Source organism: Rhineura floridana, chromosome 11 (assembly GCF_030035675.1).
Source record: "Rhineura floridana isolate rRhiFlo1 chromosome 11, rRhiFlo1.hap2, whole genome shotgun sequence".
NCBI classification, from domain to species: Eukaryota; Metazoa; Chordata; class Lepidosauria; order Squamata; family Rhineuridae; genus Rhineura; species Rhineura floridana.
Window position 1 is genome coordinate 24729582 of NC_084490.1, and position 72089 is coordinate 24801670.

The following is a 72089-nucleotide window of genomic DNA, read 5'->3' on the forward strand; positions in this document are numbered from 1 at the left end:
CAAAGATGCAGCCCAGCAGCCCAGCACTGGAGGATAAGATAGAAAAGATCTCTACAGCAACCATATATTTTCCCTTGGTGCTCAGGTAGGTTGGAACAAAAGATACTCAAACACTGCAAAAGACTAACATACTGAAAGTGATGAACTTGGCTTCGTTGAAACTGTCAGGTAGCTTCCTGGCAAGGAAAGCCACAGTGAAACTGACAAAAGCCAGAAAGCCCATGTAGCCCAGGACACCATAGAACATAGACACAGATCCCTCATTACATTCCAGTACAACTTCTTTGTTCATTGACTGCACATCAACATCTGGGAAAGGGGGTGAGGATCCCAGCCACACAGCACAGATGCCTGCTTGAATAAAGGAGCAGGAAACAACAATGGAATTAGTCATTTTCTTCCCCACCCACTTCCTCATACTGGATCCAGGTTTTGTGGCCACGAAAGCCAAAACCACAGTGATGGTTTTTGCCAGCACACAAGAAACAGCCACTGAGAAGATTATGCCAAACGCCGTTTGTCGGAGGAGACACACCATCTTTTCAGGCTGTCCAATGAATAGCAATGCAGAAAGGAAGCAGAGCAGAAGGGAGATGAGGAGAGTGTAGGTGAGATCCCTGTTGTTGGCTTTCACAATGGGAATGCTGTGGTGCTTCATAAATGTTCCCAGGACCAGAGCTGTGATGAAAGAGAAGGAAAGAGCAAAAAAAGCTAAAATGATGCCCAAAGGTTCTTCATAAGTCAAGAAACTTCTATCCTTGGGAATACAAATATCCTGATTATTGTTTGGATAATCTTCTTCTGAGCATTTATTACACTCATTCATGTCTGAAAAAGAAAATATACAGTCTTAATCTGAGAAGCATACTGTGAAGAAATCCTGTCTATTTAAATTAAATTTTAATTGGTATTGTTTAATTTGTTTAATATGTATATTGTAATGTACATTGTAATGTATTTCCAGAGCTTGGAAGATTACTTTTAAAAAGTAATAAATTACAGTTACAATTACATGGCCCAAAAAAGTAGTAATTACCATTACAATTGCTCTGAAAATAACTGATTACTTTACTTTTCCTCCAAAGTAATCACTACAATTACATTTGTTACTTTAAAAAAAGCCTACAAGGTGCTGGCCTTGGCTGCTGCACATCTAAGTAGCCTAAAACAACATTAAAAATAAACAAACACATAAGGAGGTAGTAGAATAATTATTTTTATTCACAAGATAGCAATGGTGGTCTCTCCACTGGTAAGGGTGGTGGGGAGGGAGGCTGAGGCCACTACTCAGATCTTTGCACGTCAAACCAAGTGCAACCCCACCCTCCACTCAGCCAGCAAGCATAATCTTTCTCACTTAACCACCTCCCAGTCCCTGCCCCACCACCAACTAAGGGTCACTCACTCAAGCAAACATTTTCCCCTGAGATGCAAAACAGTTAAAATACTGCAAATGCCAGAGAGGGTGATGGAGGCCACTTTGTGTGCCAAGTGCAAACACAGTATTCATACACACACACACACGAGTCATCTTTCACTTCCACAATTCTTTATCTCCATTCTGCTGCTGCCTCCTTCTCCTGCTTTATCCATGTTCTTGACCTCCGGATCCTTTCCCCCTCCACTCCATTCTTCACTAGCACTATCTGTATTTTTAAATAATTGTTTTCTCCACTCCACCCCATCTCACTCTCTGCCTTCTCCCTCGTCGCCTCCTACCCATCCACAGAGCATGAGGGAAGAGCGACGCTGCACAGAAGCCCAGTTTGAGGCACATGATTTTCATCTACATATCAGAGGAGCAGAAAACTTCCCCTGCTCCCCCCCATGTAATGCCCCAAAGTAATGCTGGAAACGTTACAATTACTCCACAAAAGTAGTAAAATTACTCCTAGTTCAATTACAATCAAAATGTAAAGGAATTACCCACTCATTACTCAAAAAAGTAATGAATTACATTACTTGTAGATACTTACTTCCAAGCTCTGTGTATTTGAAGTGGGAAATTTTCTGTCTGGCCCGGTGAAAGTTAGTTTAAATGTCTCTTGAGAGCAAGTGTTTGGGTTAGAATTGTCAGTATGCAAAATAAGGATAGAAAGTATACATTTTTTCTGTTGTGGAGGGTGCAGATTTAGTCAGTGTGACTGACTGGGGCTGAAGTTGGGGAGCCAGAAGAAGTTCATATATGACCAGGTGCTGGTCAGCAGGAGAGTAGAGTTGAAGGTGTTGGAAGAGGTTGAGGAAGCCCTGAGAGGCAGGTGGAGTGGCCTGGCAGCAGAAGATTTGCTGGAGGGTAGCTGAATAACTTGGTTAGCCTACAGCAGCCTTTCCCAACCAGTGTGCCTCCAGATGTTGTTGGACCACAACTCCCATCAGCCTCAGCCAGCATTGCCAATGGTCAGGAAAGTTGGGAGTTGTGGTCCAACAACATCTGGAGGCACACTGGTTGGGAAAGGCTGGGCTAGAAAGACATGGGGATGATATTTCTGCCTAGTTGAGGGAAGGAGTGAGAAGCAGCTTGGAATGTTGGTCTCTGGTGTCTGGTAAGAGTACCAGAGAGGGAAGAATTTGAGGGCAGTACAGTAAGGCAAAGCTGAGATTCAATAGGTCAGTAAACGACTGGAAAAAGAGTCCTCAGTTATATTGTTAGTGAGGTTTAACTGGGGTGGAGAAAACAAAAGGGCCATTTGGCTAAAGGGTTTTAATAGAGTAACAGCTTTTTTAAGCTGTTGTAGGTGAATATAGCTGTGCATTTAAAGTGACAGTAAAGGGTTAGCAAAGCATCTACACATTTAAAGATACAGTATTATTTTAAAGTAACCAGATAAGCTTGCACACTTAATAAGCTTGTAATAAAAAAATACCTTTGTTAACTGTAATATCTGTATCAGACTGGCTTTATAACATATCTCTACACTACAGTTAATGGGTTATGGCAACTCTGTTTTATAAATCTGTATATGCATAATCCTTACCCTCCTGAGCTGAAATCTCCCCTTCGGGACATGAGATGCAATCGTAGCAGCAAAATGGCTCTCCTTCCTTCACTTTCTTCCTAAAACCGCGATGGCACCTCTCAGTACATAAAGAAAGAGGCCGAGACTAATCCATAAATGAGATATCAGAATAATAATGTTGAGAATAATTAGATTAAAATCCTTATATTTTGGGGGACATTTCTTAATTTCCTAAGTAAGACCTCTTTTCAGTAACATATGATCACTACTACAAGCGAGTGCTACCTTTTATATATATAAAAACTGACATAGTAATTAGTACTACATCATGCCTATATATTTATAATTTTTACATTATCAAAATTTACCAGTTCTCTGTATATTCATTCCCTACTCTGTTTCCTGTACGGGCCTTTACACAATAGGTTATTCAAGAGGTATAATACATGTGTTTTCAGACACATATCTTTTATTTAGATATTTGTTGTGCCCTTAATGTAATAATGAATACAGTGACATCAAGTCACACTTCTGTCTCAACTGGACATGTTTTGAAGATACCTTGTACTTGAATGGATGAATTGGATGAATGTTAAACAACATAGATTATGATCTAATGCATATTTAAATTGGATCAGATATAATAAAACTCTGTTTTAAATTTCCTCTAAACCAATTAAGAGCAAAGCAGGCACAACAAGTTGTGGAAACCCATTTGTTTAATCTATTTCCTTTTGTGCTTCTTTCAGTGAAGCCACTCCTAGAATATATAGGGTTTCATCACTGGATAGCTTCTCAAATTGCTGACAATTAGTCCTACCTGGTTAAACCAGCTGTGCCATGTTATGGCATCCCCATTGATGGTGAGCACATGGTTGGGATCCACCTGGCCAACTTTCACTCTATGAAATGATTGGTTTGGGGAAACAATCAAGTTGATCACATCAAATCCAGCCACTAACTCCCCGGCCTGGTCAAAGAAAACCCTGTCACCACCGCTTATGTTAAATGAGACACTTCTCAGAAAGTGATGGAGCTAGATTGAATAGGAAAAGGCAAGAGTTCAGAAAAAGGCTGCAGTTGGGTCTTTCATATTAAAGTCTAATGTTGTATAGGCTTTTGAGTGAGAAAATATTCATGATAAATACATTCACACTTTATGATTCTGAGACAGGAGGATGGGACTCTAGATTAATCAGAAAGATCATAAGTATGATATTTTGATTTATCAGTTGCTTTGCACAGACGTCTTACATTGATTTACAAAATGAATTACAACATACAAGTGATGGAGCTATATTGAATAGAAAAAGGCAAGAGTTTAGAAAAGGCTGCAGTTGGATCTTTCATATTAAAGTCTAATGTTGTATAGGCTTCTGAGCGAGAAAATATTCGTGATAAATTTGTTCGCTCTTTATGAATCAGAGATACGAGGAAAGGGACACTAGATTATTCAGTAAAATTATAACTGGCATTATTCTTCCCAAATAAAGCACAAAATAGAAAACAAACATTTTAAAATCAATTCAAGAGTAATCAAACTTTTTGATTCACTTTCATAAAGAAAGTTCTCAAGCCAGAGAGAGGAAAACAAGGAAGTCAGTTTAAAATACCTATGGTTGTCTGGTTAGCAGAAGCACTTGGCCCCTCTCCCTCCACATAAGAAAGGGGTATGGCACACCTGCTAGGAAGACAGCATTGTGCCTCCATCCCAGCAGGCCAGGTGCTTTGGCTGGTTGCAGAGACAAAGAAAGATGAAGGGCTATGAAATTTTGTATGTGTGCTTTTGTGTGTGTGTGTGTGTGTGTGTGTGTGTGTGCGTGCGTGTGTGCGTGTGTGCGTGCATGTGAAACATATCTGAAGCATCTGTTCCCACCTTTTTCAGAGTTTTGTTCTTTTGGAGGCTGAACTGTTCCATTTATTATGTAGTCAATTCAGTTTAGTTCTTACTCAATGAGAAAACAAACCTATTTGTGACAACAATATACATGATTGTTTGTGAGTTCAGGAGACAAACGTATTCATGTCCTTTCACTCACAGACAGTCTACCCTGAGAGTCAGGAATTAGGCAGAAGTCTTAATAGAATGGCAGCCATAATGCTACTTACAACATTAGAAAAGTTGAAATCTGTTATAAAAAATGGAATATCAAGAAGATTTCCTTCCATCCAGCCCTTCAATGCCCATCATGGTATACATTAAATAGCTATGTACCTTACGTTATTCTCTTCATATCCATTGATGTATATTTGCTGCTGTCACAACAAGGACCTCATTGTTTTTCTTTTTTTCTGAAGTGTTGCTTGTTGACTTTGTGTGCATTTAAGTTGTTTGTTGCTAGAGGCTGCAATCCTAACCCTATCTACTCAGAAGTAAGTCCCACTGAATTCAGTGCCCCTTACTCCCAGTTAAGTGGTGTTATCTGGATTCAGACATGAGGTTTATTGCATTAATTTTACTGATTATGATGCTATTGCTTCTGTCCCAAGTTCTAATGTTTCTTTCACACTGCAGTACCTGTTGCATTGTGGAACCATTCTATTTTCCACGGCATGTCATGCTACATTTCATTTACACCAGCGGTCATGGTGTGACATAACAAGGAACATCATTGGACATGTCACTACTCTCCCACCCTTTCTGCACATGTGCACTTCTGTTTCCCCATGAATACAGCAGGAAATAACTGTATGCTGGTATACCATCCCAAATTTTGTCACTTTATTCCCACAATTTTCTAGGTTATTGGGGTTGCAAATGGATTCTTTTTTGGAAGCAATGAACATGGAAATGAATGCTAACCTTCCATGATATTCTGCTAGATTTTCAGAAGTGGCTTTTACGTCATGTGAAAGATCATATAAAATGCAGAAATTATCAAGTAAGGAAATGTCTTATCAGGTCCCAGCCAGGGGAGTCATTATCAGAGGCCTTGAACCCAGTCTTGGCTCAGGTTCCATCTGAGGGTGAGAAGCTAGGGTCCTACGACAAGGCCCAGGGTGGGCCATCTGCACACGGGGCACATTTGGCCTCTGACATGGGTCCCAAGCCCAAGGGAGAGGCAACTCCTCAAACACCAGCTGGAGATGCAGCCCATCTGGAGGAGTGTCCAACTACAGGCCAGACTCCTCGGGAGTAAAGGCCTGGCTACACATGGTCAATGGGAGTCAGCTGAAGTATAGGGTATGATTCCAGGAGCTCCAGCATAAAACCTCCAGTGCTAGCAGCTCTGTACCTGACTCGTCTGCTGATCACCTGTTGATTCCAGACCTGACTTCAGACTACTCTGGACTTGCCTCTTGCCCTGCATTGCCCATGGATTGCCTGGCTCCTAATCTTGGACTGCTCTGACCTTGCATCTTGTCTGACCCTGACTTTAGACTGGTCCTGGATATACACTTGCCTGCAACTGTATAAGTGCCGGGAAGTTTCCTGCCTCCTGAGGAACCTGGTGAGAACAGGATAACATTTGGGAAAATGGAATAAAGTGAATGCAACCTTCCTCAGATTCTTATTGCATAATTCATTATTATTTTCAAATGAAAGAAGTGATCTCCTTTGTGACCTGTTCACTTTAAGAGCACCCCTCACTTTAAATCAAAGGATTTCAACATGTGAGACATGTTGCATTACATGTTGCGTTACAAAAAGAGCTTATGTAAGTGGCATAAAATTATGTGTACTACAAACATTTAGAGCATAAATTATACTGAGCCTTATATTTCAGCAGATGCACATAAATGGTCATTTTCTGTATAAAATATGCATTTATAAAATAGAATGTTGCATTACAGAAAGGACTTATGTAAGAGGCATAACATTGGCATTAGTGTGCTTGTGAAATGCTTAATATGCCCACAAGAATTCATGCAATCCAGGACACAAAGAGCAAAGAGGGTGCTAAACTGTCCTTTCCTAGTGCATGAAAGAAACAAGACATAATTAAATTTATACTGAACTGTAAAATCAAAGATAACAAGGCTGCAAGCCTAACCCTACTTTAGGAATAAGCCCAATTGAATTCAGTGAAACTTATTTCTGAGTAGACATGTTTAGGATTTCAGCCATAGATGGATTTGTGATGGGCCATTAGCCACTTCATTAACTTTGCATAGTAAGGTGTCACAAGAATCTTTGCTGGTTTTGCAACAAAAAACTATCAGGGAAATTCTATAAATTCATAGAGTTATCCAATGTGATGCACCTCTCAAGAGGTTATTTGACTATTCCCATCACCCCAGCCAGCATGTTCACTGGTCATGAATGATGGGAGTTGTAGGCCAGTATTTGGAGGGCACTATATTTCCTACCCCAGAGCATGAGCATGGCTGTTTACAAGGAGATCACCAAGCAATATTAAAGAGGGAAAGGAAGTTGGCTTCTTAATGCTACTCCTACCAATATCATGTTAATACACCAGAGATCACAGAAGAATATCCAACATGGATCAGGTAAATGTTAACAGTTTAGACTGTACATATAGTAAGTTCACTAACAACAAAGAGAAAAGTGATGGGCTGTTATTTCAGTACAAATTGATGAGAGAGGAAGAAAGATGACCACTAGAAGAGTTTGGTGTTGTATTATATGGACTGAGGTCTACTGTAGCACAGTTGTGGTACTCTTGCTACTTGAAGATTTTTAGCACATTACCTGCCACAACTGTTGCTTTTGATGCTTCAGTCCCTTTCTACCTTCCATTGCTTTGGGTTTGAGTCTGGAAGAGAACAAGTCATGCAAAGCAAGAGCAGCAGCATAGACAGCAAGGTAGATACTGTAGCTGTGGCCTGACATGCTCATTTCAAAAAATGGTGCTGGAAGACTCTCTAACTTCTCCACCCCGGTGCAAATATCCCCCTCCACATCTCCCACCTCTGAATTGGGAAATACACAGCCAAACGCCTCTTGCCAGAAGCCCCTGATAAAACCATCTCCTTTTGTGTTGAAAGGATTTCGTCCCTCAACAAATGTTTTGAATTCTGGTAGGTCATTGGAGTGGATTGTGAACGACAGGACACCATGGAATATTTCTGTGTCCGAATTCCTTTGAAAGGCCAATGAAGTGAGCTCCATTTGGGCTGCCATTATCCACAGTATACCTCTTGGTAGACTTGGGGGATAGTCTGTAAAATATGGAAACCATCTCAAAATATACATGGAAACAGATTCTCCATAAAATACAGCTACATTGGCTTTGTTATTCATTATTTCAGTATATATTTTTGCCACATCTTCTAGTGCTTCAGTAAATTTAGAGGCGTAACTTAACATGGGGATTCTTTTTATGAAGGCAAAGCAGACACCATTCTGGTAAAACTGGCAACACATTTTGCAAAAATCTTTCACCATTTTCATCATCCATTATAAGGATTCCAATCCATGTCCACCTGAAATGCAGAAGCAAAGAGAGAATCCCTGTATAATGAATAGCTTCATGAGGGACCATCTGGTAGAAGAATGACCTAGGGTTTTATCATTCATCAGCAAATTGGAGCCATATATGATCTGAAGAGAGATAGGGGGAGGGTGAGAAAGACAATAACATCAAAATGTGTATTGCATTTTGAAGGGTTCGAAATAGTGCATATAGGTTGGAGTCCAGTCTTGTTCCCTCTGCTGATGGAAGCCATCTCACAGCAAAACAGGGAGGGAGTCAATTTTTGGCAATTGTCCTGCCCTGTGCACCTTTGGATTCCACCCATTCATTCTATTAGCAACCTTTACAACAACAGTGTTAAGCAACTGAATATGATATGATATGATATGATATTTATTATATTATATTATATTATATTATATTATATTATATTATATTATATTATATTATATTATATTATATTATTATATTATATTATATTATTTCAGCTGTTACTGAAAGTATAGAGGCCGGCCTATTGTGTATGAACTCAAACTTATTAGGAACATAGGATGTTGTCTTATACTGAGCCAGACCAATAGTCCATCTGCTTCAGCATTATCTACAATGACTGGCAGTGTCTCTGCTGAGTTTCAGACAGGGATCTGTTTCTGTTCTATCTGACAATGCTGGAGACCAAACCTATAACCTTCTGTATGCAAAGCAAATGCTCTACTGAGCTACAGGCCTTCTCATACAATATCTTTTCCTTTATGCCAAAGTTTGTAAAAATATGTCATTTCCCCCAAACTTTCCCTGTTGCCTGGATACCAGTTAGTGAAGTTCTTTTATTTAGTGTCAGATTAAAATCAGAGTTCACTTGGAAAAGTGGGGTTCTTTCTTACATAGATATTTTTGGAAGAAATTTCTGAATTCCGCTTACATTTTTTCTCGTTTACGAATGAACCATAAACACATTGTCATATGTTATTTCTCTCATCATTTAAACACCATCTTTCTGTCCTAAAATGGAACTTTAATCCTTTTACAAATAAAATACAAAACATCCTAAATTAAAAAGAATCCTTACAATCAAACAAAACAACACTACCAAGAGTATCATAAAAGCATATCAGCATCAGCCAACTACAATTTTTTTTAAAAAAAATCTGTCTCATCATTTTGAAGGAACAGGTTAATGTCTTTGAATCACCCGACAGCAAATGCAAAACAGGTGAGTGTGTGTTTAATTCCCATAGTCAGTGAAAGCAGGTCCATTAGGGCCAAAGGTGCACTGCCCTCAGCCAGCCCCCACCTGCCTATCTTCTCCCTTACAATCGGTCCAGAGGATGGCACTGCTTGTCAGTTCCCACTTCCTTATTCTCAGTGTTGCTGTTATAAAAATCATTAGGGCAGAGGATGGGGCCAAAAGCAGAATTATTGGCTCTGCCTGTCACTGGCTCTGGCTCCACCTACTGCTTGGGCTCCCTGCCTTCCACCCCACCAGTCCCAACTGCCAGCAGCCATCACTGCTCATAGGGTACACACACACATACAGAGATACAGTTCCCCACCTGTGGAACCTTATAGTTATTCAACAGAGTTGCCACATTATTTGAAATTTGGGCATCCAATCCCGCAATGACTGCCATTAGATTTTTCTGTTTGCCACAAAGGTAGTTGGGAATAAATCTCTCCAGCGCTGATAGAAGTAGCATTGTGGCATGATAGGTCCTTCTTACATTGTTATAGCTGTCATAGATGTGGAAGCCCAGAGTGAAATTGGGCAGGATATGAGGGTTTTCATTGATCTCCTTTACTGCAAAGGCCAAGGCCACAATGTGCTGGTAATGCTTAGGCACTATACTAGAATGAGATTGAGAGTCTATATAAGAAAGATATTCCACACTCAAGTTTAATTATTGCCACTGTGTTGTGTGTCTCATTTATTTATATTAATTAATTCAAAAGTCAATTAATGATTGATGTATTATTTTTCTTGAAGCAGCCTTTTGCACTAAGAGATATGCAATATCACTCTTGACATTCAGGACATGGGGGAGAAATTCAATTCAGTTTGCATTTAAAGCTGAATCTATCAAATATGCACTTTCTGAATCAATATGAGAACCAAAAATATAACATGGAGAACCTTTTCCTTGACCAATAACAAAATAGAAATGAATGTCTTGTCAGCACAGCAAGCAGTTTACACCACGATTTGTGGGTTTTACAATTTGTGGGATTTCTAATGTACATCTATTGCATGTAAATTAGAAATTGATCATTATTGTGCATTCTGTTGGCTATCAGCCATAAACTATATTTTCCACTATTTCTGAATATTTTTGAGAAATACATCATGTTTTATTAGACCTTCATTTGTATTTCAATATGAGAACTGAATACAGCCATCCTTCAATATTCATACTTATCAGAATTTTGCAATCCAGAAAATGATTAGAAAAATGCATATATTATGAAAAAGGGTGCATTAAAATGAAAAAAATGAGGGAAAATAACATATAGAAACATATTAGGGAAAATTGCGTGTTAGATTTTTTAAAAAAAATAGCAAATTGTTGCAGAAATGTGAAGAACTGAATTTCAGATTGGAAAAATGAGAAATTAAGAGAATTGAAATTGATGGAATAGTTCATCCCTACTCCCTATACTTTCTGAAAAGGATTTTATTTAGAGATCATTTACTAAAATGGACTACACTGGAAAGTTGAATGATCTGGGTATATTTAGCCTGAAAAAGAAATGCTTCAGGGGAGGCATGCTAGCTGTCTGTACATATCTGAAAAGGTATCATGCAGTAGATGGAGCAGTCTTATTCTCTATTGTTACAGAGGGAAGGATTAGCACTGGGTGGAAATTGCAAGGAAGCAGATTTTGGCTAATGATCAGGAAAAAAAACCCTATCAGTAAGAAATGTTTGAGAATAGGACAGACTGCCTCACGAGGCAGTGAGGTATCCTTGGCTAGAGGTATTTAAGTAGAGTCTGCACAACGACTGTCAGGGATGCTGTAGTTGCAAGATTTCTTCCACTGAGTACAACATTGGACTAGATCAGAGCTTGGAAAAGTTACTTTTTTGAACTACAACTCCCATCAGCCCCAGCAGCATGGCCACTGGATTAGGCTGATGGGAGTTGTAGTTCAAAAAAAGTAACTTTTCCAAGCTCTGGACTAGATGATCAACACCAGGATCCCTTCCAATTCTAAAATTCTATGATCTGTTGAAGGTGCTATCTAACACACTCATATGCACTCATATTAATAATATTCTCATTCTACATAAGCTGCTATCGTCATCCATCTTACTACAACTGTTTCAGTGAAATAAAGTTCTGCAAGAAATATAATATTCTCTATGAATTTGTCTAATCCTCTTTTAAACCCATCACTGCCTCTTGTGGGAACAAATTCCATAATTTAACTATACGCTATTAGCAGTAGCAACTCCCTACACTATCTATGGGGGAAGTTATGACACAGCAATTGGTGGATGAAAGAACTGAAAGGGGAACAAAGAATGTTTTAACTCAAGGACAGGCAATATGGTTTCTTCTTCCAAATGTTGCTGGAGTACAAATCCTTTTAATCCCTGACGATAGGCCACCGTATCTAAACAACTTTCGCCCAATTTCAAATTTACCATTCTTGGGCAAGGTCATTGAGCGAGTGGTGGCCAATCAGCTGTCAGCGCACTTGGATGAAACGGATTATTTAGATCCATACCAATCGGGTTTCAGGACTGGACATGGAACTGAAACAGCCTTGGTCACTCTGGTGGATGATATGAGGAGGGCACTAGATAGGGGAGAATTCACCTTCCTGGTCCTCCTTGATCTCTCAGTGGCTTTTGATACCGTCGACCACGGTATCTTGCCGGATCGTCTGGAGGGATTAGGAATAGGAGGTACAGACTTCCGGGAAGGGTGACTTAGCCTGTGCCTGCTTTTGAGACGGGCTCCTGCCTCAAAAGAAGCTTATTCAGATATATCAGTCAGTTTTTTCTTTTTTTTTTGACTGATTAAACTTCTCCCGGGTAGGGAGAAACGAAGAGATTAACCTCAAAGCCTATTTTTGTTGGGACGACCAGATCTCATTAATTTATGGGACGAGGTCCAGCCGACGAAGGTGGGACGGATTTTTAACAGCAAGCTCTATCTGTTAAAGCGAACGTTCATCTTATCTTCTAAGAGAGAACGCACTAACAGGCAAGCACCCTTCTTTCTATATTTTTCTTTTACTTGACTTAAATTGTTGCTGTTTAAAAGAGATTTGCCAGATTGATCGGTTTTTGACATCTCACTGGGGAGCCGTAACTTCTCTCTGCTACGCACTAATTAATAGCTTATCTCTGTTTTTGTTGCAAAAAGCTGTCCTGGATTTGCATTCTAAAGATATACACAGAAGAGGGATTTCTATTCCAGATTTTTATTTTGAAAAATATTATACTGTTTTGAGACTACTCTCTTTTTGGTCTATTTTATTTTGACGAATCTGTTTCTTGACGATTGCCATTAATTGTTTCGATCCTGGGAACTGCATTTTGTTTACTTAACTATTGGAGAGATAAGGCTGTCTGCTTTGTTTATACTGTGATGTCACCAAGTTTGGAGTATTAACCCAATTGTTGCTGAAATAAGAAGTGGTTTTCCTATATTTTTCTTTTAAAATGGCAATTAAGAAAGTGGCTGAGAATCTGGAAATAACTATGTTTTAGAAAATAATGGATGAGATTGAGATAACGAAAATTGAATTGAGTAAAATGAAGCAGGAGATTAAAGATATAAGGGTCCCTGTGAGAGAGGTGACCCTGGAAGGGGTCCCTGTGAGAGAGGAGACCCCGGAGATTGGAACAGGGGTCCCTGTGAGAGAGGAGACCCTGGAGACTGGAATAGGGGTCCCTGTGAGAGAGGAGATCCCGGAGATTGGAACAAACGTGGAACAGGAACAAGATTTGGAGTCTATGGACTTTAGAAATAAAATCTATTGTTTGGAACTCAATGTTATCTCTGAAGAAATTAATGAAGATTCTAGAGATAAAGTTATCAATGGCATGGATTATCTTCTGGACTGGAATGATGTGATGGAGCCCAATATAGAGAAAATCTATGGAATTAACTGCAGCCATGTGACAATGGAAAAACTTTTAAGAGATGACCCAGTGTATTTTGAAAAAAAGAACAGAGATATGATTTTACAGCAGTATTTCAGCAACCTATTCAGAATGGATGGCAAGAAAATATTTGGGATAGAGGTAATTCCCATCAGACTCTTACTATATGACTATGGCTTTGACAGCAAGATTATTATGGAATACTGATAATGGAAGATTGGATATTGAAATTACTGGACTTAACAAGACTACTGAAGATGGAAGATGGAAAATGGAACTAATAGAGATAATAGAACAATGGCTACTGAAATTACTGAACCTAACAGATTCTGATGTGATGGATTAATTGAAATGTTTATTTTGACTATGGTTATGACAATAAGATTATCATAATTAGTAATGAGATGGATTAATCGATATGCTTATCTGGAAAAAAAATTTGATAGATATATTTCTTAAAGAATTGAAACCTCTCTTTGACTTTTTGTGGAAAGAATAAAGTAATGTTTATGAGATTTGATGATTAAGTAAGATAACTACTGGAGGAAAGTGATTTTATAATATGACTTAAGAGACAGGATTGTTATATATTATAGACTTATAACTGATTTGATCTTTGACAAATGGGAAGTCAATATTTTACTCTTTATTTTTTATTTTTGTTTTTTTTGTTTTTTTTTTCTTTTTTTTTTTTTGTTTAACTATTTTTGATTTTGTTTTTTGTCTTTGAATGTTTTATGATTTTGTTTTGTATGTTTTATGAAAATCTGAATAAAAATTATTGAAAAAAAAAAAGGAATAGGAGGTACAGTATTAAACTGGTTCCGTTCCTTTCTCTCCGATAGACACCAGCAGGTGGCATTGGGAGATGAGGTTTCAGACCCTTGGCCCCTCAAATGTGGTGTGCCACAGGGCTCTATCCTCTCTCCCATGCTATTTAACATTTATGTAAAACCGCTGGGAGCTATCATCAGGAGGTTTGGGCTGCAGTGCCACCAATATGCGGATGACACTCAGCTCTACCTCTCATTCAAGTCCTCACCAGAGTTGGCTGTGGAGACCATGTCCAAGTGCCTGGAATCCGTGAGTGGATGGATGGGAAGAAACAGGATAAAGCTGAATCCTGATAAAACGAAGTACTGCTCGTGGGAGACAAAGGAGGGTTGGGAAATACTGACCTGGTGTTTAATGGGGTAAAACTGCCCCTGAAGGACCAGGTCCGCAGCCTCGGGGTGATCCTTGATTCCGGGCTGTCCATGGAGGCCCAGGTTTCATCAGTGTGCCGGGCAGCTTGGGGTCAATTGCGTCTCATTCAAAGGCTGCAACCCTATTTTCCTGTCCACCAGCTCCCACTCGTAGTACATGCTCTGGTCACCTCTCGTTTAGACTACTGCAATGCGCTCTACGTGGGGTTACCCTTGAAAACAGTCCGGAAATTACAACTGGTACAAAACACGGCGGCTCATTTAATTACGAATAGCCGCCGTTATGATCATATTACCCCAGTGTTATACAATCTCCACTGGCTTCCAGTTATTTTCCGGGCTCAATTCAAGGTGTTGGTATTAACCTTTAAATCCCTATACGGTTTCGGCCCAGTATACCTGAAGGAGCGCCTCCACCGTCATAAAGTGTGCCGCCCTACAAGATCTGCCACTCAGGGCCTTCTCTCGGTTCCGCCGACTAAAGTGGCTAGGTTGGTGAGGACTCGAGAGAGGGCTTTTTCTGTGGCAGCCCCCACGCTTTGGAACTCCCTCCCAATGGATCTTCGACATGCCCCTTCCCTAGATATATTTCGCCAGGGCCTGAAAATTTGGCTATTCCATCAGGCCTTTATGACCTTTGAGACTTCCAAGGTGAACTAGTCCTAGAACTGTAAAAACAATTTACTAAATACTGTAATTTTGTATTATACTGTACTGACTATATTGTTTGTATTTTATTATGTTTTATTGTAAGCCGCCTAGAGTGGCCATTGGCTAGATAGGCGGCCTATAAATTAAAGTTTATTATTATTATTATTACTGATTGGAATTGTAGTTCAACAACATCTGGAAGGCACTGCCTTAACATTTTTTCATACAGCCCAATCCAAGAGGTCAGTTTCTGAGACTGCAGCTCCAGCACTCATTAACTCCATGTCAACATACATGTAGTGGTAGTCAGAAAGTAATGATTAGGACCTTACAGAAATGATTCCATCAACAATGACAGGGGTTCTTCGGTGAAGGGTATTTCACTGGTGACAAGGCTGGCGAGATAGGCAATGCTACCGATGATAAGGTCGCCTGTCAGATGATATGTGTGAAGTGGAGGGTCTGGATAACGGCCACTGCATTGAACAACGTGACCTTCACATGCGGAATCTTGGCCAGCAGGAAGATGACAAAAACTATCATTCTCGGTACAGCATAAATCTTCTGACTTCATGAAGTCCCCTCTTTTCTTCGTCAGCCTCTGTGGTTACAATTCCTTGACATGAATGTGTTACATTGCTGGTTGCCTTTATATGCTCCCAGTCCCTCTCCCTACCTCTGAACAGTAATGGGTATATTTATGACATCCTTCACAGTCTTTTCTCTTTGTTTTGCTGAAACTCCACAGGGGTTTGGATAAACAGCAGAATTAATTATTGTCTTTCTGACAAGGTAATTGTGAAGTGAATTGATAAGTTAAAGACATTTATTAGGTTGAAATTGGGGAGTCCCTATGGAATTGGGAAAAGTTGTTTGTCACATATTCTGAACAGAACTTTTCTCTCCCAGCGGCGTCACTAGCGGGAGTGCGGGGGGTGCGGACCTCCGGCGTGCGCCCTCCCAGGTGAGTGGACAGGGGTGGCTGGGTGACGCACACACACACACTCACCACACGCTCCAGGCTGGTGGTGGGAGGCCTGTCCCGGCTTCACCGCCAGCGAGCGGGTGCCTGCTTTTGGTCTCGCCCGCCCGCCGCCGAGGAGTTGGCGTGGGGCAATGGCCCAGGGCAGGGCAGCTCTGGGTGTCACCCCCCCTCAGGGTGTCACCCGGGTGCAGTCCACACCCTCCGCACCCCGGTAGTGATGCCCCTGTTCTCTCCCACTTAGAATGGAAGGGTTGGAATGACACAGAGCAAGGGAAGGGCACTAGATTCAATACTTTACATCACAAGTTATCATATGGGTTTCTCTGGTTGCCGGTGTGCCTACTAGTAGTACCTCCTATGGCAGCCATGCAAGGTGTAAATAAATATCCCCTCAGAATTTCATAAGTCAGATTCTTCCAGCTCAGATTCTGTTTCCACTGACCCAACTTCTCCTACACTGAAGCAATGATGCCATGTCCCCATGACAGCCATTTTATCTTATGCCATACACAATATCAATATTGTGTAAATACAGTAAAATGTGATTGGTTTCTTTGGCATTTAGTGTGTGTAGGTTACATGGCATTTGGCCATAAACATGCCTAGAGGATTGGAGGGATGCTTTCCTTTCAGACTTAACCTAAAATCCACCTTTCCATTATTTTCATAATTTGGTTAAATGGTTGTGCTAGCCTTCCATTTGTTTAATTTAATGAATATATCCATTATATATATATATATAAGCCAGCTATGTGGAACTATGCTTAGGCCTGATCCAGAGGCTTCAGCTGGTGCAAAATGCTGTCTCTGGACTGTTGATGGGGGACAAACTATCACTAGCACAACTCCAGAACTCAAAAGATTGCACTGGCTGCCCACATGCTACTTCCAGAGGCACAAAGTTGTTGTATTAATTTATAAGAGCCTTCCCAACTTGGGTCTAGTGTATCCCAAGGACTGTTTGATCCTTTATATTCCTGTCTAATCACTGAGATATTTGGGGAGTCACTATTCACCAGCAGCCATATGTTCAGAATTTTGGTGGTTGGTGGCTCCATGTCAGTGGGGTAGTGGAATCCTTTCTGGGTGGCTTAGTCCAAACTTTCAAGGAGGTGTCCAATGTGCTGAAGCCTGGTTTTGGGACTTGTGAGCCCAATTTCATGGCACTCCCTTCCTGTTGTGGTCAGACAGGCACCCTCCCTTTTTGAACTTCTGGCACCTACTGAAGACTTATTTATTCCAGCGAGCATTTTAATTGAATACTAATTTTATAGTTTTACTCAGTTTCTTCATTTTTATTGTTTTGCATTTCTTGTACATCACTTAAAGACAATGCATTGCAGGAAGAGGCATCCTGAACTGGATCCATTTCTTTTACTGCACCCCCCAACTCATTAATTAGCCATCACCATGCAGGCATAACCAATGGTGAGAGAGACAGACCCCTGGCACTGGCCCAGCAAAGGGGCAATAGAAGGTTCCTCTCCCCTACTTTCTCTCCCTCCAGGCCAGCATCAGCTCTCTTCTTGCCACCTTAGGACCTTGATAATCTTTGCCGCCACCTTTTCAATCCTGCTGGGGTCTGCTTCCTCAGTACATTTCCTGCAGGTAACATGCTGACAAAGCAGACCTTGGCAGCCAGCAAGATTGCACCCTCTGCTTACCAGCTGGTAAATGGAGGATTAACTCCTGCTCAGTTTGACTGTGTGCATGTGTGTGACCCTGTTGAGAATAGCCATACTCAGCCAAAGTGCTATGGTGCAGTTTGAAAGTTCTTTTGTAAATACCCCTTTGTTGCTCTTTGCCGAGGCTGCCTGCCTATCTTTCTTCTAGCCCAAGCACCCCACCTCCTGACAAACCCAGATCTGGGGCAATCAAGGGCTATCTCAATCCAACTCAGTCAAAGCCCTGATCTGCTAGAATTGGCCCGATTTGCTTCAAACCCACTACACAGATCTATTAGTTTCCTGGCAGACAGAACAAACCCACTCTACCATATCAGGAACCATTACATCAATTTGGGCAATGATATCTTCAAGAGTGTCCAAATCAGAGCAATTTGAAACAGTTCCGTCTACCATTTTGATTCAAAATGGCTTCCAACAGTTTCCAAACACAGACCAAAACCCACTTCTTCTTGGGAACTGTCACACCACATTGGATGACAATATCTTAAGAGGCCTCCAAATCAGTGCAGTTTGGAATGGTTCAGTCCAACATCTTGATCCAATATGGCATCCAATGGTTTCCAGACATAGATCAAAACCATCTCCTCCGTCTCATGAACTATCATGCCAAATGGGGTGATGATTATCTTCAGAGGTGTCCAAATCAATGCAGTTTGGAGTGGTTTGATCTACTGTCATAATTCAAGATGACATCTAAGGGTATCCAAATGTAGATAAAAACTGGCTCCTCCATCTGCGGAACTGTCATGCCAAGTGTGGCAACAATATCTCAAAAGCTGTCTGAATGCATAGAGAACAGACAGACAAGCAACTAGCAGACCAGCCAAAGGTACCTGATATTGTTCGGGAATTCTAAGAAACCAAAAAATACTGAAAGTTCTGAATAAATAATATAATTTGTTAGTTTCTAGGACTGTGCTTGCAGCCTAGACCCAGGTCCAGCCCCAAATTAATTTAGGGGCAGAGGTAAAGTTTAATTAGGGTTTTAAAAACACCATATGGTCTAGATATGAGCAGAAGATGGAAATGCTGTGTATCTCCTCTCCCCCTCCAGACCATACTGCAGAGAGCAGCAGGGTTCAATCCTGCTGGGTGTTGCTTTACCAACATGTTACCTATGGGGAACACACTAGGAAAACAGACCTCTTCAGCCAGCATTACTGCACCCTTGGTGGGTAGCTCCTGCAATGTTACTACACATCCCCAGCATACCCTCCTCTTTCTGCCATCTCACCTCACATTGCCTGCTCAGTGTGTTTTAGGCCCCAGCCATCACCACTACCATCAGTACAAGCAACACTACCTCTTCCCACTCTATAGCAACCATTTATTCCACTACCACTACTGCTGCCACTCCCACTGCACTATGGGAACCCTGCTAGGATCTGCTGGTCCAGTACATTCCCTGTGAATACTATAAGGACAAAACAAATCCCTGCAACTAACAGAACTAGATCCCCTACTCACCATCTGGTTAATCTAGCACTCTCTGCCAGACAACTGGAGGCTTTTCAATACAAGCCTTCAGAATCCTATCCACAGCACAGCTGCAGGCCATCAGGATTGCCTGGGAAGTTTGGTGTCCTCATAAGAAGCAGTTTCCTCATGAGTATCCCTTTACTCCTGAGGAGTCCTTGTTCTTCAAGTGGGCAATCCAGCCTCTAGAGCAGCCTTTCCCAACCAGTGTGCCTCCAGATGTTGTGGGACCACAGCTCCCATCAGCCTCAGCCAGCATTGCCAATGGTCAGGAAAGATGGGAGTTGTGGTCCAACAACATCTGGAGGCACACTGGTTGGGGAAGGCTGCTCTAGAGACTGATGTGGCCTGCACCTTTAGGAGCCGGCACTCCTCCGGAATTGGTGACAGCTCACCCTCCACCTCTGATTCTGTGCAGGGGCCCTCTATGTTATGTGGAGGAGGTTGGAGTGCTGTGACCCAGAAGGCTGCTGATATCCCTGCTCTGTCTCCCTGTGCACTGACACAGCCTGTCCTCTGTAATAGTTCCTTTGGGGAGTGCCAGATCCTCCTCTGAAGTAGGGTTGCCAGGCTCAGGGCCTGAGAACGATTCTGTTGCCAGGCCTGGCCTCCAAGAGGTCTTCTGTATCTTTAAAAGTTGTGCAGGGGGGAGGGAGAATTCCACCTTGTGGTTTTTCCTATTACAGAGTTGCAAGAACACCTGCACTTGGCTGACTTTCTCTTCTCCTAAAGATACAGGATCAGTCTCAGGCCATGGACCTGGCAACCCTACTCTGAAGAGGATTCTCAGGAGGCATCTGAATTCATAGACAACTGACAGACAGACAACTTCCCAAAATATGTAGTAAATGATTAGAGCTAGTGATCAGCAAATCTGTCATGTTCAGTTTCGCTCAGTTTCTCATGTTTCCAGTCTTAAGTTCAGATCCCCACATTTCTGCATCATTTTACTTTTTAAAAAGTCCTAATGAAATTTCATCAACATTTTAGTGTGAATTTCTCATAATACACACATTTTGCATGCAAATTTCCCGGATACACATACTTTTTGGAAACCTATATTCCATAGTATAATGCATTCTTGTATGCTCTGTTCACCAATTTATGTATTTTTATGCACATTATTTGACTGGAGAACGACAATGCAAAACCTGGAGAAGTGCAAATTTTGAATTTTGTATTTCAGTTGGAGTATTAATTCAGAAAGTGCAAATTAGGTAAAATGTAAATGTACTGCCTTCAAGTCGATTCCGACTTATGGTGACCCTATGAATAGGGTTTTCATGAGGCTGAGAGGCAGTGACTAGTCCAGCGTCAACCAGTGAGCTTCATGGCTATGTGGGATTCAAACCCTGAGTCTCTCAGGTTGCAGTCCAACACCTTAACCACTAATGCCAGAGACTCTTGAAAATTAGGTAGGTTCTCCTTTAAATGCAAACTGAATTGAATTTCTCTCCCAACCCTATTTAGAGCCAGGGACTGATATCCTTACATGTTTAGAATGAATGTTCTCAGACTTTCATTATCAGCACCATTATCAGCACCTGCAACTAGATAAGAATTAAAAACAAAATGAGGCCTAATGGATCAGACTAAAGTCCTATCTAGTCCAGGATCCTGTTCTCACAGGACCCAGCCAGATCCTTATGGGAATGTCATAAGCAGGACATGAGTACAACACTGCTCCCCCCATTTGTAATTCCCAGCAACTAGCATTCAGAGGTATACTGCTTCCATCGGTAGAGGCAGAGCACACTCATCATGGCTAGTACCAACTGATAGCCTATCCTCCATGAAAGCTTAATGTCCTGCTCTCCCCACTTCTCTATCAAGTCCAATTAGAGTTGCCAGGCTCAGGGCCCGAGACTGATCCTGTATCTTTAGGAGAACAGAAAGTCAGCCAAGTGCAGGTGTTCTTGCAACCCTGTAATGGGAAAAACCACAAGGTAGAATTCTCCCTTCCCCTTGCACAACTTTTAAAGATACAAAAGGCCTCATGGTTGCCAGGACCAGCCTCCAAGAGGTCTTCCGTATCTTTAAAAGTTGTGCAGGGGGAAGGGAGAATTCCACCTTGTGGTTTTTCCCGTGTTGCAAGAACACCTGCACTTGGCTGACTTTCTGTTCTCCTAAAGATACAGGATCAGCCTCAGGCCCTGAACCTGACAACCCTAAGTCCAATTGATTTTCATTGGATTGAGGGATAACTGGAGACTTTCATTTTTTTCTGTAAAATTTGAGTTTGCGCATGTATAAGGATAGCTGGAGCCACACACTTTAACACTCCTGAAGACAACACTTCCATTGCCCTCAGTCAGATGCCCTAGATCAGGAGCCTGGAACATCAGGTCCAGGGTCCCAATGCAATCCTCCAGACTTCTCTGTTTGACCCTTGGTTCTCTCCCCAGGCAACACCTCTCTCTGGCCATTCTTCGTAATATACTTGAGTGTGACCCACAGCAAGAAAAGGGCACCACAAAGAATATATTTCAAATGTATCCTGCATCAAAATGTTTAGGCATGGGGCATTGTCTGGGTTGTCTTGTTAAGGAAAGCTGCTGCTGGTTTTTGTTGGTTGCTACCTTTCCCTCTAAGCCAAGCCTGGGATAAAGCTTTGTATTGATGTTCTGGCCTCTAAGTAGGTGTTTCAGAAAACAGGATTGCCAAAACTATACTTCTGCATACATAAGAAACTCCCCAAGTATGTTAATACAAGTACTCTAGTTTTTGGGGTGTCTCCCTGAGTGTGCCGAGAGGGAAACTCTTCAAAATATTCTGCTGTGCACACAGGAAAACAACTCTAGAATGAAAAACTATAGAGAATAACGCAGATACTCAAATTCCTCAGGCCTTATTTCTTATTAGATATTCCCTGTTGTTCAGTTGAGGCCGCCACAAAATAATGTAGCATTTGGGGGCAAAGATGCAACCCAGCAACCCAGCACTGGAGGCTAAAATAGAAAAGATCTCTACAGCAACCATATATTTCCCTTTGGTGCTCAGGTAGGTTGGAACAAAGGACAACCAAACACTGCAAAAGATCAACATGCTGAAAGTGATGAACTTGGCTTCATTGAAACTGTCAGGTAACTTCCTGGCGAGGAATGCCACAGTGAAACTGATAATGGCCAGGAAGCTCATGTAGCCCAGGACACAGTAGAACATAGTCACAGATCCCTCATTACATTCCAGTACAACTTCTTTAGCCACTGAATGCATGTCAACATCTGGGAATGGGGGTGAGGATCCCAGCCACAGAATACAGAGGCCTACTTGAACAAGACAGCAAGAAACAACAATGGAATTAGTCAGTCTTTTCCCCACCCATTTCCTCATCCTGGATCCTGGTTTGGTGGCCATGAAAGCCAGAACCACTGTGATAGTTTTTGCAAGCACACAAGAAACAGCCACAGAGAAGATGATGCCAAAAGCAGTTTGTCGGAGGAGACATGTCACCTTCTCAGGTCGGCCAATGAATAGGAGTGCACAAAGGAAGCAGAGCAGGAGAGAGATGAGGAGAGTGTAGGTGACATCCCGGTTGTTGGCTTTGACAATGGGTGTGTTGTGGTGCTTCATAAATGTTCCCAGGACCAGGGCTGTGATATAAGAAAAAGAAAGAGCAGAACAGGCTAAACTCATGCCCAAAGGTTCATTATAAGACAAGAAGCTTATATCTTTGGGAATACACACATCCTGGTTCTTGTTTGGATATTCTTCATCTGAGCATTTACTGCAATCATTCATATCTAAAAAAGAAAATATATAGTCTTAGGGCTTTATCCGAAGATAGTTCTACTGAGATCAGACCCATTAAAATTAATGGACTTAAATTAGTCATGTCAATTAGCTTCAGTAGGTGTACTCTGAGTACGACTAGTGTTAAATACCACTTAATATCACATAAGATATATTATTCAGCTTCACCATGAAATTTCATTTATTCTTCTTAATTATTTAGAAAATTACAGATATAAAACAACCAGGTGGGTCATTATTAACTTGCTAATTTCCACAAAATTAATGAATCCTGGTTATTGGAAAAACTGTTTTTAATGTTATTTTATGATAGTTTCTTTCTTTTCTTTATTACATTTATAGCCTACCTTTCCTTCAGTAAGCATATGGTGGTATATATAGTTCTCCCTTTCTGTATTTTATCCTCACAACAACCCAGTGAGGTAGGTTAGGCTAATAATAATAATAATAAATTTAATTTCTGTGTCGCCTATCTGGCCAATGGCCACTCTAGGCGATGTACAAAGCAGTTAAAACACAATATGATAAAATACAATGGTACAATATAAAAGCAGTATAAAAACAATACAGCAGCAGACAATAACATTAAAACAGGGTAGGAGGCATTTCAATCTTAGTAATTAACCCTCCCCGGAAATCCCATAGGCCTGTTGAAAGAGCCAGGTCTTTAAAGCTTTACGAAATGTATTTAGGGAAGAGGCGTGCTGGAGATCTTGTGGGAGGGAGTTCCAGAGGGTGGGGGCCGCCACTGAGAATGCCCTCTCTCTAGTACCCGCCAATCTAGCTGTTTTTGTCAGCGGGATTGAGAGAAGGCCCTGTGTGGCTGATCTTGTCGGGAGGCATCATTGGTGGCGTTGAAGGTGCTCCGTAAGATAAACTGGGCTGATACCGTATAGGGATTTAAAGGTTAATACCAACACCTTGAATTGGGCCCGGAAAACAACTGGAAGCCAGTGTAGATCAAACAACACTGGTGTGATGTGATCCCGGCGGCGACTGTTCATAAGTAGTCGAGCCGCCGCATTTTGTATAAGTTGTAGTTTCCGGACCGTTTTCAAGGGTAACCCCACGTAGAGCGCATTACAGTAATCCAAACGAGAGGTGACCAGGGCCTGTACTACCAGTGGGAGCTGATGAACAGGAAGGTAGGGTTGCAGCCTTCGTATGAGGTGTAGTTGATACCAGGCTGCCCGGCTCACTGCCGAAATCTGAGCCTCCATGGACAGCCTGGAATCAAGTACAACCCCAAGGTTGCGGACCTGGTCCTTCAGGGGTAAAGTCACCCCACTGAACTTCAAGTCAACATCTCCCAACCTTCTTTTGTCCCCCACAAGCAGCTCGTGAATGGCCCAATGTCGTCTCAATAAGCTTCATGGCTGAGAGTGTGTTTGAACTCTTGTCTCCCACTTCCCAATCTGACATTCTAACCACTAGCTATAATTCTGATTTTATGAAAATACTCAAAATTGTACATAGGGATAAATGTACAGAACTGTTCAAAGAAAAAATAATTCTAATATTAGAAGTCTACCTGTACTGCAGTGGGAACCCATTTTTAGGTACTGGAACCAGAGGACGCAACCCTTTTTGTAGTTATTGGAACCAAAATATAGATAAATTGGATCTATCAGTGGTATTATGAATCAATCTGTTTTGTAATTGCTGCCCTGGGCTCCTACTGGAAGGAAGGGCGGGATATAAATCAAATAATAAATAAATAAATGTCCTTTCTTTTTGCTGTTGTCTTTTGGTTCATTCTTATATTCTTATTTCCCCTGGTCTTACTTCTTATTTAATCTTTGAACATTTCTAATTTTTAATTATGTATGACATCTGTGATGAATGTAAATTATAAAAATGATGTGGCTCTGGAGTCCCATGACTATTAAGGAGTGACCTCCTTGTTTTGCATCAATTGAAGGATATAAGTATTCTTCAAAGTCAGGACCAAGTAAACACTGCAATAGTTAAGTATAGATTTGATTAAGGCATGAATGTGAGGTGCTAAGTCTGGGAGAAAAGCTCACAACCTTCCTAATCCTTTTCCCATCAGGCAATAACCACTCATAATCTACAAGAAAACCATGTTTGAGACCTCAGTGTGTGTGTGTAGCTCAACCCTTACTTTGAAAGCTATCTCCTCTCCTAAGATATTACCACAAGCATCCATTATCTAGATACTCAGAAGGTGTTGTCATTTTTACTGATGGAATCTGTTGTGAATGACCTGAGGCAAATGATTACTTATTTATTAAATTTATATCCTGCCTTCCTCCCAGAAGGAGCCCTTGGTGGCAAACAAAAACATCCAAAGCACTTTAAAACATCTTAAAAACAAACTTTAAAACATATTAAAACAAAGCTTCTATTACAACATAGTAAAACCTAAATAATCATACATACTAGATTATTTCAGCAGGGACTCCCTCCAAGGCCCACCTTAGCAAACATCTCAATCACATTCCAAACATCAAAGAAAAGTTAACTCTGATATAGCCATAATCTTGTAGGCACATTCCTCTAGTGTATGTATAATTCTTACCCTCTTGAGCTGAAAACTTCCCTTCTGGACATGGGATGCAATCATAGCAGCAAAATGGTTCCCCTTCCTTCACTTTCTTTCTAAAACCAGGATGGCATCTCTCAGTACATAAAGAAAGAGGCTGAGACTAATCCATAAATGAGAGATCAGAATAACAATGTTGAAAATAATGAGATGGAAATCATATTTTCATGGAATTTTCATATGTTTCAAAATGCCTCCTTTTAGTCATGTATGAATGGGGTCAATGTGACATCCTAGTGCTACTTTTCTTTATTAAAAGAATAAATTAGTAGCATATCATACTTTTAGTATTACATTATCAGAACTGGCCAGTTCTCGGTGAATTGATTTTTTGTTTCCTGTGTACAATAGAATATTTTCTTCCTTTTACAAAATAGGTTATTCAAGAGTTATAAAGCATGTGTTTTCATACACATGCATATAGTCTTTTCACTTGACATGGCTTTTAGTATTACATTATCAGAACTGGCCAATTCTCTGTGAATTGATTTTTGTTTCCTGTATACAATAGAATATTTTCTTCCTTTTACAAAATAGGTTATTCAAGAGTTATAAAGCTTGTTTGTTCATACACATGCATATAGTCTTTTCACTTAGAGTTTTGATATATATTTTTAATGTCTCTATCAGCTATGTGGCTACTGCCAATACATATCTCTTTCTTTTCATTTCTAGGAAGGTTTAGCTCATGCAAAGGCATTATGCGATGTCAGCACATTTCATATGCCCCTGCCTCCCTGCACTTCCTAAATGCCTGCCACCCAAAACAGGCAAGTAAACAATGAATGCAGTGGCATCAAGACACACTTCAGCTTCAACTAGGCATTGCCAGTAGATATTGGGCATAGATGCATATTAGTCCTGACACACTTTTAAGATTTGGATGGGTAGAGCTTAGTTGAATGTTAAATGGCATATACCATTATTTTATGTATATCTAAACCAGCAGATATGCCATTAAATTCTATTAAAATGTCCTCCAAACAAACCACTTCTCAATTAATAAACACAATAATGTACAGTAGCAAACACAGCAACTTGTGGAACTCCATTTGTTCCATCCATCCATTCATTCTGCCCTCTTTCAATTAAAAATCAGAGCATTATATAGGAGTTCATCACTGTCTGATGAAATTAGTTTTAGACATCAAGAGAGAAAGTCAGTGCTCATTCTAAACTGGATGTCTTCTCAAATTGCTGACAAATTGGTCTTACCTGGTTAAACCAGCTGTACCATGTTATGGCATCCCCATCGATGGTGAACCCTTGTCTGGGATCTGTCCTCCCAACTTTCACTCTGTGAAATGTTTGGTTTGGGGAAACAATCCAGTTGATCACATCAAATCCAGCCACTAACTCCCCATACTGGTCAAAAGAAATCTTGTCTCCACTGCTGTTGTTAAAAGAGACACTTTTGAGAAAGTGATGGAGCTAGATTGAACAGGAAAAGGCAAAAGTTCAGAAAAAAACTGAAGCTGGATCTTTTGTATTAAGGTCTAATATTGTGTATGGTTTTTGAGTAAGAAAATACTCATTAAAATATGCTCACTCTTTATGATTCAGAGATAGGAGGAGAGGACACTCAATTAGTCAGCAAAATTGCTGCTGTTGTTGTTATTATTATTAAATTAAACTCATTAGTTGCTTTACATAGAAGTCCCACATTGATTACAAAATAAAATACAATGTACATGACAAACATAAAGAACATTTTGATTAAATTTCATACAGAAAGTCTTCAGACCAGAAAGAGGGGAAAGAGAGAATTCAGTCTGGAAGAAGTGGGGCAGAGCCACAATGTTAAGTTCCTGGAAGGTGTGGTGGTATTGCTTCCCAGGAGGGAGAGGGGGAGGAGGAAGGGCTCAGGAAAGGCAGCACAGTGTGGGTGCACTGGCAGAGCCAGGACTCTTGCTGGTGCACTTCTATCATACCAATGTCCATGCTGCCTTGTCCCTCCCCATATCCCAACTGGTAAGCAGCAATGAAACACCTGCCAAGAAACTAGCATTTGTCATGTCCCCTGTGGAAACCCCTTGGCAGGATTGGCAAAATTTGTGGGTTACAGACATTTGGAAAGGGATTGGAGCAGGTCTGGAGAAAATATTTCCAGTAACCTCAGGTCATTTTGTGCTCAGAAAGCCTGTTAGTGTTTCTGTCAAGGATAGCCCTCAATTTCAGAGAGTTGAAAGCAAGAGTAAGTTTATAAAAGCAAGAGATAGCACTGTGACCACAGCCACTGGCTGGAAAAGAGATACTGTTAATTAGGCAATTTGCTTTCTGCTCCTAGAATAAGCTCTCGCCTTACAAGAGAGGCAAGAAGATGCTTGAATCAATCCATAGTGTGCAATCTCCATCTCACTCTCTGATATACAAGCCCCACAATGTTTGTGTTTCTCTGTTGTGACAATGAGTCTTGCTGTTTCTACTATGCTTTGAGATAATCCCAGTGTGTTCCTGTAATCCTGATTTATGCCTTAGAGTGTGATGCTGCATTCCTATACTGAATTCTTGAATAAAGCTTCATGCAGAAAAATCCAGTTTGCCGAGTCCCGAGTCTGCTCCTTGGTTGAGAGCCAGGACAGCATAGCAGCTCCAGGCAAGCCACTTCTGCTTGTTAGGGAGAAGATGAAAGATTAAGAAATTAACTTTGGTGCATGTTAGATAGATCTGAAGCTTCTGTACCCATCTTTTCCAGGCTTATGAATTGTACTGTTGGTGTCTTAAAGTGCTCAATTTTCTATGTAGTCCAACACCCCTTCAGCTTGGGTTTTGCCTCACTGAGAAAACAAGACTACTACTAACATCATATAATATGATTGTTTATCTGTGAGCTCATACATACTACTCATATATTTCTGCTCCCAGAAAGTCTAAGCCCTTTACCTGCCACAACGGTTGAATTTGATGCTTCAGTCCTCTTCTACCTTCCATTGCTCCATGTTTGACTCTAGATGAGGACATGTCATGTAAAGCATGTGCTATAGCATAGACAGCATTGTAAATGCAGTAGCTGTGGCCTGACATGCTCATTTCAAAAAATGGTGCTGGAAGGCTCTCTAGCTTCTCCACCCCAGTGCAAACATTTCCCTTCACATCACCCACAGTTGGATCTGGGAATACACAGTCAAAGGCCTGTTGCCAAAAGTCCCTGATAAAACCATCTTCTTTTGTGTTGGAAGGATTTCGTCCCTCAACAAATGTTTTGAATTCTGGTAGGTTTTTGGATTGGATTGTGAAGGAAAGAGCACCATGGAATATTTCCGTTTCCCAATCCTTTTGATAGACCATTGATGTAAGTTCCATTTCAGCTGTCATTATCCACACTATACCTCTTGGTAGACTTGGTGGATGTTCTGAAAAATATGGAAACCATCTCAAAATAAACATGGAATTAGATTCTCCATAAAACAGAACTACATTGGCTTTGCTACTCATCACTTCATTGTGTAGTTTTGCTCCATCTTCTAGCATTTCATTAATTTCAGCGAATGAAGATAATGTGGAGATTCTTTTTATAAAGGCATAGCAGATACCACTCTGGGAGAACTTTGGCAACACAGTTTGCAAAAATCTTTCACCACTTCCATCATCATCTATTACAATGACCCCAATCCATGTCCACCTGAAATGCAGAAGCAAAGAGAGAATCCCCTCATACTGAACAGCTTCATGAGGGACCATCTGGTAGAAAGAAAGGCCTAGAGTATTATCATAAATGAATGGAACAGAGCCATATATGAGCTGAAGAGAGATTTGGGGGAGGGGAAGAGGAGAAAGAGAATAATAGAATTTATATTGCATCTTGAAAAGTTCAAAAAATCCATATATGGTACAATCCAGTCCTGTCCCCTCTGCTAATGGCATCCATCTGTCAGCAAAATAGTGAGTGAGCTAATTTTGGGCAATTCCCCCTCACCCTAGAAGCACCTACCCCTTCCTAATAGAGCAATCTAACTTCCGGGAAGCTAGTGCAGGGGGACCAGTGGAAGAGGAGCTGATGGAAAGCTCTGCAGAATGCTTCCCCTGCTCAGGAGCCTCCAACCCAGCTGAATGCAGGCTCTGTCAGGAGCCACGCGCATGAGCCAGCCGGGAAGCACCAGCTCTGACAAACAGGCCTCCTGGGGAGTACTCACTTCCCTTAGGCCTGAATAGGAATTTAACATTTTCTTTTTACTCCACCAGAAGGCTGGCATAATTTCAAGGGGGATCGGGACTCCAGAATGCCCTATTCTTGGGGCTTCCACTGGCTTCTGCCAGCCCTCTCTTCACCAGGCTTGCTGTCCCCAGGGAAGCTCTGGCAGTGCAGACAGGCTCCTGGCAGGGCCACATCTCTGCCACAGTGGAGGGCTTCAGCTAGTAGAGCCCAGCACAGCCAGGAGCCCCCAGGACAACTGGCACTCCACGGCATCCAATTTACCCCAGCCCAGCAGAGAGGTGAGTTGGATTGCACCCTAAATCTGTTCCAGAGGATTGGACAACCTCTGGAACAGATATTTCTGGTGGGTGGGGACTCCAGGGGGCAGTGGAGAATCAGCAAAAAAAACCTTTACTCCCTGCTTCATGATGGATGTCTTCTGTCAGTACATGGAGACACTTGGATTCTACTGATACATTATGTTAGGAAGCATTGTGACAATAATGTCTCCAGATAGGGGGCTGTGCCTGGAAGTATATATGCCGGTCTATGACCATCAAGTAGGTCTATGGCTGAGGGGAGAATGCAATGGGATCTTTGCTCAAAATTGTCATTCTTTAATTGCTACATTACACAAACATTCTGAGAACATTTTCAAAATAAAGTAAGAGCATGTTGTGAATGCTCATGTATTTGTGAACAGAGATGTATGTGTGACATGGTGGACCTTAAATTTCAAGCTGGGTTCATTCCTGAGCTAACATCTATCAATACTTATTTACAGTCTACACATGAAGGAGATATTAATTTCATTAGGAACTTAGGAAGCTGCTTTACACCAAGTCAGACAATCAATGGGTGTTATCCAGTGCTAGCCCTACTCAGAGTAGACCCATTGAAATTAATGAATATAACTAACATGCATTCATTCATTTCAAGGGGTCTACTCTGAGTAGGAGTTAGTTGGAAAGAACCCAATCCATCTAGTTCAATATTACCTACAATGAGTGGCAGCAGCTTGCCAAAGTTTCAAACAAAGGTCTCTTCCAGTCCTACTTGAAGATACTAGGGATTGGAACCTGGGACCTTCTGGATGTAAGTTACATGTCATCATGGAGCTATAGCCCAGACAGTAAGAGAGGAAGCATTGCTTAAAGGGTTTAATACATCCCCTATATTCTGTACTTCTACTCAAGACATTGTGGGTGCATAGAGGAATTGCTACACAGTTGAGAAAAGGCCTGTCTCCCACTTGTCCATTCAGTGTATCTACTTGGGCAGGCACATAAATAATGTTTTCTCCTTTGACCTTTCCCTATTGCCTAGATATCATTTAGGCACTGAGTACTTTCATTGTGCTTCAAATTAAAATCAGAGTTCACTTGGCAAAGTGAGGTCCCTTCTTACATAGAGCGTGGGAATATTCATGGTCTTGAATACCGCTTACATTTTTTTCTCATACATGGGTGAAACACAGAGTTTTTATTTATCTATTTCATTACTTAAACTCCACCTTACTGTGATGAAGTGAAACTCTTGGTGGTTTGCAAATACAAATATAAATCACTGTGAACTGAAAACAAACCTAACCATAAACAGTGCTTCCACAGAATTATAAAACCATATCAGGAAGATCAGACTAAAACTCATTTTCTTAGTTTGGATAGAGGAATTGTGAAAATTTATGTCTGTCTCATTATTTCTAAGGCAGAAGAGAAAATGTGAAGGATCAAGAAAGTGTGAGTTAAATTCCCATATTGCCTACACACACACACACACACACAAGCTTTTTTACCTGTGGAACCTTATAGTTATTCAAGAGGGTTGCCATATCAATGGAAATTTTGGCATCCAGTCCACCAACAACTGCTATTAGATTTTTCTTATTGTCACATAGGTAGTTTGGGGTAAATCTTTCAGGTGATGAAAGAAGTAGCATTGTGGCATGATAGGTCCTCATTGAACTGCCATAGCTGTCATAAATGTGGAAGCCCAAAGTGATATTGGGTAAGATCTGCAAGTTTTCATTTATGTATTTTACTGTGAAAGCCAAGGCTGTGATGTGCTGGTAATGCTTAGGCACTATGCTAGAAAGAAAATGAGATTCTATATATGAAAGATATTCCACACATAGTTTAATATTGTTAGCATATTCTGGGTCTTTATTGTTATTTCAATTCAGTTTACATTTCAAACTGAATCTAACAAACTTGCACTTTCCAAAACGAGAACCAAAATACAACCATTCTTCGAAATTCACACTGATTGGAATTTAACAATGCAGTTCGTCAACAAAACAATGTTTACAAAACTGCATTTATAAGGGAAAATATGCATAAAATTAATATATGAGTAGAAATAACATGCAAAGGGGCATTATATGACAAGAAATGGCTTGCAAAATAATGTACACTAGTCAAAACTGCCTACAAAAATTTGATTATTAGAAGAAAATCACACTAAAATGCTAAACAATTTTCCTGAGGAATATCTGCAAATTGGTGCAGACATGTGGAGAACTGAATTTAAGACTGGAAAAATGAGAAATGGAGACAGCTGAAACTGACATCTTTCCATCCCTAATTGCTACAGAGAAAAGGACTATTGCTAATGGGTGAAAATGCAAGGAAGCAGATTTTGGCTAAACATTGGGGAAAGTGGCTTATCTTCATCCCAGCCCAGGATGTAACAGCAAGGCACATTGACACAATAGCTATTTCTGATCATGCCCAAGTATCTTTGGCAATGCACTTAACTGATGCGGTTTAAACCTCTGGTTCATGGTGTATACATATTTCGCTTTTGAAAGATGAACATTTTAAAAGACGGATGGGGCTGAACTTCAGAAATATTTTGAAAAAAAAGAGGGTACAACCTCTTCATGTCCTATTGAATGGTAAGGGCTATATATATGTAAGACCTATATTCAAGGAAAGATTATAGCATATGCCTCCCGTAAGAAACAGATTAGAACATCCCAACTGAATATTCTTAATTAAAGGGAAAAGTAAAGGTAGAGCTAAGCCAATTATGAAAACTAAAATTGTCCTGAATTGGAATAATTATGGTCGTAAAACAAAAAAAGAGCTTCCTGCTAAAAATATTGCAAAGTAATAACAGAAAACTAGGGGTTGTGGCATACGATCCCCTCTTTCATTGGGGAGGAAAGAAGGAAAGAATTAACACCTATGTAATAAAGGTAATAAAAAAGAGGACTACTCATTCCAGATTTAGTTATGTATTATGCAAATCGCCTTAGTAGAGAAATAGGATGATTTGAAGAAATCACTAATAGGATAAAAAAGACTGAAGAAGTCTCAAAATGTTGAAAGCTTAAGGGAAATAAGACCATTACTATTTGAATACTTACAACATAGATAGCTTTAATTATGAGGGAGCTGAGTGGAATAACTCTTCCTGAGAACTAATATGGGTTGAACATATTTTGATCAATGGCCCAAAAGAGAGCACTTTCCCAAATATAATGTATATTTGCCAAATATACCATTAGTTATTGTGTATAAAAATAGCCCATCATATATGGAAAGGCAGGCAGCATATTTACAAAATAAAATTCTAGTAAAGAATAGATTTGTTTATGAGGAAAACTCAATAAATGCATAGGGATTTCTTACCATAAGAAAATTGTTTCAATATCACAATAGCACCTAATCCCAACTATAATTTTAGAAATGATTAATTATATTTTGTCCTGTGTTGGTAGACCTGTGAGTCTGCTAAAGGCTTTTTGAAGCAAATAATTGAAAATGTTAGCTTAGAAGACAGAGACTAGATCCTACGAAATCCCCATTAAGAATAGTAAAAGGAATACTGCCCAAAGAATAAAAGGGAATGTTATTCTATGGTAAATATTGGAAGAATATTCAAACGCCTCACTTAAGAGAATAGCATATAAAAATATGGGATACAACTATCTTGAGTAAAAAAATGTGAGAACATATTCCCATTGTTAGAGAGATAGAAAACTTAGTTTTATTGTGTTTTTCTGTTTTTTTTTTTAAAAAAATTTATGCCTTTATATATTATTGCTATTTTAAAGAAAATAAAAATACAATTAATTTAAACAAGAAAGACATGCCAGGCATCTGAAGGGAGAGTGGAGATGAAGTGGATGGAGGAGCAAGAGAGGAGAATAACTGTGGAGGAAGAAAGTTGGTGGAAGAAAGAACTGGAAGGGTAGGACAAATAACATTCTTTAAAAGAAATAAATTAACTTGTACCAGCAGATATTGTATATACAGTACACACTCAATTTACCTTGCTATCTATTTATATATACATTTCCACTAACTCAAAGGTAGCCAATGTGATACCCTTCTCCAAATATTGTTGGACTACAACTCCCATAAGCCCTGGACATTGGCCATCCTGGCTGGGTCTGGTGGCAATTGCAGTCCAACAACATCTGGAGGGGACCACATTGGCTTAACTATATTAACCTTTTCCTATAGCCTAAGCCAAGAAGTAGTGTTCTAAGGCTGCAGCTATAGCACTCATCCCAGTGACAAAATGCATGGAAAGAAAAGCAAACATTCCGTAAGGCCTTACACAAATGGTTCTGTCAACGTTGGCAGGGGTTCTTCCATGAACAGCATTTCACTGGCAACATTACCAGCATAATAAGCAATGCCACCAATTATGAGGTCTCCTGACTGATGATACTTGTGAAGTGGAAGCTGTGGGTAATAGAAAGTGCATTGAACAATGCGAGTCTCACATGCCATCTGGGGAAAAAGAGCCAGCAGGAAGATGACTAAAACCATCATCCTCAGTACAAGGAGAAATCTTCCCTCTATCTACAAGATCCCCTATTATCTTCTAAAGAACAATCATTAAAGCCTCTGTGGTTAAAGGCTGCCTGACTTGAACATTTTACATTTTTCTGATAGGCCAGAAGCCTGGAATATCAAAAATCAGAGCTGTGGGTCTTGGACTATCCCCAATACCTTTCCCTACTTCTGAATTGTACTGGGTATATTTATGACATTCTTCACAGTCTTTGTTATTTGTTTTGCTAATAGCCACTGAAATGCCACAGGGGTTTGGATGAACATCAGAACTAATTACTGTCCTTCTAACAAAATAATTGTTAAGTTAATTGTTAAGTTAAAGGTAATTCTTAAGTTAAAAATGGGGAGTCCTTATGGAATTGAAAAAAAGCTATTTGTCACATATGAACAGACATTTTCTCCCTCACTTTTGTTAGACTGGAAGAGATGAAAAGGCTTGGAATGACCTATAGCAAGAAAATGACACTGATTTCAATAGTTTATGAGAGGGATTATCAACATGGCACCTGTGGATGCCAGTGTCCCCACCAGTACCTCCTATTGCAACAGTGAATGACCTCAATAAATTGCCCTTCAATAATCCACAATGCATGAGAAACCTCTCTTATATTGAAGGGATTAAGTCATGTCCCCACAACAGTAATTTTGTGTTATGCCATGCCACTGTGTCCAAAACAAGGAGCAAGAAGGGTAATAGAAAAAGTCCGTGTGGGGAAGCTCAACCTTGAGATTTTCAGAAACTTCTAGTCCTATTTTTAGGGGATTTCAGTCTTCATTCAGGTTCCATTAGAAACATTCAGTGCTACTTCTCAAAGTGGAACTCCTAGGCTGCTTTCACACTATACTTTATTCAATTTTTCTGATGATTTGCACATTATATTTGACCTTTCACAGGACATACAAGCTAGTTCTGGAAATCGAGTGGAATACAGTGGAAGTTTCACACTAATTTCCATGATAGATAATGCCAGAAATAATCCGTTTGCAAAGCTGGGAACCCAGAAGATTGCAGGAGATTTGAGTTTGCAGTCTGTCACGTGACAGGCATCTTAGCTTCCTCTCTGCAGCCTTGCTATATTTCTGTATTTTTATTAAACTCGTTTCTACCTGTGCTTGCTCCCTATTTGCTTTCATTTGCCTTTAGCAAGTCCTCCTTACATTGTTTTTCTGAGTTTTACATCTGATCTGTGCCTTGGAAGTCCTGTTCATTGCCACCTCTTTCCCACTCCCACTCCCCCCCCCCAGTCAGGAGGCTGCTAAAAGAACTGAAAGATCTTACCCACCTTTTCTCTCTTCTCTTTCTTCACTTTACTCCAGCTAGTTTTCTCTGGCTGCTTTCAGACATGAGGCTTATTGTGTGTGATAGTGGCTGAAGTTGCTTTTCAAATCTTTTCAAGTCCTTTTCTATTGTCTTTTAAGCCCTCCTTCTCTCAGTCTTTTTTTACTTGAGACAGAGCAGCTTGTATTTTTAAAGTGACCACTTTCCCCCCTTTTCCTCAGTGCTTTGTTTCTGGCTCTTTCTTTTTGGAGTGTTTGCTTTCTTGCCGTTTTTCCAGCCTTTTTCACCTGATCTTTCTGTCTCCAATTACAGCAGTGTGAAAGACATCTGCGCAACATGCTGGTATATCAGGTACTGTAGAGTGAAAGGAATTTTAGAAATCGGGACAGAAGTGCTACAATTTTAAACCATTAAACTAATAAGCCCCATGTGTGAAGGCAGCCCTACACACGTACATCAATAGGTGTGTAGGAAAGCAAGTACATATGTTGTGGAGGGAGGGGTTGGTCGACATGAAATTTGGGGTGACTGAAAGGCAATACTCACCTCAATTCAAGAGGTGCGTTTCCTTGGACACCCTTTTTATCAGGCAAATTTGAGTTTGATTGCCCACTATGAGCCTCTTAGCTGGATCTACACCACCACCTGTGACTCATCAGACCATAGGCACTGACAGCCCACTCTCTCTATTCTGGCCTGACAGCCTGTTGCATTTGTGTGAGAGTGTCTCTGCATGTTCCCACCTTTTTTTAAAAAAAATCAAACAGTGGTTCTTATGAAATAAGGTCTGTGACTGTATTCTCTTTACACCTGTTTTCTTTTGATTGCCTGAAGTGGATGTTTAGCCTATCAAGGCCCATGTCAAGTCCTGCTTGGTGTGTGTCCTTTCTGAAAGGACCAGTCTTGAGTTAGGGGCCGTCACTGACCCAATGGAGAACATTTGGCAGGATTGGGAGAATGGGAAGGGAGTTGCAGATGTTGAGGAAGGGTCTGGTGAGAATATGAAGGAATTGCTTCCTTAGACACCTGTCAGCCCTGTGCCATGTTGTCATGTTAGTGTTTCTGCTGAGGAAGGCTTCAGCAACCCCCACCTTGTCTGTGGTAGAGAGCGAAGAATGCAGTTTGCTCTCATCACTGGGACCAAGCTCAGACTTATTTGTTCAGCAGCGAGGCTGCAATGAATCTGCTGGACCATTCCAGAGAGATAAGGAATGGGAATCTCAGAGTCAGAACAGACAGCGGTAGGGACACTGAGGCCGGTGGAGGTGCCATCCCATTGCTCCACAGTTCACCCTGGCCCCTGCTGGCTGGTGTTCCCACTCGGTCTGCTACTCTCCTCTCCCCACACACACAAGTTGCCAAGCTTCCTAGGGGGTCCATGGGTGGGCATCATGGGGTCTCTGAACCGGGTGCAAAAAAATCAATTCCCAATGCAATAACATTAATTGTATGGAAAAGTTTGTCTGTATGTGTTTATGTGTGTGTTTTTCTGGGGAGGGGGTTCAAAGATTTCACCAGATTCCCAAAAGGGACAATGACCCCCCCCCCAAAAAAGGTTGCAAACTACTGCTCTAGAGTTCTGTTTACCCTCTCACCCTGACCTTTAGTACCTTATTGTGACGGCTAGCAACATTGCATGAGAGGAGAAACAGAAAATGGAGCTGGTGTGTGTGCGTGCGTGAGCATGCACGTGTGCATGCATGCTTGCATGTAGCGGCGGCTGATGCTATTCTTTTCCATATCTCTCTTTTGGCCCTGCCACTGCTGTGTCTGTGTTTAGAACAGAAATGCTGGATGTATGTGGCCCAGGTAACTGCTGCAATGTGCATTTGTTCCTTCCTCATTCATTGTATGAGACCAACATGCACAGAGTTTTTCTAATTGGTTTGGGATAGGGGTGGGGATGGGAGTGTTGCTGCCTTTTGGGAACCTAATTTTCAATATAATGTACATGTGCACACTGCATGGTTTACCTCCTTTTTTGTTGTAGTTGTGGATGTGTTTTGCCTCCAAAACCAATTGGCACAAGACTGCTTGAGTTTGATATTAGAGGAACAATGTTCCCGTATATCCCTCATCTGCTAAGGTCTCAATTCCCAGAGTGGTTGAACAAGCAACCCTACTTCTCAAGAAACTCTGGAACTGTAACTCTGAGAGGAGAATGCACAGGAACTGAATGAACCTGGAATAAACACTTTGTAGCAATATTCAATCCTTTGGATGGATATTTCAGGAGATGGGAAGGGGCAACAATTTCCAACATCTCCCTCCCTCATCCCAAGTTCTTTGTCATGTGCTTTAAATGGCTTGGAGACTGTACATTTTTTCAAGCTGTACAGTGTGTACATGTGGGGAGGGGAGCAGCTCTGGATATGAACAATACCTGTAAATTGCAGGGGAGAAGTTTTATTAACTTCATGGCATACACAGTATTCCACACAACCATCCAGCATACTGTGATCAAAAGTTTAGAGACCACACCAATCAGAAAAGTAGACAATATCTTTATTATCTCTCTCATGAAAAAACAGAACAGTAACAGAGTTCAAGATAGAATTGGGTCCTGTGCCACTTTATGACCAACTCTTACCTCCTCTTCTTTGAGAATGAAACTATTTTCTGCTGACTTATTAACATTCAAAAAAATCGTACGGGGTCCCAGAGCTGCTAAAAAGGAAAAAAAAAACAGTGAAATGCAGTGGTGGGATCTATACAAGATTTATTTTTATTTTATGGTATTTGATTTTACTTTTAGACAAATCTTAATTCAGTTTTTCCAAGTTATTTTTTGTTGTTGTTATGACAACATGGAAGCCTATGGGAGAAAATGATGTAAAGCTCAAGAGGAACTGCTGTCCACACAGAAACATAACACTAGAATTCAAAACCATAGCCAATAATGCAGGCACTCAAACTCTTCAGGCCTTATTTCTGATTAGATGTTCCCTGTTATTCAGCTCAGGTCGCAAAACAATAATGTAGCATTTGGGGGCAAAGATGCAACCCAGCAGCCCAGCACTGGAGGCTAAGATAGAAAAAATTTCTACAGCGACCGTGTATTTTCCTTTGGTACTCAGGTAGGTTGGAACAAAAGATACCCAAACACTGCAAAAGACTAACATACTGAAAGTGATGAACTTGGCTTCATTGAAACTGTCTGGTAACTTCCTGGCAAGGAAAGCCAGAGTGAAACTGACAATAGCTAGGAAGCCCATGTAGCCCAGAACACAGTAAAACATAGGCACAGATCCCTCGTTACATTCCAGGACAACTTCTTTGTTCACTGAGTGCATGTCAACATCTGGAAAAGGGGGTGAGGATCCCAGCCAAACAGTACAGATACCTGCTTGAACAAAGGAGCAGGAAAAAACAACAGAAGTAGTCAGTCCTTTCCCCACCCACTTCCTCATCCTGGATCCTGGTTTGGTGGCCATGAAAGCCAAAACCACAGTGATGGTTTTTGCCAGCACACAAGAAACAGCCACTGAGAAGATGATGCCAAATGCAGTTTGTCGGAGGAGGCACATCGACCAATCGCGTCGACCAATGAATAGCAATGCAGAAAGGAAGCAGAGTAGGAGGGAGATGAGGAGAGTGTAGGTGAGGTCCCGGTTGTTGGCTTTGACAATGGGAGTGTTGTGGTGCTTCATAAATGTTCCCAGCACGAAAGCTGTGATCAGAGAAAAGAAAAGAGCAAAGAAGGCTAAACTGATGCCCAAAGGTTCTTCATAAGACAAGAAGCTTAGATTCTTGGGAATGCACACATCCCGGTTCTTGTTTGGATATTTTTCATCTGAGCATTTATCACAGTCGTTCACATCTGAAAAATAAAATATGTGATCTTAATCTAAAAAAAAGTTGTAATTGCTTATTTCACATAAAGAACATGTCATCTTATTATAGGATACATCCTGTGCTTACATGGTGAAATGTGTCATGCGGTGATTAAACTGATGTCGAGGTTTCTAGCATTGGGTTGTAGCCAACTGAGTTCTGCTACAAGTAGACCCCACTGAAATTAATGGGTCTTACTTTGTCAGTTAGTTTCAGTGTATCCATTCACAGTAAGACTAACATTGGATACAACCCTTTAGCATGTCTCACTATGGTGGCCTTGATTAAAATGAACATATATCCCTGGTTCTGTTGCTCACACAGGGTCTCTCCCAGCCCTACCGAGGGATGCCAGAGATTGAACCTGGGACCTCCTGCATGGAAAGCAGATGCTCTAGCACTGAGCTATGACCCCTCTGTCTTATCCAAACCCCCTCCAGCACTGAAGATCAGAGGTTTGGACAGCTCCATCAGTCGCTAGAAGACTTCTTTCTCAACTATACCAAATTATATTAAACTTGAAATCAAGACAGGGAACAAGTAGTATTTTCTGGCCTGCAGATATTTGCAGATATATGTTCTATCCAAAACCACTTGTGGGGACTTCCGGGAAGGGTGACTTAGCCTGTGCCTGCTTTTGAGACGGGCTCCTGCCTCAAAAGAAGCTTATTCAGATATATCAGTCAGTTTTTTCTTTTTTTTTTGACTGATTAAACTTCTCCCGGGTAGGGAGAAACGAAGAGATTAACCTCAAAGCCTATTTTTGTTGGGACGACCAGATCTCATTAATTTATGGGACGAGGTCCAGCCGACGAAGGTGGGACGGATTTTCAACAACAAGCTCTATCTGATAAAGCGAACGTTCATCTTATCTTCTAAGAGAGAACGCACTAACAGGCAAGCACCCTTCTTTCTATATTTTTCTTTTACTTGACTTAAATTGTTGCTGTTTAAAAGAGATTTGCCAGATTGATCGGTTTTTGACATCTCACTGGGGAGCCGTAACTTCTCTCTGCTACGCACTAATTAATAGCTTATCTCTGTTTTTGTTGCAAAAAGCTGTCCTGGATTTGCATTCTAAAGATACACACAGAAGAGGGATTTCTATTCCAGATTTTTATTTTGAAAAATATTATACTGTTTTGAGACTACTCTCTTTTTGGTCTATTTTATTTTGACGAATCTGTTTCTTGACGATTGCCATTAATTGTTTCGATCCTGGGAACTGCATTTTGTTTACTTAACTATTGGAGAGATAAGGCTGTCTGCTCTGTTTATACTGTGATGTCACCAAGTTTGGAGTATTAACCCAATTGTTGCTGAAATAAGAAGTGGTTTTCCTATATTTTTCTTTTAAAATGGCAATTAAGAAAGTGGCTGAGAATCTGGAAATAACTATGTTTCAGAAAATAATGGATGAGATTGAGATAACGAAAATTGAATTGAGTAAAATGAAGCAGGAGATTAAAGATATAAGGGTCCCTGTGAGAGAGGTGACCCTGGAAGGGGTCCCTGTGAGAGAGGAGACCCCGGAGATTGGAACAGGGGTCCCTGTGAGAGAGGAGACCCTGGAGACTGGAATAGGGGTCCCTGTGAGAGAGGAGATCCCGGAGATTGGAACAAACGTGGAACAGGAACAAGATTTGGAGTCTATGGACTTTAGAAATAAAATCTATTGTTTGGAACTCAATGTTATCTCTGAAGAAATTAATGAAGATTCTAGAGATAAAGTTATCAATGGCATGGATTATCTTCTGGACTGGAATGATGTGATGGAGCCCAATATAGAGAAAATCTATGGAATTAACTGCAGCCATGTGACAATGGAAAAACTTTTAAGAGATGACCCAGTGTATTTTGAAAAAAAGAACAGAGATATGATTTTACAGCAGTATTTCAGCAACTTATTCAGAATGGATGGCAAGAAAATATTTGGGATAGAGGTAATTCCCATCAGACTCTTACTATATGACTATGGCTTTGACAGCAAGATTATTATGGAATACTGATAATGGAAGATTGGATATTGAAATTACTGGACTTAACAAGACTACTGAAGATGGAAGATGGAAAATGGAACTAATAGAGATAATAGAACAATGGCTACTGAAATTACTGAACCTAACAGATTCTGATGTGATGGATTAATTGAAATGTTTATTTTGACTATGGTTATGACAATAAGATTATCATAATTAGTAATGAGATGGATTAATCGATATGCTTATCTGGAAAAAAAAAATTGATAGATATATTTCTTAAAGAATTGAAACCTCTCTTTGACTTTTTGTGGAAAGAATAAAGTAATGTTTATGAGATTTGATGATTAAGTAAGATAACTACTGGAGGAAAGTGATTTTATAATATGACTTAAGAGACAGGATTGCTATATATTATAGACTTATAACTGATTTGATCTTTGACAAATGGGAAGTCAATATTTTACTCTTTATTTTTTATTTTTGTTTTTTTTTCTTTTTTTCTTTTTGTTTAACTATTTTTGATTTTGTTTTTTGTCTTTGAATGTTTTATGATTTTGTCTTGTATGTTTTATGAAAATCTGAATAAAAATTATTGAAAAAAAAAAAAACAAAACCACTTGTGGGGAAAAATATGGAGGAATTAAGCTGTTGTTTATTTCTGTTCATCTAAGGAAGTCTTAGTAAAAATGTAGCATAGATGTTTTCTTACTCCTGAAAGACTAAATAGAATCTATAATGTGAATATGTTTAAGTGTTGGATACAAAGAGACTTATACCACATTTGGTGGATATGCCAAAAAAACTCAGACATATTGGCTTCAAATAAAATATATTATTCAGCCAGTAACTGGGGAAACCATGAAAAAACATAATTATTTGAAAACTAGAGATATAAAACTAACTTCTTAGTTTCCACAAAATTAATTAATGCTTGCCATTGGGAATTCCAAGTTTGCTATTCTTCTTTAATGGTTTACTTAATCATTTATTTGGGGCACAATTCAACTGCTCTTTATGCCGGGCTGAGGGGAGTTGAATATAGAGAAACTTAAAATGTTAAGATTTTGTTGTCTTAAATTTTTGTAAATTGTATTGTTCATTTCTTACTAGTATTTTATATTTTTTGTGAGCTGCCTTGGGGGCCATTCTGACCAAAAGGTGGCATAGAAATAAACCATAACATAACATAACATAACATAACTTTGGCTGAGCTGGCTGAGTGCCAGCTCAGCCAGGCTTTGCCAGGCTATGCCAACATAAGTTCTTCATCCTGACTTAGCTGTGGCTGCGCTGGGACCTGGCCGGTTCAGCTGGAGATCCACTGGAGAACCCCAGCCTGGCATAAGGGGAGCCGCTGGAAGCAGGTGGAAGGGCCTTCTGGGGGGCGTGTCAGAGGAGGGGCCGAGTGGGGGACCTTATGTGATATCCAGGTCCTGTATGGCTCCCTCCCACGGTCCTCCGTCCCGGCAGCTGGGATGCCAGGAAAAGGAGTGGTGGAAGGAAACATGTATTTTGTTTCCTTCTGCCACAACTCCAAGAGGCCTCCGAGCAGCTGCTGGATATGGTGGCCCCTTCCGCCAGCTCTGCCTCTGCTGGCTTCACTCCTGCCTGCCTCCAGCAGGTTGCACTGCTCTGCCCCTCATTTATTCATTACATTTATAACCCACCTTTCCTCTAAAAAGCTCAAAGTCGCATACAAGGTTCTTCCTCTCCCTATTTTACTTTCAGGGCAACATTGAGAAATGGTGACTGCCCCAATGTTACCTATTAAAAGTTGTTGTTGTTGATGATGATGATGATGCTAATTTTTTGCTAGGTTTTTTTTTTTTTGGTAAACTGCTTAGAGGTTTATAAATTTTGTTAAATAAAATATTATTTAAATTTATGTCCTGTCCTTCCTCATGAAGGAGCTCAGGGTAGCAAACACACAAGTGATAAAATAATTAAAACACCTAAAAACAATTCTAATGCAGATGCAGACTGGCAATATCTCTACTTAAAAGGCTCATTGGCAGAGGATGCAGGTGCTGAAAAGACAGCAGAGACAGCATCTGTTCTCTATTTAACAAGATGAAATTCCAAAGGGTAGGTGCTACAACACTATATTGTAGGGAACGACCCTCCTGATAAGATGGTATGTGTAGGATGCACTCACCTGCAGACTGCAGAGGTAGACAGGGGACATAAGAGGTGAGACAATCTTTTACATATCCTAGTCCCAAGTTGTTTATGGCTTTCTACATGAGAACCAGCACCTTGAACTTAGCCAGTAGGCCATTTGGCAGCCAGTGCAATTCTTTCAGCAGCAGCATAACATAGTGGGGATATAGTTTCTGGGCTTTGACTGGTGGCCCAGCTGTGCCCCTATCTGGACAGGTACAGCCTAGCTTCTGTTGTCTATACTCTGTTAACCTCTAAGTTAGACTGCTGCAATGTGTTATACACATGGCTGCCTTTGAAGACAGTTTCAAAACTGCACCTGGTGCAGAATGTGGTGGCCAGATTACTGACTGGATAAGTCAGTCCCCATGTATAATACCAATTCTTGCATGCTTGCACTGGCTACAAATAAGTTTCCAGGTTCAATTCAAAGTGCTGGTTTTGACTTATAAAGCCTTATGTGGCTCAAAACCTCAATATCTCAAAGACCACTTCTCCCCATATGAACCTCCAGTAGTTTTAAGTCTACAATATCTCTCTCCAACAGCCTGTATGGATCTACTTCTTCCTGCTCCATTTTTCTAAAAAATCTACAATCTGGCTGGCATTCTTTTCTGACCCTTATTCTATTTGTCAGCTTAATCATCTGTACCAAATCTCAAATTTTAGTCAGTCAATTTTCTATTTCTTGAGGATCTGCTTTTTTTCCCATGCACAAAATATAGTACTATGGACTGCTCTGAGAAGATGAACCATTTCTTGATCTTCCAATAACACCACCTTCTCGATGTATTCAAACAACGTTATTAAAAGGGTCTCTTGGCAGTTCATATAACATGAGTTCCTTTATTTATGTCAATATTTGGTTCCAATACGATCTGTTCTGATGACATCACCAAATCTGTAAGATCCCTGCTTTCAGTGAGTGTTATGCTTCCATTGTTTCTTGTGTTCTGTTTATTTTTCCCTTCTTCATTCCTTATTTAATTTTTGAATCCCACAATTATCAAGGAGTGATCTCCTTGTTTGGCACAATTGAAGGGTCAAAAGATTATTCAATGATAGGGCCAAGTAAAGTACATTGTAATAGTTTCAACATGCCAAATGCTTGAATGAGGTCTGCTAAATCTGGAAGAAAAGATCACAACTTCCCTAAAGGTATTTCAGTCAAGTAATAACTACTGATGATCAACAAGAAAACCATGTTTGCAGCCTCAGTGTGTGGGTGAAGCTCAACCCTACCTTTCAAAATTATCTTCTCAACTAAGAAAGACATCAACAGAACCTCTCTTCATCTAGCTACTCAAACCTATTGTCACTTTTACTGATCTGCTTTGGATAATCTAATCTCACACACTAGATAGTTTCTTTTTCAGCAGCAGTTGCCTCCAAGCCCCATTTTACCAAACCTTCCAATCACATCTCAAACACTGAAGAAAACTAATCTGTTAAAACCATAATCTTATAGACACATTCATTTGTCTTTCAACCCAAGCAACTCTGTTCTATAATCCTATACAGTGTATACATAATCCTTACCCTCCTGAGCTGAAATCTTCCCCTCTGGACATGGGATGCAATCGTAGCAGCAAAATGGCTCCCCCTCCTTCAGTTTCTTCCTAAAACCGGGATGGCACCTCTCAGTACATAAAGAAAGAGGGTGAGACTAATCCATAAATGAGAGATTAGGATAATAATGTTGAGAATAATGAGATTGGAGTCATATTTCTGTAAACTTCTCAATGCTACTAAAGTGATATCTCCTTTCAGTAATGTATACATGTGGCCAATCCAATGCACTAGTGCTACTTGTCTTTATTAACACAATAAATTAGGTAGCACATCATGCTGATATTATTAGTTATTACATTATCAAAACTGACGAGTTCTCTGTAAATTGATTCCTGCTTCCTGCACACAATAGACTGTTTTATGACTTTTACACAATAGGATATCCAAGAGTTACAAAGCTTGTCTTTTCATACTCATGTATATCATCTTCTTATATGCTTTTAATGTCATATTTGTTTCTCTATTGGCTAAGTGGCTATTGTTGATCCACATCTCTTAGGATCATAGGAAGCTGCCTTGTACTGAGTCAGACCATTGGTCCATCTTGCTCAGTATTATCAACATTGATTGGCAGCAGCTCTCCAGGGTTTCAGACAGGATTCTCTCCCAACCCTACCTGGAGATGTCTTGGGTTGAATGTGGGACCTTCTGCATGTACAGCAGATGCTCTACCAATGAGCTCCAGCCCCCTTCCATCTCTTCCTTTACATGTCTACAAATGTTTAGTTTATGCAAAGGCATGATTTGATGTCATCACATTCCATATTTTCCTGCCTCCCTGAACCTCCTGAATGCACCTCCTGAATACAGTGACACCAAGTCACACTTCTCCTTGAATTAGGCATTGCCAGTAGATGCTGGGTATAGATGCATATGAGTGTGGGACAAATCTTTAAGACAGCATCTACTCGATTGGGTGGAGCTTGATTCAGTGTTGAATTACATAGATGGTGATTTTATGTACATTTAAACTTTTGATATGCTTTTCATATATTTATTGCTCTACCAGCTATGTGGCTACTGTTCATTCACATCTCTTCCCTTCGATATCCAGAAATCCTTAGTTCAAGCAAATGCACAATTCAGTGTCATCACTTTCCATATTTTCCTATCACCTGGCACCTCTTCATTGCCTGCCACATAAAACAGGCAAAGAAACAATGAATACAGTGCATCTGAGTATAGTGACACTTCTGCTTACTGCTTATTGCATATTAGTCATGCATCCTTTTAAGGTAGCATCTGCCTGAATGGGGGGAGCTGGGTTGAGTGCTTAACGACATAAGTTGTGTTTAGTTATATTTAAACCAGTAGGTACTGTATATCATTAAATTATAGTCAAAGTTCCTCCACACCACTTCTCAATAAACACAAGAACATAGCAGCCATAAACTTGTGGAGCCCCATTTGTTCCATTCGTTCATCCATTGTGTTTCTTTCAATTAAACACATCAACTACACAGTATTTTATTGTGCTTTTTCATTCCATGTGCTGTCATTTGCAGGACAGAGAATCAGTACTATGAAGAACTGGGTGTTTTCTCAAATTGCTGACAACTGGGGCCTACCTGGTTAAAGGAGCTGTGCCATGTTATGGCATCCCCATTGATGGTGAAGATTTGGCTGGGATCCACCCTGCCAACTTTCACTCTATGAAATGATTGGTTTGGGGAAACAATCCAGTTGATCACATCAAATCCAGCCAGTAACTCCCCATGCTGGTCAAAGGAGATCTTGTCTCCACTGCTATTATTAAAGGATACTCGTTTCAGAAAGTGATGGAGCTAGAGTGAACAGGAAAAGGCAAGAGTTTAGAAAAGGCTGCAGTTGGGGTTCTCATATTAAGGTCTAATGTTGTGTATGATTTTTAAGTGGGAAAATATTCATGAAAAGTGTGCTCACATTATTATTCAGAGATGGGAGGAGGGGACATTATATATCATCATCATCTTTATGTTTATTATTCACTTTACCCAAAGTGATTTGAAAAGAGAATACAAAGACAAACATTTTTAAAATGAAGTCAAAAGGTAATCAAACCTTTTGGTTCACTGTCACACAGAAGGTTCTCAGACCAGACAGAGAAAAAAAAAGGAAGCCAGGTTAAAATATAGATTGTTCCTTCATTTGTGTCTGGTTGGCCAACGTAGCTCACACCCTTTCCCCGATGACATACCTGCCATGAAGCTAGCATTGTGGGACACCCCACACACATCCCACAAGTGAGCCATTTCTATTTCTTGGGGAGAAGAAGAAATATGAAAGGCTAAGAAATTGGCTTTAGTGCATGTTAGGTAGATCTAAGAGTTGTGTTCCTATCTTTTCCAGGTTTTTGAATTGTACTGTTGGTGTCTTAAACTGCTTTATTTATTATGTAGCCAACGAAGCCAATACCCTTTTGTTTGGGTTGAGTAAACAAGCCTATGTCTGACTCCGTATAGTATGATTGTTTATATGAGAATTCAGGGTGTGTACATGTTCATGTAGTTCCACTCCCAGAAAGTCTATCCATCAGGCATTAAGCAGATACACCAAAGTCTTAATAAAATGATAACCTTAATGCTACTTACAACACAATCTACAGCACAGCTAGCCAATATTGTACCCTCCAGATATAGTTTCACTATAACTACCGTCAGCTCCAGCAACATTGCTATTGAGATAACAGGAGGTGTAGCATGGAGGACACCACATTTACTACTCCTGAGCTGGAGCATGGCTGATTAAGAGGGTCAAAAAAATAAGATAGAGACCACCCAAGAAGAGTAAGGTGGGATAGAAAGTGGGCTTCTTAAAGCTAACCCTGCATACCTCACATTAATAACCTTATAATCCTATAACCCATTAAAGTCACTGTAAGATACCCTACATGTATCCATTCATATGCTAATTTCAATGACATAAAAATCAGAGAAGGCTGATGGGCTGTTATTTCATAAGTGGAAATATTACTAGAAGAGTATGGGGTGACAGTTTTATTATACTGATTGGTGTCTATTGTAGCACAGTTATGGTGCACTTGCAACTTGATTATGCTGAACCCATTACCTGCCATAATTCTTGATTCTGAAGCTTCAGTCCTCTATCTTCCATAGCTCTGTGTTTGAGTCTAGATGAAGACATGTCATGTAAAGCATGTGCTACAGCATAGACAGCATTGTAAATACTATAGCTGTGGCCATTCATGCTCATCTCAAAAAATGGTGCTGGAAGATTCTCCAGCTTCTCCTCCCCATTGCAAATATCCCCCTCCACATCCACCACATCTGGATTTGTGAATACACAGCCAAAGGCTTGTTGCCAGAAGTCCCTAATAAAACCATCTCCTTTTGTGCTGAAAGGATTTAGTCCCTCAACAAATGGTATGAATTCAGGTAGGTTGTTGGAGTGGATTGTGAAGAACAGGGCACCATCAAATATTTCTGTATCCCAATACCTTTGATAGACCAATGCAGTGAGCTCCATTTCAGCTGTCGTTATCCAAACAATACCTTTTGGAAGATTTGGTGGATGTTCTGAAAAATATGGAAGCCATCTCAAAAACACCATGGAATTAGATTCACCATAAAACACAACTACATTGGCGGTACTATTCCTTACTTCAGTATGTATTTTTGCCCCATCGTCAAACATGCTGTTAAGTTCAGAGACAGAAGTTAACATAGGGACTCTCTTTATAAAGGCAAAGCAGATACCACTCTCAGAAAATTTTGGCAACACAGTTTGCAAAAATCTTTCACCATTTTCATTATCCATTACAAGGACCCCAATCCATATCCACTTGAAATGCAGAAGCAAAGAGAGAATTCCTGTATACTGAAGAGCTTCATGAGGGACCATCTGGTAGAAGGTAAGTCCTAAGGATTTATCATTCATCAGTGGAACAGAGCCATATATGAGCTGAAGAGAGATTGGTGGAAGGGGAAAATACAGTAATAATAGAATGTATACTGTATCTTGAAGGGTTCAAAACAATCCATATATGTTAGAATCTAGTGTTGCCCCCTCTCCAGATGGAAGCCATCTGTCAGCAAAATAGAGAGTCAATTTTTGACAATTCCCTCTCCCCTCACAAGCAACTACCACTCTATAAATCTGTTCCAGAAGATTGGGAGACACTATGGCACAGTTATTTGTGGAGTGTGGGGGCTACAAGGAGCAGGAGGACTTGCCAAAAAATGTGTCCCTCCGTGCCCCACTGATGGGTGACTTTATTAGTGCAGGGGGACACTACTGGATTCCAACACATTGTATTAGCAACCTTCAGAACAACAATTTATGGGAAATGAATTGTATTATTTCCTTTCTCCAGACAGAGAGCTGTGACTAAAAGAATATAAGCTGGTCTATGGACATAAATGGGTCCATGGCTGAAGTGAGAATTGCAGTGGGGACTTCCTGGCTCATCATTTTTATTCTTTAATTGCTACATTACACCAACATTCTGACAACAACATTTTCAACATAATATAAGAGAATGTTCCAGGTGCTCATGTATTTGTGTGCAGTGATGTACAGGTGACATATGTGCAATAATGGATTTCAAATTTCAAGTTGGTTTCATTCTTGAGCTAACTGTTGTCATGTCAGTGGTTAGCTATAGTCTATACATGATGAAGACATTACTCAGATTCATTAGAAACTTAGGAAGCTGTGTTATACCAAGTCAGAAATCAATCCATCTAGTTCACTGTTGTCTACACTGACTGGCAGTGCCTTTGGTTTCAGACAGGGGCCTTTCCCTGTCCTACCTAGATATACCAGGGATTGAATCTGGCTCCTTCCGCATGCAAAGCAGATACTCTACTACTGAGCTACAACCCTTCCTACTCAACACCCTTTTCGTCCTTTTTCATGCAAAAAATTGTAAACCTTTTGTCAGGCTAGTGAAAAGAGAAATACTTCTTGAGGTTTTACTACATTTCCTGTGTCTTGTATTTCTACATAAAACATTGTCAGTGCATAGAAATGTTATTCCAAGTTTCAGGAGAGGGCAGTGTCCTCTTGTCTACACACTGTGACTACTTGGGCATGCACATAAATAGCGAGCACTTTTCTCCCTTGAAATTTCCCAGTTGTCTGAATATCAGTTACTCAAGTTCTGAGCACTTTCACTGTGCTTCAAATTAAAGTCAGAGTTCACTTGGCAAAGACAGGCTCCTTCTTACATTGATTATTTGAACACAGTCCTCCTGAATTGCACTTGCATTTTTTGTCATTTATGAATGAGCCATAAAGAGTATTTTCTTTTATTTTTCATTCCATTATTCAAACTCCGCCTGAGTTAAATACAATCCTAACAACGCAAAACAAACACCAGTGATAGCATCATAAAAACCATTTCAGTAACAGACTACAGCCCCCCCTTTAAAAAAAAAACAGGGAGGGAAGCCTGTCTCATTATTCCGATGGCTCACTTTAATTACTTTGAATCATAGAATGGGAAATGTGGTAGTATGAAGAAAGTACAGTATAAGTTTCCCATACCACTACCACCACCACTACTACTACAACAACAATTACTACTACTCTCTCACACAGAGAGAGAAAGAGATCCTACCTGTGGAACCTTATAGTTTTTCAACAGAGTTGCCACATGAGTGGAAATTTGGGCATCCAGTCCGCCAATGACTGCTACTAGATTTTTCTGGTTGTCACATAAATAGTTTGGGATAAATCTCTCCAGTGCTGATAGAAGCAGCAATGTAGCATGATAGGTCCGCCTTATATTGTTATAACTATCATGGATGTGGAAGCCCAAAGTGAGATTGGGTAGGATGTGAGGGTTTTCATTGATCTCATTCACTGCAAATGCCAAGGCCAGGATGTGCTGATAATGCTTAGGCACTACACTAGAATGAGAGTGAGAGTCTGTTTAAGAAAGCTATTCCACACTTAATTTAGTTATTGCCACTGTGATCTATGTTTCCTTAATCATAGTTAATTAATAATTACAGCATTTAGATATTGTCTTTCTTGAAGCACTCTTTGCCCTTAAGTGGCCTACATAAAGGTGAAAAGGTGAACAATATTGGTGTTCACATTCAGAGAACTTATACTTTCTGAGTAGGATATCTTTTTAGAGATCATTTACTAAAAGGTACAACATTGAACAGTTGAATGAGCTGGGTATATTTTACCTGAAAAGGTCATGCTTAAGGGCAGACATGACAGCTGTCTTTAAATATCTGAAAAAGCTGTCTTGGTGAAGGTGGAGCAGACTTATTCTCTATGCTCCAGAGGGAACCTAATGGGTGGAACTTGGAAGGAAGCAGATTTTGGCTAAAGATTAACTTCCTCCTCATTAAGAGCTGTTTGAGAGTGGAACAGACTGCCTTGGGTGATGGTGAGCTATCTTTGGCTTGGAGATACTTAAACAGAGGCTGGACAGAACCTGTCAGGGATGTTGTCGTTGCAAGATTTCCTGTATTGGGCAAGGTTTGGGCTAGATGATCATGGGCATGTAAAACTCTAATATTCTAGGATGTTTGGAAGGTGCTATTTAACACAACATACCGATAACATTCTTGTTCTACATAAGCTGCTATCACCACCCATCTTACAAAAACAATTTCAGTGAAACAATGCTCTAGAAGAAAAATAATCCAAGAGAATAAATGGGAAATAATCTGTTTAAGGAATGTTTGAAAAATGGCTGAGAATAATGAAGAAAGCAACCCCTGGTAATGTCTACATAGAAAGTGAAAAAATAGCATATAGGAGTTTAAAGATATAATCTTTAAAAGTCCTGGGCACACAGTTGAACTAATGATTTCAGTAATATTGATTTATTTGTATCCTGCCCTTTATTACATGATCTCAGGGAGGTTATAATATTAAAGATAAATCCATCATAAAACAATAAAAGAATAGCAATTCACTAAGCCTGATCACCCATTAATATAATATGGCACAAGCTAGTTGTTCACATCATTCAAAGCACCTGAAGAAAAACAAAGGTGTTCAGCCGGCACCTAAAAATAAACAGCATCAGCACCCACAAGACTTCCATGGAAAACATATTCAATGATTGGGGTGCTATTGCTGGAAAGGATGATTGACAGGTCATAGACTGCAAAAGTGTTCAGGTAAGGAGATAACCATGCCATATTGACACAGAATCATGAGATTCATGAGACTGTGGTGGTGGTGGTAGTAGTGGTGGTGGTGGTATCCCCAGCTGCAACCAAATATAGCCCAGTGGATCTAAGTCCAGAGGAGCAACCCTAACTAATGGCAGAGAACATATTATGGACTATCCTAAACTCTATCACAACATCTCCAATTAAAAACTCATCTTGGATATGAGGGCTGTGAATGTCTTCTGCTTGGAGAGAACTACTGTACAAAATGGATTATATTAGGAAAAGCTGCTTGCAAAGATATTTATATTTGGCAAAGTTGTGTACCAGAATACATATATTAGGTGACATATGCATGGAAAAGCATGCAGGTTTTCCTGTGGACTTTTATAAAGGGAAAAAATGAAAGCAAAATGCACACAAAAATGTGCATGGGTTTCCTAAGGACTTTCCCCTTTTTTCTTTCTTTTTGAATTGCAAAACTGAATACTGAAAAACTTAGAGAAGCTGAAATTGACAGATTTTTTTCAATTTCTTTGTTTTATTTATATTTACTTGATTAAGTTTATATCCCACGCTTCCTCCCAGGGCAGCCCAGGGAAGTACGGAAGAAGAATTCATTTCTTCTTCCATATAGTTGGGTATAGGATTGCAGACTAAATTATCTAACTTAGTACAGGGAAGCTTTGCAAGTCTTGGTCATGATCCGTACCTGTTTGAAACCAGCAGATACACAGTCACAATGCCTATTTTTTTACTCTTGAAGGGAAAAGCCCTCTTTTCAGCAGTCCCTTAACTTAGGAGTAGTCAATATGGTGACCTCCTCCAAATGTTGTTGAACCTTAGGGTGAAGGGTAGGTAACAAATCAAATTATTATTATTAACAATACAACTCATAAAGCCTGACCTTTGGCTTACTGCCTGGGACTGATGGGAGCTGTAGTCCTGCAACATCTGGAGGCCACCATATTGGCTACCCTTGCCTCAGTTGCATTAACCCTTCCCTACAGCCCAAATCAAGACATCCATATTCTAAGGCTGCATTCTCTAGCACACATTATCACAGTAAAAAAATGCATTGAAATATAAGCAAACAATCATTAAGACCTTACACAAACGGTTCTAACTGCATTGGTAGGGGTTCTTCAGTGAAGGGTAGTAAACTGGCAACAATGCTGGCATGAAAAGCAATGCCACCAATGATGAAGTCTCCTGATTGATGATATGTGTGAAGTGGAGGCTGTGGATAACAGAAACTGCATTGAACAACATGAGCCTCACATGCCATGTGAGGAAACAGGGCCAGAAGCAAGATAACTAAAACCACCATCCTCAGTACAAGGACAAATCTTCCCTCTACATACAAGATCCTCTGTTTTCTACTACAGCGCAGTCATTACAGTTGTTAAAACTGCCTGACTTGAGCATGTTACATTTTCCCAATAGGCCGGATGCCTGGAATATCCAAGATCAGAGCTGTGGACCTTTGCCTGTTCTTAGTCCCCCTTCCTACCTCTGAATTGTACTGGGTATATTTATGTCCCCCTTCACATTCTTTGTTCTTTGTTTTGCTTGTGGACATTGAAACTCCACAGGGGTTTGGATGAACATCAAAACTAATTACAGGTCTTCTAACAAAGCAATTGCAAAGTTGATTGTTAAGTTAAAGATAATTGTTAAGTTGAAGTTCGGGAGTGCCTATGGAATTGGAAAAGTTGTTTATCACATATTCTGAACAGAAGTTTACTGTCTTAGTTAGATTGGAAGTGATCATAAGGCTTGGAATGGACCACAGCAAGAAAAGGACACTGGGTGTAATATTCTATGGTATGGGTCACCAACACTGTGTCCATGGGTGCAATGGTAACCACCAGTATCTCCTACAGTATCCATGAAAGATCTCATTAAACATCCCCTCAAAAATCCATAATACATGAGAGGTTCTTCCTGCTGAATTCCTGTTTGCATTGGCTTAGTCTCTCCTATATTGAAGCCATTATGTTTTGCCCCCATGACAGGCATTTTGTATCATGCCATACCTCCACAGCAGACATTTTCTGACTGGCACTGTAGGATTTCATTTTATTATCTTATTTTTGCTTCATGTTTAAGGTATATGGCTGGCTATCATCATCATCATCATTTTATATTCTTATTCTTATTAGTAGTATATATTTATAATATAATAATTATATTTAATATTAATATTATAATTATTAATTAAATTTATATCCCACCCTTCCTCCCAGTAAGAACCCAGGACAGCAAACAAAAACACTAAAACACTCTAAAACTTCATAAAAACAGACATTAAAATACAGTATATTAAAAAAAAACATATAGCAAAAGAGTTGCTAGGACAGGCCCTATTCCCCTCACAGAGCTATAATCCCCAAAAGAGGGGCTGACTGTTAAACCACTCTGGCCACTGGAGCTGTCAGGGAACAGGAGTGTCCTAACAACCCTCAGCACCCTTCACAAACTACACTTCCCAGGATTCTTTGGGGGAAGCTGTGACTGTCTAAAGTGAAATAAATGTCTGGCATGGGTGTGGCCACCTGATTAGCCAAGCCAAGCAGCTGTGAGTCTGGCTTTTAGAACACACTGACGGTTCTTACTGAGCATGCTCGATGTTATAACAGACTTCAATGTTTAATTTCTTAAATTAATTAAAAATCAGCCATGCATTTTTTTAACTTGTAAACTGCAGAAGATGAAGGTCAGAGTATGGGGCAAGGTCAGGAAAAGGATTACAGCTACTCTGTGAACATGGCTGATTTTTAATTAATTTAATTAATTTTTTCTCTTGTTTTACACTTTGAACTCTCGATTCTCTCTGACTGTTTTGTGTATCATCATGAAAACTTAGAGGGTGGTTAAGCAAGCGTTTCTGAGTTCAGGACTATACATTTTATAAGGTTTTGTTTTGAAGTGAGCATATGGGAAGCAGCAGAATGGCATGGGGGTATTTTCAGTGCCGGATGCAAAAAATCCTACTGGCTATAGACACCAGCTGAGCTGAGACCGGCATAATTTATGCCAGCATGACCCCTGAAAAATGTGCATTCCAGGACAGTGGCAGAGGTGGGATTCAGATGGTGGTGGGGATTTATGCTGGATCCTAACTCAATTCAGCTCAGTGACATGACTCAGAAATCCAGCTGAATTTACACCACTGTGAATCAAATTCTATTTTACAGACTTATTTTCTCTCTGCCAGGCTTAGGCTGGCTCAGCCAGGAGTTGCCCCACTCTGAATGGGATTGGATCTGATGTAATTTATGCCAGCTTAATTTAAACTGACATGAATTACACTGGCTTCCACAACTCAGGATTACTCCCTAGGTAAGAAATTCCCACAACTGTCTCTCTGTGGGAGTAAAACAAGTTAATAATGAATTAAATAGGTAACAGTTTGCTACTCTTTCATGGAACCCAGCATCAGTTGCTTGAGATGGCCACCTCATTCTGTGCAATTGTAGGACTGGCCCAGCTACAGAAGGCTATTTGGTTTCCAGACGTCTTGAAGCAGAATTGCTATTTTACTTGCAACTCAAATGTCTACAGGCATCTGCATGAAGTATGAATTATTTTACCCTTTCTAGAATGTTTGGAGAGGAAGGATGATGAAAAAGTGAGCCTATGAAAAGTTTGAGGAGATAATTTACTATAGTACCCAAGATATACATTGCCACATGAGGATGGTCAAGCAACTACCTGCCACATTTTGTGATTATGGAACTTTATTCTCCTTCCATCCAATATTGTCCCACATTTGACTCTAGATGAAGACATTGGATGTAAAGCATAGGCCACAGTATAGACAGCATTGTCGATGTTGTAGCTGTGGCCAATCATGCTCATTTAAAAAAAAGATCCAGGAAGGCTCTCTAGATTCTCTTCCTCGGTGCAAATTTCCCACCACATCATCCACAATAACTCTGCTGCCAGAAGTCTTTGATAAAACCATCTCCTTTTGTGTTGGAAGGATTTCTGCTCTCAACAAATGGCTTGAATCCTGCCAGTAATTGGTGTGAATGACAGAGTACCATGGATTTTATCAGCTCCCCAGTCCCTTTGCAAGGTACTGTATATGAAATGAGTTCCATCTGAGCTATCAGTATCCACACTTTACCTCTTACTATATTTGTCTCATGTTCTTGTTCTGATAGATATGGAACCCATCTCAAATACACCACTGAAATAGATTCTCCATGGCACACTACTACATTGGTTTACTCTCTCTGTTGTTATCATGCACTTTTGCTCCATGTTCTAGTATGTCATAAAATTCATTGAGAGACTTTAATGTGAGAAATCTTTCTATGAAGGCAAAATAGATAGCGCTCTCTGAAAACAGTGCAACAACTGTTTGCACAATTTTTTTCTCCATTGTCATTATCCATAACAATGACTCCAATCCACGTCCATCTGAAATGCAGTAATAAAGAGAGGATCCCTGCAAATGGAAGGTTTTCCTTAAGGGTCATTTGGTAGAAGGAAAGACCTGGAATTTTATCATTCATCAGTGTCATGGCCCCTTCGGAGGACTCGTCAGATGTGGATGACTCGGGAGTAACAGCCACAGACCCAGAAAGGGAAACAGAGGAAACTCCTGAGAATGCAGCTCCTACTCTCCCTCAGCTGGAGAGTGTCCAAGTCACAGCTGAAGCTCTTCAGCCAGAATCAGACAGTGACCAAGAGACTCCCCTCCCACCTACAGAGCGAAGACGACAGAAAGTCCGGCAGCCAAGGGGCCGGCCTGTCCGTTTAAGGCTGGCACGCCTGCAGAAGCCAGAGGGGTGATTGTTCCCACCTGTCTGCAGAGGTGTTCTTTAAAAGACAGACCCTGGCTTCAGGGTGTTGCTGACTACAACATCAGGCGTGACCACTGTGTGTCTTCCTATCCCCTGAACCTTGACTTGAACTGATCTCTCGGCAAACTGGACCCAGACCTTCACTGACGTCTCTTCTGGATTTCTGGCTTGGCACGTAAGCTTGGAATGGACCCTGCCCTTATCTTGCTTCCTCCTTGCTAGCCTGGCAGATTTATAGCCAAGCTGCCGGCTGAGGACTTACGGCCTGGCAATTACCAAGGAATTTCCAGCCCTGCCTGCACCTCCACCGACGCTGCTGTCTCAGTGAAAAGCTAACAGTCAGTGGAGAAGAACCATATGCAAGCTAGAAAGACGCTCAGAAGGGAAGGAGAGATAGTAATGCCCACATTTAATAGATAGCTTCAAGTGTTCTTAACACAACACATTATGACACAAGATTTATTTATTTATTTTTAGAAAGATCTAGATACCACTTAATTACAAACTTTCTACATTTTATGCTCAGTAACCAGCCTGGTAGAAAATTGGATATTATTAACCAATGCTAAGGATTGGGGGCAGTTCCTGAGAAAATAGTACTTAGCTTAAGCCCATATATTTGTTTTATATCTGACAGAGGACCTGACCTGGAGATTATTTCTTTCAGAACTCATACTCCTTCACAAATACCTTGTGCCAGCAATCAGAGATAAAGATTTTCAGAATAGAGTAATGTATATCTGATCGAAGGGAAGGTCTGGTATTTTCTCATTCGGGACTGGAGTACAGCCATATACATTGCAAACATGAGATTTGCGAGGGAACAAGAGATTGCAATAGACATATTTTAGTGGTAGTTTAAAGTGTTCAGATCACGCAATACATTATTAAAAGAAGTGTGCCTAATCTGAAGCCATATAGCTGGTTTACAGGTGAGAGAGAAACTGCTTGGGAGCTACTTTTCTCCAAATTTGCATTCTTTCACAAGAACATTAGACAGCAGTGAGGGACAAAAATGGATCATGTGTATATGTGTGCTGGGATGAACATGTTAAAGTGAAGTATTAATGGATTGAAAATTTCAGCTTGGGTCATATCCAGAGCTCCTTTCGTATATCCAGGAGACCTTACTCAAATGCATTTTCACTCAACATCTTTGTCATCATGTCAACATTTGACAACCTTTTTCATTACAAGCATAGTGGGACTGGAAATGCTTGTTGAGGGCCTACAACATTTCCTACATCCTGTATTTCTACATAAAACATCATGGACACATATTGGGATAGAGCTCACTGTCCTTGTTAATTCAGTGTTTTGACATGCACATAAAATAAGAATATGAAAAATGTAAAACAATTACACTGTTCATGTGAATATGGTCCTTGATAATTAACATAAAATAGCCCTGAAACATTTTATCATTTAGATATGATAAACACCTAGTTTGTGTTTGGGTGTGGCACAGGTGAGGTCTTCTCCATGGCAACATTTAAGCAGTAGAACTCCTTTCCTAAGGAGGTCCATCTTGTCCCATCTCTTGAAGTATTTTCTTTTTGAGCAAGAAGAGATGGAACTGTATGGCCTCCCTATCCCTCTGCTGAAAGACCAGCAACTTTTGGTTTCTCCCTAAAACCTTTACAAGATTATAGAATTCATTACAAGAATTCTGTAATAAGAAACACTGTCTGAGATTGCATCCATACCATACATTTAAATCACATGGCTTCCCCCAAAGAATCCTGGGAACTCTAATTTGTTAAGGTTGCTTGGGGTTGTATCTCTGTGAAGGTAAATTCAGTTCCCAAGATTCTTTGGGGAAGCCATGTGCTTTAAATATACCTTTAAGTTTATGGTGTGCATATGACCTGGATTTCCTTCCTCACCTCCCAATTCCCTCCCAATCCCTTTTCATAAAAACATAACAAGAGCCTGATAGATCAGGCCAATTGCCCATCTAGTCCAGCATTCTGTTCTCACAGTGGTCAACCACTATCAAAAGCCCATAAGCAGACTTTTCTTTTTTGTGTCATGTGTTTCATATTGTAAGCTTCAAGGCAGGGACTTACCATTGGGATTTCTGTTTGTTTGTTTTAAGAGCACAATAAAAAAACTTTTAAAACATAAATGAAAATAAAAAAATGAGAAGAGCAAAAGGATTTTGTTATTGTTCTTAGCTGTGAATGGAACCTCAAATATAATAAAAGGAATTCAAAATCAGATCTCCCTTTCCAAGGTTGGAGAGCTTCCTCCCCAAGATGGAGATCCAATGCATTCCATTGCACTAGAGGTGCCCCCCAGGACCCACGTAACTGCAGCCTGAGTTGCATCGAATGCCAGTCCAATTCAGAGTAGACCCATTGAATTTATTTATTTTTATTTATTTTGTTGCATTTATATACCGCCCATAGCAAGTAGCTCTCAGGGCGGTGAACAGAAGTTAATGAACATGATTCATGCAGGCTCATTAATTTCGTTGAGTTTACGCTGAACAGAATTTGGTTGACTACAATCTTAAATATTTTTTTCCTGGCATTTTAATCTGGATTTGTCTTATTGGTTGTTTTATTGCTGTGCTTACTGTTAAATTGTGTTATGGTGTCATAAAATGCAATTTATAAAAAAATGAAGGAAATGGTAAAAACGGCTTTAACAAAAATAAATTAAATTCACTAATAGGCAAAAAAAACCATGCGGTTTAAGAACGTACCTATAGCCAACAGATCTTTTTATCAAACTTTAAAAAGCAGGGAAATTGGGCAGCTATAGTGAATGCACCAGGACAGCAGGAGACCTGAACTCCTCTCTGAGATATTGTACTGCCCTACCAATTTGTCAAAATGCAAACACAATCTGGGTTGGTCTTTCACAGTCCAATTCACTTCCTGTGTAGCTTGGAAGAATTTGGTAACATGTGCCTCTGAGCAGGAGGTAAGAAATGGGATCTTGTGCAAGCTTGCTGAGAATGGATTGATCATTTGCATGCTTATTGAGTTCAGTGGGATTTACTCCCCTGCAATCATGCTTAGGAAAGGTAAAACTGACCAGGGGGGTGGAGGGATGGCTGGAGTGGGTGGGGAAGGAGGAAGAAGGAAGAGGGGAGGGGAGGAGAAAGGGAGAGGAGAGAGGAAGGAGGGGAAAGAGAGGTCTGATCATTTGCATGCTTATTGAGTTCAAAGGGATTTACTCCTATTTAATCACGGTTAGGATAGGTAAACCTGACCATGTGGGAGGGGTAGGGGAGAGGAGAGGGAAGGAGAAAGGGAGGGGAGAGAGGAGCAGAAGGAGGGGGAGTCAGAAGAAGGGGATTGGAGGGGGATTGGGAAGGGGAAGAAGCATATTGGAGGGGGGCAAAGGAAGGGGGAGGGGAGGGCAGGTTGCATGCTTATAGAGTTCAATGGTATTTACATCCGTGCAATCATGCCTAAGATAGGTAAAACTGACCATGGGGAGGAGGAAGAGGAGGGGGATGGGGAAGTGGATGTGGAAGGAGGAAATTGGAAGGGGATGGGGATGGGGAGGGAGGGGTAAAGGAAGGGGGAGGGAAGGGGCAAGAGGGAGGGGATAAGAGGAAGGAGAAGGAAAAGAGGGTTTGATCATTTGCATACTTTTTGAGTTCAATGGGATTTATTTCTATGCAATCATGTTTGAAAATGGAAATGGACTGGCTTCAAGTCGATCCCCACCTATGGCGACCCTTTGAATACGGTTTTCATGGTAAAATGTATTCAGAGATGGTTTCACCATTGCCTTCCTCTGAGGCTGAGAGGCAGTGACTGGCCCAAAGTCACCCAGTAAGCTTCATGGCTGTGTGGGGATTCAAACCCTGGTCTCCAGGTCATAGTCCAACACTGACCCAGGGAAGGGGCAGGGAGGGGAGAGGGAGGAGATTGGGTGGGTGAGCACTGGGCAGAAGGAAAGCCTCTTTCCTTTCCAAAAGGAAAACATTGTTAACAGAATCATTCTTTTTCAGGCTTTCCCCCACCTTTTTATTCTACAGCAGGCACATGTAGACTCCCACCCAAATTTAAACCAAAGCTTTCCCTGGCCACATCCACACCAGGCCTTTATTTCACTTTGGACGGTCATGGCTTCTCTCAAAGAATTCTGGGAAGTGTAGTTAGTGAAGGGTGCTGAGAGTTGCTAGGAGATGCCCTGTTCCCCTCACAGACCTTCAATCAGAGTGGCTGACTTTTAAACCAGTCTGGCCGCTGGAGCTCTCTCAGGAGTCTCCTCTAGCACCTAGTCTGGTGTGGGTATGGCCCCCTGATTAGCCAAGGCCAGCAGCTGTGAGTCTGGCTTTTAGAACACTGGCAGTTGGTCCTTACTGAGCATGTCTTCCCTTATCATTGGCTTCCAGACAAAATGTCTTAAATTAATCAGCCAGGCATTTTTTTTTAACTTTTAAATTGCAGAAGATGAAGGTCAGAGTATGGGGCAAGATCAGTATTAGGATTACAGGTACTCTGTGAACATGTCTGATTTTTAATGAATTTCAACAGATTATGAGAACTCTCAGGGGAAAAAGTCCAAAAGGGCTCTGGGTTTTTTTTTCTCTCTTTTTAGACTTTGAACTCTCTGTTCTCTCTGACTGTTTTGTGTATTGCCATGAAAATTGAGAGCGTTGTTATGCAAGCATTTCTGAGTTCAGGACTATATGTTTTGTAAGTTTTTTTTTGAAATGAGTTTACGGGAAGCATCAGAATGGGAAGGGGAGTATTTTCAATTTAACATTGCGGAATGTGAAAAATCCATGCTGGCTATAGTATACAGCCACTCTTGTGGCTGTATAATAAAGGCCTACCTTTTTGCTCTAAGCCTGTGTCACTGATTACTTAAAGGACCCCCAGCAAAAGATCCCACAGGAGAAAATAAAAATTTCTCCATCATGACCATCTCATAACAATTTCATCTCTAATTTATTGCAGAAGAGAACCAAGAACATTTCTAAATAAATATGTCCATACTTAATAATTATTATATGTATATTTCTACTCCATATATTTCCATATATTTCCAGGAGCAGAGAAATGAATCTGACTAAACAAGTATATAGGTCAAGATGTATTGATTACAACAAGTGGGGCTGGCATGGCATAAGGCAAGGATCCTGATTTGAACAGAGCAGCTGCTGTTAGAACCACACCCAGCTTGCCAATGGTAAACCACCTCTGAATACTGTTTACCATGAAAACCCTATTCATAGGGTTGCCGTAAGTCGGAATCGACTTGAAGGCAGTCCCAGGAACAGGTATTGTCTCCATTGTGGCACAGACCATGCATCTGGGATCCTGCTAGCAACTAGGGGTGACATTCCCACCCCAAGATAGGACTGAGATGCCAACTCCAAAACCCCATACAGAGGCCTCCCTACATTTGGAATCATTTTCCACCACAGCTGTGACAAAGAAAATAGCAACACCTAACCAATTGCTTTTTTTCAGGAAAGGCAAAAATCTCACTACCAAAAGCCATTTGCAGTTAAGATAAAATTTCTTCCTGGTCCTGTCAGCAGTAGCCAACTAAGCCTTCAGCGAAAGATCTGACGTCAAGAGAGGATGAATGGTGAAGTACTGACAAAGACCATGTCTTGCTGTCAGGCCACTGCATTAAACTTCAGCATCATGTCACCTGCCCAGAGGCCTCATGAGACCATGTGAGCTCCCAGGAAGCATAGACAGGACAGACATTCCAAATATTCATTCTTTTCTTCTTGTTAGCTGTTCCCTGTTATTCAACTCAGGCCTCAACAAAATAATGTAATATTTTGGGGAAAAGATGCAACTCAGCAATCCACCACTGGAGGTTAAGATAGAGAAGATCTCCACTGCTACCATGTATTTACCTTTGGAGCTCAAGTAGGAAGGAACGAAGGATACCCAAACACTGCAAAAGACCAACATGCTGAAAGTGATAAGCTTGGCTTCATTGAAACTGTCAGGTAATTTCCTGGCAAAGAAAGCCACAGTGAAACTGGCAATTGCCAGAAAACCCATATAGCCCAGGACACCATAAAACATAGTCACAGACCCTTCATTACATTCCAGTATAATTTCTTCAGTCACTGAATGTATGTCCACATCTGGGAATGGGGGAGAGGTTGCCAACCATATAGCACAAATGCCTGCTTCATTAAGAGAGCAAGAAACAACAATAGAATTGGTCAGTCGTTTCCCCATCCACTTCCTCATCCTGGACCCTGGTTTGGTAGCCATGAAAGCCAGAACCACAGTGATGGTTTTTGCCAGCACACAAGAAACAGCCACTGAGAAGATGATGCCAAAAGCAGTTTGTCGGAGGAGACACGTTGCCTTCTGGGGTTGGCCAATGAAGAGCAATGTACAAAGGAAGCAGAGCAGGAGAGAGATAAGGAGGGTGTAGGTGACATCCCGGTTGTTGGATTTGACAATGGGAGTGTCATGATGCTTCATAAACATGCCAAGCATGAAAGCAGTGATCAAAGAAAAAGAAAGAGCAAAAGAGGCTAAACTAAGTCCCAATGGTTCTTCATATGACAAGAAGGTTGCAGCCTTGGGAATGCATAAATCCTGCTTGCTGTTCGCATACTTTTCACCTGTGCATTTATTGCACTCATTCATGTCTGAAACGAACAAACAAAATACCATAAGATTTCATTAGCATGAGTAAATTGTTTCTTTGTCACAGGTAAAATTTGTTGATACAAATTACTGAATATGTTCAGTGCTGATATTATATTAGAGAATGGACAGGGAATATGTAGCCATCCAGATGTTGTTGGACTACAACTGTCATCATCCCTGGCCATTGGCTGTGCTGGCTGGGGCTAATGGGAGTTTTAGTTCAACAACATCTGGAGGGTCTCACATTCCATATACCTGGTTTAGAACTTAGAAGAGGGATCATAATCAGCCTCTTATGTCTGAGTTTACAGGCCAGTTAGTGGGCTGGGCTTCTTCTGGAAGGAGGGGTGGAACAGAAATTTAACAAATAAAATAAATAATATCCAGACAGACATAGAACCTAAACTTTTCATTTTAGAAAATCACTGACAAACTCGCAAAAAAACCAACCAGAAACAATAGCAGCAGCATTTTCTTCCATTCTGCATCGATATTCTGAATTAAGTTAAGGAAGAAGTTTGTTGAAAGTAGATCCACACATTTTTTCTGGGCATACTCTGGAAAATATTTCCCTGCCCACCCAGCAGCTGCTGCAGCTGTTAATAAGCGAATGCAAGGAAAATGTGTGTGGAAGGACTCTGTTTGGAAGGAGTCTGTGCTGCTGCAGCTGTGGCCACTTACTCTACAACTCTGCCATCCTGTTTTTTGTCTGCTCCAGGTATATGAAGGGGCTGCCTGAAGCTGGGTGTGTTATGATATGATGCGGGAATTACCTTATTTTATATCTAGTTACTGTATTGTTTACATTGTACATTTTCTGATAGTTGTTGTTGTTGCTTTTTTAATGATGTTACTTGATTTTGAATTGTATTGCTTATACTGATGTACTTGTAAGCTGCCTTGAGGGCCTTCTGGCCAAAAGGCGGGGTACAAATAAATCTATAATAATAATAATAATAAAATGTTAATATAGTGTTTGCTGCAACATATACCCAAGTGAACCACAATTTCCTTTCCCAATCCCCCAGTTCCCAAAAGTAAATGTGAAATGATTAAATAAAAATAGAGTATTATTTATTATAGAAAGAGACACATTTTTGTGTCCATCCTTACTTTCTTGTTTGCTCTCTCTCTCGAGCAAGACCACAAGATAAATGCTGAACAACATTTAAAAATCCCCTCAAAGTAGGAAACACTCCCTGTTTCTTCCTTGCTTACCAGATCATGCTCAATGCTGTGCAGAGATATGGCCTTCAAGGAAACAGCTCTGAGCATGCTCAGAACAAATGTATGATTCTGAGGCCGGGAGGTCTGCTAGAGCAGCAGCCCCCCTAAGTTATATTTTGGCTGGATTGCTCTCATAACCACAGGAGGAAGTGGAACCCTGCACAACAGGGGCTGAACAGCCGGCAGCCACCTTAATGTTCAAATTTCACATGCCTTTCCTGCACAGAGACACATGGGAGGAACCTCTTTACCATAGCAATATTTTGGGATTAGGATTTGCTGAGTGGTGTAGAGAGTTGATTGGCCAGAGAACAGGAGATTGGCAGAAATTTCTCAGGAGTTTCTCCAAGTTCAAATGGAAATATAAAATGTGTGTGGGACAGGAAAGAGTCCATGGCTTTGAAATTTCAGTGGAAACAGTTTAAAAATTGGCTTGACATCTTAGTCATTCTAGAGCCTCCACTGACTGTATATAGAGTACATGTTCCACTGTATTGCCGCCATTCTGTACAATAAACCTGAGCAGTATATATTTCTTACCTTTCTGATCTGAAATCTTCCCTTTTGGACATGGGATGCAATCATAGCAGCAAAATGGCTCTCCCTCCTTCACTTTCTTGCTGGTACCAGGATGGCAACTCTCACTACATACAGACAGAGGCCAGGCCTAATCCAGATATGAGAGAACAGAATAATGAATTTAGAATACTGAGTTCTAAAGTTCTGAGATCTTTCCCTATGTTTCTGTAGCAAGAAGGCATTTCATTCATGAATGAACAGGTTCAATATTACTTTATTTAGTTCAATCAATGAATATGTTACAGGGTTATAGAACTCTAAACATGCCTGAGAACTATGCGTCAGTTTTTTATTTCCTCAAATCAGTGAGTGTGGTGCCATTTCAAAGCAATCTGATAATGCTATATTAGTGTAATCCAAGTATTATTCTTCAGCAATGGGTACACATGGAATAGTATAAACATATGGACAACAATATTATGTGCGAACTTAATCCATCGCTGGAATCTTTGCCATATCTAATGCAAGCATACACCCTTATTCAGCCCCAAGGGCTTCCTTCACAAGCATTTTCCTTCTATATCTGATGCTGTATTGCTTTGCTTTGGATTGATGTTTTATGTGTGTGTTTTTTTAATTTTAGGTAGCATTGTATATTTACTCTTATTGTACCCTGCCCTGGAACAGCTGTAAAGGGTGGGTAATAAATACTTATTGTGAAACAAACAAACTGATAATTGGATTAAGTCTAAATTGATTTTTCCTAAGTAATGCCACTGCCTTTCCCCATAAGAGACAGACACCTCAGATATCTGGCTGCAGGTTCTGATTGGCCAGTCCCCTCGTGATCTCCATTCTGCTCTACAATGGGAAACCTGAATTGATGTGTCTGTAATAGCTCAGTACTTGAGTTAATTATCATTCAGTGGCCATTTCCATCCAGTACTATCATCCAACATCTATGTGTTAGAGCCAATGCCCATCAAGAAGTTACTTTTCTATAACTGGGCATTGTGCAGATATCAGGAATGTTCAGTCTTCTGCCCAAAAGCTTGCTTCACAGGTTCAACTTTTTGGATGCCCCAGGAGGCTGCTTCATACTTCTGTTTTATCAGCCTTGGTCTACCTTGTGGATGCCCAAGGCAGAAGACCCCTCTCTCAGTCTTAGGTAGGTCCATTATCCTTGCCTCCTCTCCCCATCTCCTTGCCTGTCAACCATGTTTGTTATTTTCTTCAGGTTAGTTTGGATCCTTGCAGGAGACACAAGCTAGTGTTATCCCCAAAGGGAAGCTTTTTATGTTTTTGAACTTTATTAGAAGGGTTCTTAGAAATAAGGATAGTAGCTGACTTGACTCAACAACCACCTTGTCAGCCACTCAAGCATGATCAAAGCCTGTTGAGTTCGTTTTTAGAAAGCAAAGGCAATCCACCTATTGAACAGCTCGTGCTACTGCAGATCATGGTGAAATTCAGGAAACAATTCTTCTTCTTTGTCTTCTTCTTCGTCGTCTTCGTCTTGATTTAATGTCAATGCAAGGCCAAAGGGAAAGGCCCTATTGCCATCATCTACTGGCAACAGTATTCTTATGCCAAACTACAGTTTTCCATAAAGCCTTGTACTATTCCTACCTTGTATCTCAAACAACCCCACAAAACCACACTCAGCAGCACAGAACCAAACCCATTATAACTTTGAGCACTCTAAAACCTCATAAATAAATTCCATAAGCAAGACACCACATCCAAATACTTCTCCACAGCATACAGAATAATTGTTCTACTCCCACAGTTTCTGCAGTTTGAGCTGTACAAAGTATAACCTCACCCACTCTATCTTTTTTTAATAGACTCCTACAAATTAAAATCGAATCAGATACCTACATACTAGGCGTCACTAAACTATGAACATTCGAACTCCTTGTCTCTGAGTGCCATAAAATCTTACGAACATCTTCCTTAGACAAATCACCCACATCCAAATACTTCTCAGGTGTCTTCAGAATAATTATTGTTTTTTCAGACTTTTTCTCTGTCTGAGTTGTACAATTTATAACCTTTGCCATAAAAGGAACAACTTATTCCTTCTTCACAACCAACAAACCAGAACCAATTTTGTTTCTTCTCTAATAACCCTGCCTGTGCTACAGAGGGAGTGGAAGCTACAGAAACTGCAGCAACAGCTACCGTCTTCTGCTCTCTATATCATTCAGCAGCTGTCACACAAGAAATCTCATGTTTTGCAGGAATGGTTTGACTATCTCAAACTCTTTTAACCACAGAACAACCCTTATACATGGGACTATGAGCACCACCACAATTGCAATACACAGGGAAGGGCAATCCATCACATTAATCAAAGTCATGTGAATCCTAACACTTCCCACATGACCCCAGCATATATAGCTGCTACATGCCCAGAAACCTGACATCAAAAACACTGTGAGGGGGGAGGACCATAAGGTTTCATCTGAAAAACTTGATGACCAATGTGCAGACAGTCTGGGAGCTCCTGCTCTTTATACTGAACAGACCTCTTCATAAGATGGGGTCTGTTCACCATTTGTCTTAGAAACAGTTTGTTAACCACCACAACTCAATGCTACCCAAAGACTGTTTGACATCCACCTCAGATACCTCCAAAGGAACCCCCACAACAACTCCTTTCTTCTCAACCATAAATTGAAGCAATTGACAAGCTTCTCTCTAAATTCTCTTCCTTGGAACAGGTAAATTAATAGTGTCTCACTTCCTGATCTCTACTTTTCTCATCTCCTTAATTTTTCTGCATTTCAATCCTTGTGTTTCCTCCCTTTACAACTCCCAGAAATATATCATTGAAGCACATGGGTGATGTGACACCATCCAAGAAAAAATTACCCTTCCTGCAATGTGAAACAGATAAGAAAATGCTGAATTTGATGATATCAAGCCCTATTTGGACATGCTGCTTCTGTGTAAAAAGCTGCATATGAGCAGGGCAAGCAGAGACAAACATGGTAAGTTCCCTTCTCTTTGCTGATTCCATCACCCTCCAAAAACTGGAGAGCAAAGTCTGAACTGGGGAGCCTCCTCTACTCCCCATGTGATTCAGAACCATGCAAAACTGGGGTTCTAAATTGTGAGGGGCCTTCCATGAGTAGTGGTCCCCCTGCTTCAAAACTCGCATTTAAATTCATGAAGAGTGAAGGCCATAGTGATGCGGGGGATGGAGTTTAACACACACGTTCCCACTTTCCCTGGTAGCAAGTAGCCTTTATACATGAATGTGGGGAACAAACATATATGAGTAGTGGTCATCTTAAGGAAATGTTTGGATCCCATCGACAACATTTGGATTATTGTTAAAGAAAAAACAATTGTGTTTTTGCACACATACTAAACATTATATTTACATTTCCTTCAAACATTTCTCAATTAATGTATCCTACAAAATCTCATCAATTCATACACTGCATTTCTGTCAGTCAAAAACCAGCTCATTGTCCAATGAAATTTACTTTGCACCTCACACACAAAGTTTGAGCTAATTCCAAAATGGAAGATTTCCAATACTTGCAACAATTGGTCCTACCTGGTTAAACCAGTTGTTCCATGTGATAGCATCCTCATTGATGGACAGTGCTTGGTCTGGAGGACCATCAGGATCTACCCTCCCAACTTTCACTCTGTGAAAAGTTTGGTTTGAGGAAACAACCCAGTTGATAACATCAAATCCAGCTAATAATTCCCCATTATGGTCAAAGGAAATCTTGTCCCCAGCACTGTTATTAAATGAAACATGTCTCAGAAAATAATGGAGCTAAATTGGAAAGGAAAAGACAAAGCGTTTATCAATACGTACAATGGATTTTTTGTAGGGTAAGTTCTAATGGTAGCAATGGAATGATGCCATAGATGGTTTTCAGGGCTGATGAGAATCCCATCACACCTTATGATAAGAAGAGGGGGCACTGTGTGAGTCAGCAATATTAGAAGTATATATACTGCTCATATAGTAAGTTCAGAGATCTGCGAGATCTCAGAATAGGTTAACAGCCCTCAGAGATCAAAACCAGAGATCATTGTGGCTTTATTTATGTTGTATTTCAATTAAATGTTGTTTTACTGTATTTTATTGTTGTCTCAATCTGGGATTATGTGAACAATGATGAGCAGGTTGTAAATAGCAAAAAGCAGTGGCTGCTTCCTCACTGTCTCCTTAGGATGGGGCATCTGGATGACTTTACTAGGGAAACATCTTCCTTCCATGTTTCCTGCACTGCATTTCATTGTTCATTCTCTCCCCCCCATCCCAGAACTCAGAGATTCTGACTTTTTTAATACAATGGGATAATTGCACAATCTCTTCAAGCATTAATGACTCATCACTAGGGATGGGTGAATCTGTCACTTTTGGTTTCGATTGGTTTTTATTCTTTGAATTTGAAGTTCAGTTATCCATATTTCCACATCACTTTGTGAGTTGTTTTTTTAAATGTTCTCTTGCAAATCCATCAAATTTATCCTAATATACACATTTTTGTATTCAATCTTGCACAATATAAACTTTTTTGCAAAGTAATTTTCCCCAGTATAGTGAATTGCTGTATGTTATTTTCACTACCATGCATTTATGTCCACATTTTACTCTTAATGTATGTATTTTTGTACACATTACTTGACTAGAGAACTGCACTGCAAAATTCAAAGAAATACAAATTTCAAAGGATGGCTGTGTTTCAGTTCACAGTTCATATTGCTTCACAAAGTGCAAATTAGGTAGGTGCACCTTTAAATACAAACTGAATCAAAATTCTGCACCATCCCTACCCATCACACAGATGTTCTGTTGCTTTTCAGGATGGCTATTTCTACCCTAGGTTGCCCTAGCCATTTTCTTCTTCTTATGACCCACTCCTCCTTTCTAGGAATCAGTTTATATCACATTTACCCTCTCCTTTCAAAAATAATTGCTTGATATTTATTTATTTCCATGCCACTTTCAGCTGGGGGGTGGCAGCTGGGGAAGTAGATTACTAGGCATGACAGGGATACCAGGGAGGGGGAATGAGGTGCTTTTTTGCCCACCATGAGCACAGGAAGAACTTTGAGATAAATTTTCCTACACCGACTGGGGCCTCTTCAAACATCCAAAAAATGTTATACATTGTCACATAACACTGTTCAGGCTACTACCTGCCACATCTGGAGATTCTGAAGCTTCAATCCCTCTCTGTCCACCATTGGACTGTGTTTGACTCTAGATGAAGACATGATGTTTAACGCATGGGCCACTGCATAGACACCATTGTAGATGTTATAGCTATGGCCAGTCATGCTCATTTCAAAAAAAGTTCCTGGAAGGCTCTCTAGCTCCTCCTCCCCTATGCAAATATTCCCATCCACCTCACCCACAGCAGTGTCAGGGAATACACAACCAAAGGCCTGTTGCCAGAAGTCTCTGAGAAAACCATCTCCTTTTGTTCTGGAAGGGCTTTTGCTCTCAACAAATTGTTTGAATCCTGGTAGTTCATTGGAGTGAATTGTGAATGACAGAGCACCGTGGATTATTTCTGTATCCCAATTTCTTTGACAGATATATGAAGTGAGTTCCATTTGAGCTGTCATAATCCACACTTTACCTCTTGGTATATTTGTCCCATGTTCTTTTTCTGATAGATATGGAAACCATCTCAAATACATAACGGAAAGAGATTCTCCATAAAACACTACTACATTGGCTTTGCTATCCATGACTTTGTCATGGAATTTTGCTCCCTGTACTAGTAGGCCATTAAATTCAGTGAAAGAAACTAACACAGGCAATCTTTCAATTAAGGCAAAGCAGATACCACTCTGAGAGAAGAGTGGAACAACAGTTTGCACAAATCTTTCCCCATTGTCATTATCCATAATCAAGACTCCAATCCATACCCATCTGAAATGCAGAAATAAAGAGAGGATCCCTGCATACTGAAGGGTTTCCTTGGGGGTCATCTGGTAAAAGGAAAGGCCTGGAGTTTTTTCATTCATCACTGGAGCAGAGCCATATGTGAGCTAAAGCAAGATTTGTGAAGAAAGGAGGGACAGTGATAGATACGGTTAAGCTGTAGCTTCAAGTGTTCAGATCCCTTAATACAATATGGCACAAGGCTTTTCATCATCTCATAAGGTATGTGAATGTTATTACCCCAGACTAAAAATAGGCGGATAATCCTGGGAATGTAGTGCTTAGCCTAAGGCCACCTGGTTGATTTACAGCTGAGGGAGAAACTGCACTGTGGATTGCCTCTCTTAGAACTCACATTCTTTCAAATG

The 72089-nt window shown here is 40.4% G+C and overlaps 3 protein-coding genes across 3 annotated transcripts in view; all 3 read right to left on the bottom strand.

Moving 5' to 3' along the window:
• Nucleotides 1-22294: 22294 nt before the first annotated feature.
• On the bottom strand, nt 22295-34652 carry LOC133367553 (vomeronasal type-2 receptor 26-like). Its single transcript, XM_061591645.1, has 6 exons — nt 34477-34652; nt 31703-31994; nt 28656-29453; nt 26988-27203; nt 25749-25875; nt 22295-23196 (listed from the first exon to the last, which is right to left on the bottom strand). Exons 1-6 carry the CDS (start codon nt 34650-34652, stop codon nt 22295-22297), a joined length of 2511 nt encoding a protein of 836 aa, XP_061447629.1.
• A 4263-nt stretch (nt 34653-38915) lies between these two features.
• On the bottom strand, nt 38916-51714 carry LOC133367554 (vomeronasal type-2 receptor 26-like). Its single transcript, XM_061591646.1, has 6 exons — nt 51686-51714; nt 51106-51397; nt 48594-49445; nt 47114-47329; nt 45513-45639; nt 38916-39817 (listed from the first exon to the last, which is right to left on the bottom strand). Exons 1-6 carry the CDS (start codon nt 51712-51714, stop codon nt 38916-38918), a joined length of 2418 nt encoding a protein of 805 aa, XP_061447630.1.
• An 11429-nt stretch (nt 51715-63143) lies between these two features.
• The window catches only part of LOC133367555 (vomeronasal type-2 receptor 26-like), a 12937-nt gene continuing 3991 nt past the window's right edge, over nt 63144-72089 (bottom strand). The window contains exons 3-6 of the mRNA XM_061591647.1: nt 70968-71709; nt 69364-69591; nt 65814-65940; nt 63144-64045 (exon numbers count right to left, since the gene is read on the bottom strand). Of these exons, the coding sequence (XP_061447631.1) occupies nt 63144-64045; nt 65814-65940; nt 69364-69591; nt 70968-71709 (1999 nt within the window). The remainder of the gene's footprint in view (nt 64046-65813; nt 65941-69363; nt 69592-70967; nt 71710-72089) is intronic.

Excerpts from the sequence above, each read along its gene's own strand:
- LOC133367554 (XM_061591646.1), bottom strand. The coding sequence starts at position 51,714 with ATGTCTGCCCTTAAGCATGACCTTTTCAG. Across the intron at positions 51,398-51,685 it reads CTTAAGCATGACCTTTTCAG|TGTAGTGCCTAAGCATTATC; the intron begins GTAAAATATACC and ends CTCTCATTCTAG. Across the intron at positions 45,640-47,113 it reads GGCACAGCTCCTTTAACCAG|TCTCACCCTCTTTCTTTATG; the intron begins GTAGGCCCCAGT and ends TTTATGGATTAG.
- LOC133367553 (XM_061591645.1), bottom strand. The coding sequence starts at position 34,652 with ATGGCATGTGAGACTCGCATTGTTCAATGCACTTTCTATTACCCACAG. Across the intron at positions 29,454-31,702 it reads ATAACTATAAGGTTCCACAG|ATGGTCCCTCATGAAGCTGT; the intron begins GTAAAAAAGCTT and ends TCTTTCTACCAG. Across the intron at positions 25,876-26,987 it reads GGTACAGCTGGTTTAACCAG|TCTCAGCCTCTTTCTTTATG; the intron begins GTAAGACCAATT and ends TTTATGGATTAG.